Here is a 72,089-nt window from a genome sequence, read left to right as displayed (position 1 = left end):
AACGAGTTACTCAACTTGAAGCAAAGAAGCATAGATCTGTTAACTTATGTAACCACATTTAATAGGTTAATAACTGAGACTCAGTGGCCAGAAGAGAAACACACTTCCTTATTTTATAGGGTTTTGCAAGATGATTTAAAAGATGCTCTGGCTCACATCGTGGAATTACCTACTATTCGGACTTTGTAGATCTGGTGGTAAAGTTAGAACACCATTTAGGAGAGACAAAAGGGCATAAGTCAAGAATAGAAGCCAGATTCTCCCTAGTGAAACATGACAAGAAAGAGTCAGACACTAAGGCATCAGAACCAGAACCTATGCAGATAGGGACCATTAAAGGGCCTCTGACAAGTGAAGAAAAAGAAAGAAGGCAAAAATCAAATTTATGTTCAAATTGCGCCAGATGGGGACATTTCGCCAAAGATTGCCCCATAAGGCCCAAAATACCTAAAAAGTCCAGATCTCCCAATATCTAGCAAACACAGTGACCCGTACTCCTCGACATTTTATTATTCAGGTCATTTTAATTATCAGTACTCAACTGCCACATTCTGGACCAGTCTTACTGGATTCTAGAGCTACAGGTAACTTTGTGGATATTAAGTTAGCTAAAAAAATACATATTCCTACAGAGTGGACAACGCAACCAGAATCAGTTTGTGCAGTTGATGGTTCTGCATTATCTTCACGATTGATAACAAAAAAAAATTGTCCTAGTACTAGGGTTTGTCAAAATGGTCACATTGAAATAATAAGTTTTGATTTAATTGATACACCTACATTTGGTCTTATTTTAGGTGTACCTTGGTTGACAACACATAATCCTAAAATAAATTGGACCCTATGAACAGTAACCTTAGATTCCTCTCATTGTCGAGCATGTTGTTATCAGGAAGCACCTAATGATTCCATGACTGTTGTACATTGTGCCAAAACGATAACATCATCTCCTAGAATTCCACTTGAGTATCAAGAATTTCAAAGATGTCTTTGACCAAGTAAAAGCTTGTACGTTACCACCACATAGATCATAGGATTGTCGTATAGATTTATTACCTGTGGCTCCACTACCTAGCAGTAGAGTTTATGCTCTTTCAGAAGAAGAAACTAAATACTTGAGAACTTATTTAGATGAACTATAGGCATCAGGTTTCATTCGACACTTAACGTCCCCTGTTTCTTCGCCACTATTTTCCATTCCGAAACGTGATGGTGGCTTGCGCGCATGTATAGACTATCGCAGATTAAACAAAGCTACAATTAAAAATAAATATCCTTTGCCATTGATTCCACTTCTCCTTGACCAACCACGCTATTCAACCTTATACACGAAGTTAGATTTACGAGGGGCTTACCATCTAGTCGTTGTCAAAGAGCATGATGAGTGGAAAACAGCTTTCCGAACCAAATCTGGTTTGTTTGAGTACACCACCATGCCCTTTGGCTTGTGTAATGCCCCTGCGGGCCTTTCAATATTTTATAAATGAAGTATTGAATGAATTCATTGATATCTGTTTAATAGTTTACATAGATGATATACTCATCTATTCTAAGACCAAAGAAGAGCATACACATCAAGTAAGAGCAGTCCTTGCCAAATTAGAAGAAAACCATTTATTTACGAAATTAGAAAAACGCATCTTCAATGCAGACACCGTAGAGTTTCTTGGATATTGTCTATCCCCAGCAGGAATTATGATGGATCCAAAAAAAGTGAGCACTGTAGAGGATTGACCAGAACCCACATCAGTAAAAGAAGTGCAGAAAATATTGGGCTTTGCAAATTTCTATAGACAATTTATACCTCATTTTGCAGAGACAGTGGTGGCCATTACTAAACTTTTACAGAAAGGACAAGTATTCTATTGGCAGATCAGGCAGCCCAAGCTTTTGCTCAGTTCAAAAAGAAATTCACTTCTGCACCTTTATTGAGACATCCAGACCTGGATCTTCCTTTTTTTGCAGAAGCGGATGCTTCACAAATGGCAGTTGGAGGAGTTCTCTCACAAAAAAATAATCAGCATGGGCAGTTACATCCTGTAGCATTTTTTCTAAAAAATGACTCCCCGCCGAGCAGAATTACTCAATGGCAGAGAGGGAACTCTTAGCAATTAAGCTAGTTTCACTGAGTATCGACACCATCTAATGGGAGCAAAATATCTTGTTACCATATTTAGTGACCATAAGAAATTTTTAGTTCTGCAAAGGCACCCACACCTCATCAAATACGATGGTTACATTTTTTTAGTGCTTTTGATTTTGTGATTACTTATAGGCCAGGGTCACAACAAGTGCAATCAGATATTTTATCAAGATATGGTTACACTACTGAATCTAAGAAAGATGCAACAGGTCCAACTATCATTCCTCCGAAAATGTTGGCCCCAATTACACTAAACTATTTCATGACATTAGTTAAATCAGAACATCTTAAGTTAAATGCGCAAGAATGGCTAAAACACTCCAAGAATTCAATCCAAGAGGGTTTATTCTATCATAACTCTTTATTATATCTACCAACCATTGAATTACAAAAAACAGTGTTATCTGGCATCATGATTCAACCTTAGTAGGTTATCCAGGATATCAGAAAACTCTAGAAATTTGTAAGAAACAATTTTGGTGGTCTTCAATGATCACAGACGTTCAAGATTATGTAACAGCCTGTATTATTTGTGCAAGAAATACATCTTCACATAAAGCCCCTACTGGATTTCTGCAGCCCTTATCAACCCCTCCAACTCCTTGGTATACTATAAGTGTAGATTTTATTTCTAATCTGCCTGCAGCAAATAAGTATACAACTATTTTGGTAGTCATGGATTATTTATCTAAAATGACACATTTCATATCCCGACACAAACTCACAACTGCAGTATAATTTGCTAACATCTTTATCAAAGAAATAGTGCGTTTGCATGGCTTGCTGACCAAAATTGTGTCCGATAGAGGTAGCCAATTTACTTTTAAATTTTGGATACATTTGTGTAAAAAATGACAGATGGACATAGCTCTTTCTACAGCCTTCTATCCCGAAACCGATGGTCAAAGGGAAAGAACAAATCCAACATTACTACAAACACTACGCTGCTTAATGGCTGAATTTACCAGTGAATGGGATAAAGCAATGCCAATAGCAGAATTTATTTATAATGACAATGTATATTCAGCTACACAATGTACACCATTTTATTTTCTAAATGGTTACTATACAAGAGCATTACCCATAACGATAACTTCTTCTTTTACACCAGCTGTCACAGAACGTCTCAATCACTTATTAGACATTCAAGAAAAGGCAACAAGACATTTAAATAATTACAAAGAAGTAACGAAAAAACAAGCAGATAAGCACAGAAATGTCGCTCCAGGTTATCAATTTGGAAATAAAGTTTGTCTTTCTACCAAAAATGTAAATATGATAGGTTCCCGAAAATTACAACCACGTTATATTGGACCATTTCCCATTGATCAAATTATAAACCCAGTTACAGTACAGTTAGAGTTACCTTCTGAATATTCTATGCATCCCACCTTTCATGTCTCCTTGTTAAAACCGCACAATCCTGAAACAAGATCTGAACCTCTACCCCCACCTATCCCTAGTGATGGACATTTAGGATATGAGGTACAACGTATTTTAGATGCCAAAAGAATTCAGGGTAAACTGTATTATATGATAGCTTGGAAAGGCTATCATGCTGACGAGAATTCTTGGGAACCAGCATCTTTTGTTTACGCTCCTAGATTGGTGAGACAGTTTCATTTGAGATTTCCACAGAAACCCCGCCCTGTAGGGTGGCCTTTGAGGGGAGCGACTATTAGGGTGTGTACAAGGAACATAGCTCAGCCTCACACTGTGTCATAAGAACATCTTATAGTCATAGTATGGGTGTGCACTCTGTAGAATAGTTGTTAGAATTGCCTTTGTTTATTTATTAATATGCAGAATCTCAGTAAGACTCCATTGTTTGCATCAAACACGCAACTGAATTGCAGATTCATGAAGGTCTTGAGAGTGGCTGAAGAGAAAATGACAAAACTGGTAGAAATCACCAAAGACGCAGGTCGAAAAGCAGATGGACAATAGGACAAAACGGCACCTTATGGAACATAACGGCTTAACACCAGTGTGACATCACTCAGCAAGAGAGAGATCAAGGTTGAGCACACAGGGCATATGGCTGAACAGGAAGAGAGCTTATTACAGAGAGACTGGCGCTCTCAAGTATGTGTTGCATCCTGTATTGCTTAGTTTCTCCTTTAATGACAATTTTTTAAAGTTTTTTACAATAGATGTTTTAAGAGTTTTTATGAAATTTGTATTGCAACGGTTTTAATTAACTATGCAAATAAAATAAAATAAAATAAACTAAAACCATTGTTTGTACTAAAAGCTTAGTGGATCATTGTGTTTACTTATACTTGTTTTTGTTGCCCCAGTCATCTGCACTAAAGTCTGGCTACAAACATTGCACTTGCCTGTGCTTGTTTCTAATATGAGAATTTAGGGTGCATTTGTTTAAAGGTCACGCTATCAAGCCAAGAAATAATTTTCATAAACTTTACCTGTCTGGTTAAGCAGTTAAAACATGTAAGCCACGTTTCTCTTAACTCTCCAACTGAAGAACCCCACCGTTCAAGAACTCTATAAAAGCCCTTGAAACTCAATCACTCGTGCTTGCGCTCGTTAGACCTCTTCCTCACCTGGATTCCAGTCTCGTCTTCGCGTCCTTCCTGCAGCAAGAGGATCTCTTCTTCAGTGCTTCCATTCCTGTTTGGGTCTCCATGGCTACGTCAACCCGGTGATTCTTCTTTCCGGTCCCGATTTCTTTCTGCTCCGACCTGAAACACAAAACAAAAGAGAAGTTCAAGTAAGGTTATCACGTGCATGATCGGAAGCGCTTTCAGAGGTATTTACGAACTTGATTTTATAATTATTTTAGGGTATAAGTACTGAAACTCAGAAACCATCACTTCTGTACCGCAGGACATTCTGCCAGGAAGAAGGACTTCTGTACTGCTGAAAGGACTGCCACTGTGCTGGACTCTGCTTGTCTTTGCTGGACTCCTGCTTTGCATGGCCTGCCTGCTGCCCTCCTTGAAGGTGAGTGAGAAGGACTGGACCTTCATCTCTATATCCCCTGAACGAAAGTAACTGCAATGGCTTAATGGCTTGCCTCATGTTCTGAAGTCTCAGTGACATCAAAGACTTCTAACAACCCTGCTATAGCATCTGGACTCTGACAACTTTGAGTCCTTCCCTGCCAAGTGGTGCCAATCAGTCCCGGCCCTTGGAGGCGGGTTTCAGGCTTTTTTCTGCTAAATCCTCAAATTGCTGCCAGAGCTCCATCGAAACCCACGTATATTCCCTCTATGGACGTAGACATTGTATCACTGGTTGCGCAGCTCAATGAATATGCATTGTCTACATCACTAAGAAACCGCCGCTAATGTATCTCGGATTGTGCAGTTTGGAACCAATGCATCGCCTACATCCAGCAGGACTGATGACTATGCTTGGCCTCCTCTGCTACACGCATTGGGCCCATCGACGGGGCAACAAGGTCCTCTTTCAGCAGGAGAAGGTTGGTCCCTGTATCCGACCCACGCTCTATCGCGGTCAGCCTGAACTTTTGTATTTACCCTGGTCAAGTACGACAAGATAGCCCGGTTGGTGCTTTATGCTTTTAAGTACTATATTTGAGGATATCCTTTAAAAAAATCCTAACTTTTGTTCTATTTATTGGATTTTTCTTGTTTGGTCTTGATTTTTTTAGTAAAGTAAGCTCTATGTTTCTAACTAGGTTTGGTATATTTTTGGGTGGAGTTTTGACTGTTTTACTGTTTTAACTGTTGCAGAAATACTTTACATATTGCCTCCTAAGTTAAGCCTGCCTGTTCTGGTCTAAGCTACCAGAGGGTGATCACAGGTTTACGTATGGTGTGTAAGTGACTTACCCCGACTAGGATTGTAGTCCCTACTTGGACAGGGTGCATATCTCTGCCAACTAGAGACCAAATTTCTAACACAAAACTTCAGCAGGTCCTCACAGAAAAGGTGTCTGATTGAGAGTAGACTTCATTCAATACAGTTGCTGGCACTGGAGGATTTTGAGCAGGCCTTGGTGAAATTAAAATTAGATTAATGTAATTCACTTATTTCAATTTAAATGCATCTGCCCACCCAAGCTTGACATGAGGATGCATTTCACAATTAAATATTGCACAAAATGACAGTTTTTTCTTTTGCATAATTATGTGTAATTTCACATAATTTGGCCGTAATTTCTCATAATTACCTGAAGGCGAATTACTTAAATTTTGTATGTCCCTAATATTGATGTCTTTTAAAAGACTAAATTCAAAGATAAAATCTAGACCAGGTGAAGGTGTAGAAAGTATCTACTAGACTTGAGGACATTGGCGACTCTGAAATGTAAATTTCTCCCACTCAGAGCATTTCCCACCAAAACCAATGGCTTTATTGGGATCTTCCCCAACAACTGTCTGGCATCAGGAGGACTTTATCAGGCACAGCCTGCAACCTTGCCCCGCTGTCAAATTTTCATATCCATTTTAGAGAGTAAATAGAATGTAAAATCTTTGACCGGGATGACCCGCTTGTGGCATCTGACCTGTGCTCCATCGTGGTCAGCCTGAAATCATGTAATTAATGTTTCGCTTTTTCATGCCACTTTCTGTCTTAAATCTTTAAAAATATATCCTTTTCCCATTTATTGTTTTTTTGTCGTTTCGGTGTAATTATGCTCATTAAATTTTTCGCCATTTTTAGAAATGGAATGTGGGATTTTTATTGTGTAGTGTTTTGACTTTTTACACGTTTTGTTGCTGCTAAATACTTTACACATTTTCCTCAGTTAAGCTGGTCTGCTTCCTGCCATAGCTATTAGGGGGTTGAGCCCAGGTTTAAATAATTGGAACTGTTTTAGCCTGAGAAGTTTTGTGGCCATATTACTGGTGATGCCCTCCCATCCACCCCAATTATTAACCCACTTTTCTACATCAATATATGCCCACCATCTAAAATATTTACGTGTACCCATGTGTTAGTATAGATTAATGCACCATTCAATCATTCTTCAATATCTCACCCAATTAGTTGTATATTCCTGCTTGCTCTTTTTTTATTTCAGCTACTTTTAAGTGGAATGGCAAATATCTGAGTAGTTTGGTAGATATACTCTTATCCTTTCTGTTAGAAATTGGGTTGTCTTGGGTGTAAACCTTAGTCAAACTGGAACCACAATCATTGTTAGGGTAAGTGTCAGGCAAACCCTAAATTAATCTTATGCTTATACTCTGGTAGCTTAGCACAGAGCAGTCAGCTTAAACGTACAGGCAATGTGTAAAGTATTTGTGCAACACTTCAAACTGTTGCTTGAATATGGATTTACCTTAAATGAATAAAAAGAGAAGAAGCGTTTGATAAAACATGAACAAGTTGGTTTAATTAAACGCAGCAGCCGGAATAGAGTCAACAGAGTTGCGTCTGAGAAAGTCTCTTAGTGAACAAAGTTTTGACTGAGAATGTATACATTTTGTGAGGTATCATAAAGTAATCTTTACATTCTTGAAAAAGCATCTGAGTCATAAATAACAACTTTGGTCACAGGTGGCTCTCCAGCTCAGGGAGAGCTGGTGTAGGCCAGTGTGAATGTGTCCAGATGTCTAGTGTGGGGGAGAACGGATCACTAAGGGGCACATGCATTATTGAAAATTGCATTTGCAAATGGTGCGAATTGCAAAAATCGGACGTTTGCGAATGCAATTTGAACTTTTGGGATGCATCATAATTTTAGAAATTGCGATTACTTAAATTGCGATTGCATTTAAGGAATATCAAATTGAGATTCCTTAAATGCAATGCATCAAACAAAAAAAATTAGCGATTTCGCTAATAGGGGGAGCAAATTACCATGAAGTTGACCTTCATGGTAATTTGCAAAAACTTTGAAAAATGCACTGAAGTGCATTTTTCAAAGTTCCATTTTACACACACACATGCCCTTGGGGCATGTGCGTGTGCAAGATGTACTTATAGGCAGATTTCAGGGGTGAAACAGGGTGTCCTTTTGACACCCTGGCACCCTTGAAATTGCATTCTCAATTTGCGATTCTCTAATTGAAAATCGCAAATTGAGAATGTCTTCCTATTCATTCCTATAGGCCTCTAGGCCCATAGGAATGAATGGGGAGGTATTACTTAATTGCGATTCGCAATTTGCGAGTCGCAATTAAGGAATTTAAAGAAATCTCTAATTTTTTTTAGCGATTTCTTCATGCATAGCCATTTGCGATTCCTTATTAGCAAATCCTTATTTTTTGCTAATAAGGAATCGCAAATGGCAATGTTGATGCATGTGGGCCTAAGTGTGGTGTGCATGTCATTTCCTGATTGGCTGAGTGTTATCTACATACGACATCTAGCTTTGTGGTATTTTATGGGAATGCATGCTTCTGGCCAAACAGCTTTTATTGGAGCCGATTTCCTTGGCAGCCTACTCAGCAAACCCCAAATTTGAAGCCTGTAATTTCTACTGATGATGGTTAAAGAACCAGAAACACGTGCCTAGAGATCAGCACTATCTGCGCCAACTCTGGCGAAACCCTCAAAATATTATAGCAAAGCAAGAAACATGAGACTATATTTACCATGATGCCATGGGCGAACCTTGCTTGTGAGTGAAGCGCTGTGCTCCCAACCCTGTTCCTGTTTAAAAGTACTCCTGAGAGTCGTTAAGCTGACGAGCTCGTGGAAAAAGCACCCGCGCTCCAGTGAGAGGTTCCTGACCTGATGTAATGTTTGGTAGCCTACTCAGCAAACTCCAAATTTGAAGCCTGCAATCTCTACTGATGACGGATAAAGAACCAAAAACACGTGTCTAGAGATGAGCACAATCTGCGCTAACTCTGGCGAAACACTCGTAAATATTATAACAAAGCAAGTAACATGAGACTGCATTTACCATAATGCCAGGGGTGAACCTTGCTTGGGGGTGAAGCGGTGTGCTCCCACCCCTGTTGCTGTTTAAAAGTTCTCCCATGAGTCATTGAACTGACAGGCTTGTGGAAGAAGCACCCACGCTCCAGTGAGAGGTACCTGAAGTGATGTTATGTTCGGCAGCCTACTCAGCAAAACCCAAATTTGAAGCCTGTAATCTCTACTGATGACGGTGAAGAACCAGAAACATGTGTCTAGAGATCAGCACTATATGCGCCATCTCTGGCGAAACACTCGTAAATATTATAGCAAAGAAAGCAACATGAGACTGCCTTTACCATAATGCCAGGGGCAATCCTTGCTGGGGGTGAAGCTGTGTGCTCCCACCCCCATTCCCGTTTAAAGGTACTCCCCTGAGTCATTGAGCTGATGAGCTCGTGGAAGAAGCACCTCCGATGTAATGTTTGGCAGCCTACTCAGCAAACCACAAATTTGAAGCCTGTAATCTCTACTGATGATGGTTAAAGAACCTGAAACATGTGTCTAGAGATCAGCAGTATCTGCGTCAACTCTGGCGAAACACTCGTAAATATTATAGCAAAGCAAGCAACAAGAGACTGCATTTACCATAATGCCAGGGGTGAACCTTGCTTCGGGGTGAAGCAGTGCGCTCCCACCCCTGTTCCTGTTTAAAAGTTCTCCAGTGAGTCCTTGAGCTGACAAGCTCGTGGAAGAAGCACCCGCACTCCCGTGAGAGGTACCTGACGTGATGTAATGTTTGGCAGCCTACTCAGCAAACCCCAAATTTGAAGCCTGTAATCTCTACTGATGATGGTTAAAGAACCAGAAACACATGTCTAAAGATCAGCACTATCTGCGCCTACTCTGGCGAAACACTCGTAAATATTATAGCAAAGCCAGCAACATGACACTGAATTTGCCAGGGGCGAACCTTGCTGGGGGGTGAAGCGGTGTGCTCCCACCCCTGTTCCAATTTCCTTGGGCCTGTTTGTGTTATAGCTGACTATCTGTGGGATTGATCAGGGTTTCTTTGTGAGCGCATTTGCCTTCAGGCTAATCCATTCCCCACAGGTGACTTGTCACTAGATAACTGTGGGTTGGGGGTCACAACGCGTGAATAACCACATATCTCTGACTCAGGGTGTAGGGGAGGTCCCCTTGGGTGAATCCAAGAGCAATGCTATGAGTTTGTTGGAACTCTTACGAATATTGTGGCAGTCATTGATATCTTTTTTCCGGCATCATCAACATTGTGCGTACAGGAGTTATAGCATACATTGATATTATTTTTAATAGTTTTGGCATTGCACTGCAAATCACCCAATATTAGCATGTTTAGGGAAGATAGCACAAGCACTTTGGCACTGGTTAGCAGTGGTAAAGTGCAAAGGTTCTTAAAGTCAACTAAAACAAGGTCAGAAAAATGGAGGAGGAAGGCAAACCATTGGGGGAAAGACCACCCTAAAGGCTGTTCGGTCTAACACTTCCTGAAAAGTGGGCTAACCCTGACTACCGCCAAATGTGTGTCCCTGACTATTCTTAAATTGTGGTCAATTTTTATTCTCTAAGCAAGTTGTCAAGGAAGAAACAACAGAATTCCACATAGTAAGAAGTATTCCCAATAGTTGAACAATGTGGATGATGCTTTCCATCTTCCAACCATTTTACATTCTAGTTTATATTTTTCATTTGAGGATACCCCAATGGAATTCATATTATTACCTGCTTATACTAGCGGGCAGCTTGGGGTACCATCTCTGAGTGCTGGCTGGCACTAGCAGGTTATCTAGGCTACTAGCCCTGGGTACTAAAGGGTATTGGCAGATTCACCAGGGTACTAGACCAGGTTGTTCCCAGGTAATAGTGTGTTGCTGTCCACTTGGGGATGAGTTTAAAATCATAATTCCAAAGAAAAAAGATGAGGACATAAAGGTTTGTTCTTCACTGGCAAACGCGTCACATCCACTTGTATAATGTGCAGGGTTATCATTCAATAGAAGACCATTTAATGCGATAGGTCCAAGGCTGTTCCTTTCTCCCGAAACCTTTCACACTTTTTACCACCTTTGCCATGGAGGAACAGTCTCCAAGATATAACATGGCTGAACCAGTCTATGGGTCTATTTGCCCACTGAGTAAATGTAGCACCTTAAGAGTGAAGTCTCTAGTTGGCATGATCCTATAATAATCATATAATGTCATTAAATGGCGGATCAGGTCTAACAGTAATAATAAGACCCAGTTTTAATAAGGACTTATGCTGCCCTTGCATCACACAGGGAGACTCATGGCAACGCAAGCCCTTAAATCAGATTTATTAAGCCATGCAAAGCCACCTTGCATGGGTCTTCATGTCTTGGAGCCTCGTTATGAGTACGGCGGTCCTCAGGACTGCTGTACTCGTGGCGGTGGTCCGACCACCACTGTGAGTCTGCCCGCAGTATTTTGAGTGTGGTGGTCGGACCACCACAGGACCGCCGCCTCCTCCAGGATCCTGCAGGGGTGGCACAGCTGACAGGGGCAGCAATATGTAGGTGGTGCAGCTGCCGGACTCCTGAGCACCTTACGGTGGCTGAGAGGCAACTAAGCTGGCGCTAACAGGGTCCCCTGCTTCTCCTGGGCCTGGGGGTATATGCAGGGGGCACATGTTGTGCCCCCATGGAATTGCACCCCCCCATTCCTGTACGGCGTGGCAAGAAGGCATGTGCTAGAAGTGCTGTCACAGCAGCGGTCTCCTGTTAATGCTCTCCTGTAAGGCTAACAGACCACCGCCGTGAAACTGCCGCAGCACCGGCCACCATAGATTATACTCATAATCCTGTGGCACGCGCAGTATAGGGTTGGCGGTCCTCCTGTTGGTGCAGCAGTGGTTAACCAACAGGGGGACTGCCAAACTCGTAATCAGGCCCCTAGTAAATCTAGAAAGAACTAAGGCAGCGCATGTCGCCTCGCAGCACACGTAGAAAGAGGCAATATGCCTCTGAGGATTTTTTATGGGCAAGAAGGCACAAAAAACAATCCTGCCTGTAATGTAGACACCCTTGTACCATGGACAAGATGGCCAGTTTAGGCGCTAGGCAGCACTCAGTGCGCCGGATCAGGCATGCATCATATCCTAGTAGATATGGCACATTCCTGCTCCCTCCCTATCACAAAGCAGAGCACCCTGTCTTCCTTCATTGTATTGCATGACTTTTTAGTAAATCTGGGCCCAAATATTTATTCCATGTTTGTTGATATGTCCTGGGTTATGTAGTGTGCCTGGCTGTTTTTTTAATTTTCCCCACTGGACCTTAACAAGCAGTGTAATCTCTGCAGATTGGGATAGTTCAGTGGCTATGAAATCCAGATGTGGGCTCATGTAAATCACTAGACCGTTTTGTGTTCAAAATAGATTATTGAATTTTATGATAAGCAAAGACAATACAAAAAAGAGTACTGTAGTAAGTACCTTGAAAAACCTTTCTATTAAGAACAATATATATAAATATTTAACAGGTACAATATAGTGTTTTAGAAATAATAAATTAACAAGCATTTACAATGCAATAGGTCTCGCATTTGCGACTGTTTAAGCTCTTGGCAATGTAAATGATAATGCAAACACAAGGAGATGATGTACGTAGCGCTGAAACTTTTCAGACACTCACCCCCAGTCACAGATCTGGGTTGAATCTATCGTCGTATTTAGTGATTACCAGAGGTCTTGCAGACTGCGCAGGCGCTGATGCTCGACCTACAAAGGGAAGGGAAGAAAAACAAAATATTATTATTATGTAAAACATTTCTATTTTCAACAGTTACTTAAAATTACCATATACTAATTATAATTAAGAGATACAATAAAATTATAAGTAGTGCTGATCCTTAGAGATGTGTTTCTGGTTCTTTAACCGTCATCAGTAGAGATTACAGGCTTCAAATTTGGGGTTTGCTGAGTAGGCTGCCATAAATTACATCACGTCAGGTACCTCTCACAGGAGCGCGGGTGCTAGAAGAGAACAATAGGGAAAAAGGAGAAGTAAAGAAACGTACAAACACAGAAAAAGACAACATTTAAACATTAATAACAATGTTGAAACGTACACCCTTTATTGTCATACACATGGTGGCAGGCACCGTGCTGTGCCTGTCACGTTGTGCATTGCAATGCACGACATGCTCCCTTAACATTGCGGCAGGTGCTGTGCATAGCACCACCCCGCAATGTTAATGGCAAGAATGCGCCCGCCAGTGTGGCGGGCGTTTCCTAATTGGCCTTGCGGGACTGCCGCACCTCAGGCGGTTGGTCCCGTTTTCCGTTACAGTGGCGGGCATCGTAATGGGGCCCTAAGTGATGATGACTTAAAACTTCAAAAATAATTTGTTGCGCTTTATTTTGGTGTGGATTACGATGAGCTTTATCAATTTCAAATTTCTCAGGAAATTCTAAACGTAGGAGACTAGGTAACACATTCTCCAAGTATAACCTACAATCGTTACCTTCCACATCCTCTGGTAAGTTAAAAATATGCAAGTTATACTGTCTATTACAATTTTCCAATTTAAGAAGAAGGTTAGACGTGGTTGGTATTTTTGCCACAAGCGGTGAGAAACTATCAATTTTAACTTTACTGTCCTGTATTTTTATTGCATTGTCATATATTTTCATGGATAGACTAGCCATGTCTTTTCGTATATTTGTAATTTCAGATGCAATAGTATCTGTGCTAGAACAAATTGCTTGAATCTCAACAAGTAGTAAAGCCAGAGAAGGTTCACTAGGTTCCACCATTTTTGATTTAACTGGATGTGGAGAATTATTTTTTTTCCTTTTAATATGTTGAACATGTGTATGTTTGCTCTCGTATATCCTTACATTTTAAATTCTGCAGCAAATTTAATCTAAATTGCAGAATAAATTTAAAAAAATGAAAAACCTTTCAGCATAAATAGGTGCAGCAGCTAAAACTGACTGTGGGAGTGACTAGGCCACACCCTCGCCCTTTCCTCAATGTTGCTTCACGCACCTGACTGGAAGACTCTACAGTACCTGCACCAGAAGGCCGATGAAGAATCTGGAGAGGTGAAGGGCTCCTTCTGCCAAGCAGAATCACTGAATAAACACCTCACTGGCAAGGGAAAAGCTTCAAAATGCTGCTGCCAGCATTTTTTAGGTAAATTCCAGCATGTAAATGCTTGAAACTGTCGATTAAGGGCAGACGCGGTGAGGAGCTCGCCGGCGGGTGGCCATCTTAACTCACGCGCTCCCATGAATCCTATTAGACCGCTTTGTGTTTGGCCTTTTCTGGAGCTGTGCCTTACAACCAATAATAAAGTAATGAACACACTCCATTCAATTAGTTCGTCAGTCCAAGCATCTTGGAGCAATCGAATGAATTAATGTAAACTATTTATGAAGCTCCCTGATACCCACCTTTGGGAGTACTGGCGCTGAAGCATCCAATGCATTGTAGAGGGAGGAACGCGAGCAGAGGAAAATAAGTAATATTTCTCACAGAATCTGGCAGAGATTTTCACATTTTGCTAAATAAAAGAAGGAATGGTGGTCCTGGTTCAATGCACCGAAATATGCCATACTGTGTACCTATATCTGTATATATATATTTTTGTACGACCTTCTTTTGTATACCAATAAAAATTTCTAATAAAAAAAAAAAAAAAGAAAACCTTTATCCTTCAGGAGTCACTCAGAGCCTTCTAGGTTCCATGATAACAAATGTTGTCTTGTCAGACTGGAATCAGAATTGCTTTCATCGATGGGTGTGGCTCAGAAGTATAGCTTGCACCCATGGCAAGACAGGGTTCTGGAGGCCAGTTGCCCAACCTCGTCCTATCCCACCAATACACAACCTTTTTTCATTGTCCACTACTCTTCTCATCACTCCTAAGAGGAGCATTGGCCACAAGCTGACATTATAAAAGGATGCTCAACTGCTACTCTGTGTATCCTTGCCATTAGTTTCTTTCACAGCTAAAGGATACCCAGCTTCTTGGGCTGGGCTATTAGGGACCAAAGCGTGTCGCAGAATGGATATGGACCTTGCTCCCTTACGTTTTGAGTTACCACCACAAGGGGTGTGAAAAAGTTACTTATGGCACTATATTTTCTTGCAAAATGTATTGTCATGAGGACGCATTCTGTGCAGAACAAATAGTGCAATACATGCAAGTGCCGCAAACAGAAGTCTCCTAAGCCCTGGTCACTCACGTTGTTCTTGTGCACTTGCACAAACGTTTTGCTGAGAACACCATGTAATTATGCAACATGTTGCAATAGAGTCAATTTTGGCGTTACGTGAAATTTAAAAAAGCTGTGAGATTGTACATGTGTAACGGAAATTTCACCCAGACCTAGTTACAAGTATCTCCTATTTATTGGCCAGAATATTAGGATACAGTAAATCAGTTTTCTCATTCCCCAAGTGGGCAAGTGTGTGCTGTGCAGAAATTAATTTGAGCCTGTGGTTTCCGGTGCTGGGCACAGCACTAAGGGGCATATTATCAAGGGTGTTTATCTCCGCTTTTTTGGCTTTAAAAGCCAAGAAAGCGGAGATAAAATAATCTCCCTATTACCTAGCTGTCGCTAACACCAGTTAGCGAAAGCTAGTAGGAGATAGCGACCATCTTGTGCCCCGCTTTGCATGTCAGTGAAATTTATCACTAATGACATGCAAAGTGGGCGTGCCAAGATGTTAGCGACTGGAAACAGCCACTAACATCGCTATCTCCTATTACCAACTTTTGGAGATATTCGTGCTAAGCGCAAATATCTCCAAAAGCTAACACCTGCCCCTGAGCAGTTCTTAGCCATGTTATCCAATGGTAGGTGGATAACATGGCTAAGAGCATTACTCGGTAATGCATGAATATCGCTGACTTTTCAGCGATATTCATGCATTTCGGCCGATTTTTATCGCTTAGGAGATAAACCTTGATAATAGCAAGGTTCCTAAGCGATAAAAATCGCCGCAGCCCGGCGATAAAAATATTGCCGCTAAGCCAACATAGCGATAATTATCGCTAGTTGTTGGTAATATGCCCCTAAATTCTCAAAACCGACACCATTGGCAGTTCACCCCATGGTGGCGTGTCTGTCTGATGTCGAAATGTCTATTTATTGGGGGTAGGATGCAGGAGCCTTTGGGCAATTGTTAATCTATGTGTTCTGCCACCCTACATTATCCTACAATAGAAAAAGGTGCCTACTTTTTCCTACAATAGAAAAAGGCGCCTTTCAGCATTCGGCAGATTAGATGTTTAAGAATAAAACATTTGTAATATATATATGATGATGGATTAAACCCAGATCAGTTGACTGGGGGTGAGTGCTTGCAATGTTCAACACTCCGTCCATCATCCCCTTTGGTTTGGCTAAATACTAGTGAGGAAATGCACAACTTCCTCTAGGCCAGTAGAGCATATAAGCATCTTCAGTCAATTGTGAATATCATGACATGCTGCAATATGAATAATGTCCTTCTATCTTCAAGTCCCCATATAATTTTCTGAAGAATTTATGAATTTCAGTTAAGTATAGAAATAGGGAGTGAAAGCGTCTGTGTCCATCTTTCAAAGATATTACTATTTGTTTAATAGAAATATGTAATTTGCACTCGCACTTTATTGATTATGAGATCTGGCTTAACATTTATGCCTCTGCCGTAAAGAAATGTTTACATTATTTGCACGGCAATACTTGTAATAGGGTACTGTTTTTTTTGCATATAAAATCACAGCACTTTATTTAACGGACTGATTATGTGTAGGAGATTGGCCATAAATCGGCCTTTGTATAATGAGTGCGCATGATGTTTTAAGAGACGCTAATTGTGGCTTATATTGATTAATTTAAATCAGACCGACCAGTTTCCATCTCTTCTATGTTTTTTATATAGCAAACCAGTGTCCCAGGTAGAGTCAGCACTAGCACTTTAATAGCTCCATTGAACCTAGTAACAGCGAGTATATGGGATTCCAGTATTTTAACAGTACTGAGGCATCTGTTAAGCACTTTAAGCTCACTGTGGAATATATAATAGAATTGTAAATATATACATTGAGATAATAATTTGATATGCAACCACAACTACCAGCATTTTTTGCACGTCTATGTTTATAAAATGTAACCTAATTATGGGTCTCTTTTATTTATATCCATGAAATACTATATTTATTTGAACTATTTTGTATGAATATGGCAATGGCTATGTGATTTCAAGGTTTATCGACACTCTGTTTTTTGTTTTCACTAAAACTTGATTACATTTTTCTAGAGTCAATAGTGCACATATTGTATACATGGCGCCCAAGGCCCAGCCATTGCCTGGGCTGCTTTACTCCAAGGGGGTAATAAACAAAACAATTATTTTTATTACCTGCCCAGGTTCTGAGGGTTACAGGGTCACCCCATTATTTTCTAATGTTCCTCCAAGGGGGGGCTGGTACAACTCCCCAGGTCTGGAGTTCAGCATTTCCTCCCTGGTCAGGGCAGAGTAAGCTGCAGACGGGGAGGCACTTCAGGCTCAGGCGGGCTCTGGTTGGGCGGAGTAGCGGCCAGGTCCACGATGTGAAACGGGAGGTAGTCGACGGCCTTGGTGGGGGGGCCTAGGTATGACGGGTGATACACCCAGAGCTGTGGCTCAGTTACAGGGCAATCCAGAGGCTGAATAGTACATAGTGGTACCCTCTTCAGGAGCACAAGAAGGGTGCAAATGCCAAACAACCCCAGGTAGTCCTTATGGCAGAACACTGGAGGAGCGACGGCGCCCCATTAGTCCTTTGGGCGGTTGTAAACCTGAGCAACCGGGGGCTTGCCTGAATACGCTCCGCCCCCTCAAGGGGTGTGAGTAAATGGTTGGACTGTGGTCCACAGGATGTAAGGGGTAATCCCCCAAAATGGTTATCACCGATTGGTTAGGCCACGGTGCAATTTGGCTCTTCGGGTGGGCAGGCCTTCATAGGGGCGGCCTGACCTTAGATCGCCCGTAAGTTGACCCACCATGTTGGCATATTTCTTATGCAAAATAAACCTGGAGCAATGTTTTCTCCAACAATCAATGTATTTGTGGGTGGGGTGTGTTGCCAATATTGGCACTAAGAAATGTTGACAATCGTGTTTGTGAGCTGATCCAAAAATAAAGAAGGGAAAAACAACTCCACCCCTGTTGTGTTGGTTGGCACCGAGTGCAGGCGCAGAGGGGAGTGGAGAATACATGATAAGATGTGTGTGTTCTCTCCCTCTCTATCCCTCTCTCTTGTCTCTCTGTCTCACTGTCTCTTTCTCTCTCTCCCTCTCTCTCCTCTGTCTCACTGTCTCTCTCTATCCTCTCTCTGTCTCTTTCTCTCTCTTCCTCTCTCTCCTCTCTCTGTCTCACTGTCTCTCTCTCTCTCTCACGTCTCTTTGTCTCACTGTCTCTTTCTCTCTCACTTCCTCGTCTCTCTGTCTCACTGTCTCTTTCTGTCTCTCTCCCTCTCTCCTCTCTCTGCCCTCACTGTCTCTCTCTCTCTCGCTCGCTCGTCTCCCTGTCTCACAATCTTTTTCTCCCTCTCTCTCATCTGTCTGTCTCACTGTTTCTCTCTCTCGTCTCTCTGTCTCACTGTCTCTTCATCTCTCTCTTCTCTCTCTGTCTCGCTGTTTCTTTCTCTCTCTCTCTCTCCCTCTCTCTCTACTTTTCAACTGCTCCACAGTCCTTCTTTCTTTAAGTGTGAAATTTGAAAAAGGATGACTCGTCGCTAAACAAGTCACATTGCAGAGCGCGAGTTGGAGCAGAACTTGTTGCCTGGGCGTCGGTCCTTAACGACGACAAATACTGAGTTTCCCCCCACCCCCCACGACCCTTCCCCCCTGCACATGACACTCCAGGCTCCACGCCTCGCGCTACTCTCCTCATCATACTAAGCTTTATTAGATTATTTAAAAACAATCATAAAAGCAACACAGGCATTGAATACAACATTCTTCAAATATGAAAAGCGACACAGTGCTATTAGACAATCAGAAATCAAGAATCGTAAAATAGAAATAGATCTTCCATTAGAGACTGACATTTTAAGCAAGCATTGGCATAGCCAATAGGTTTTGCCTTTGGGACCTTATAAGTGTTTAGCCACGCAACAGTTGCATGATACATAACTGCTATTCAAAACATTACAGCTATGGGATGTCCGATGCAGGTCCAGGTGAAATGCGAAAACAGGGCACAGCACATGCTCTCCAGGATCTACACTGGACACCCCTCTTGCAGATCAACACCTTTCCAAGTACACCTGCTCCTCATGGTGTTATTAAGTTAGATCAATGCAGAATTGATCCTATGTTATTGTTTTACTCTACTTGCATTGCTGATCTGGTATATCCTGAATTATTTATCCTGTATTACTTATTCTTCTGCCTTCATTCCAATTCTTATAGCTGCGTCTGGTGGCTTAGTGGACTAATGTGTCCACCGTATGGGCCTGTGTTTGACCTTATGGTCCCAGGTTCCCTTCTGAAGTCTATAAAATGTATACCATTGAGTTGGCAACCACTAAATATCTGTTACTCAGCGCCAAGATACCCTTTGCGGTGAACATGTGTTTTACAAATACTTATGTTTATATTATAGTGCTCTGTAGTAGCAGCCAATAAGTGACATGTCGGTGCTATATAAAAGTCTCTAAATAAAGACACCTTAAGTCTAAATGTATAGCATCACCATTGCTTCTCGCTATCAGCATGCACAGAATCTACAAACCACAATGACACGCAACATGGCCACATCTCCAGAGGTCTGCCCATCTACGAGCCACTGATGAAATATGGAAGTTTAAACTTTCCTGCACTGGAGGGTGCATCAGGCGCTGCTGCTGCGGCAGACATTCATTTACAAAAAATTAGATGCGACTATAAAACATTAATATCATGGAATACAATTTCAAGGATCAATGCATACTCCCCGGGAGTCTTTGGCAGGGGACGTATGTTTAACCCGTTAAGTGCTGCCGTCGGTCGTTGAATGTTCGGAGCACTACCTGGCTGTTGCTGCGCACGTTCAAGCGGCCGACGCAGCCCCGCTCGTTCTTTAAAACGTCCGCACTGCCGCGAAAAGACGGGCACGGTTAACGGGTTAATAGAAAAAATGCAAATCAGCGACCTAGTCCAAGGGGCGAAAATCAATGCCGGCAATCTATAGCTCCCTCCATCAGCAGTAAATGACAGGTATGTTTACCTCAGGGTCGGAACTCATTACAATTATGAGAAGAAAAAACAACTGCAATATAGCATATGTACTCACGTTATGCGCTTCATCCTTCTACTTTGGGCTTCTGGGTGCTATTTTAGGGCAAAAGTGGTCCAAAGCGGGACGTACTGCACGCTTGAAATCTGTAGAGCACTTTAGCCTTTCGTCAGATTATAAAACAACAACAATAACTACTAGCATCTACGTTAGAATGCGCTGCCCCTCGAGTCCAGAGCTCCCCGGCTGCCTTCCAGCGATTACACAACAAGGGGAGATTTCACCCACTCCTCAGCTGATTCAAGGCTACAATGCGGCTCGTCACGGCCCATCTCCGGAAGCTGCCCAGGCTGCCTTCCGTAAGTTCCTCAGGTTAGCGCGCCGCATCAGCCACCTACCTCCGACTGCAATGGGCTGCAGGCAACGAACCAGTAATATCCACGGTGCAGGGCCCGCGCTGGCCCATTGCAGGTGCAGCCGCTCTAGCAGAAGTGTCAGCCGAGGGCTCCGTGGGCTGCGTGTCCGGCAGCGACAGCAGCGGCGGCAGGACCGAGCTGGGTGAGTGAGCACGCACAGGACACGGCAGAGTGGGCTCCGCTCCGAGGGGAGCCGACCCTCGCAGCCCCTCCGAGAGGTCCCGGAATTAGCTGCATTATAATGCATAATTTACAGCAAGCCCCCGTTCCTTACTGCTGACTTACACGTGAGTGCATTGAGTGAGTGAGGGCTATGGGAAGGCCTCTCTCTCACAAACCGAGTACACAGCGCGCGACGAAGGCTACAGCTGTCTCGAGCCCAACTTGCGTATTGCGCAGACTTCCATCACCGCACGCTACGCAACCGGGAAGGAAGAAGAACGGCTGGCAGCGCATTGCGTGCTGGCCTTTGATTGTCCAGAAGAAAAAGAAGCATTGCGCGCAGGCGCGCGCGAGGGGGGGTGCCGCCGAGAGCATGCATTGTTTCCCTTGTGGGAGCGTGCGACCAAATGGCGCTGCGCACTCCCGCAAGGAAATTGCCATTACGTGCACGCACTGCATTGAAAGCAGTGCAACAAGTGCACGTTTTTGCCTGGAAAGCTGCATTAATCTCAAGACGTCTCTTTGCTATGCAGCACGTGCGCGCTGCATAGGCGAGACCTAAAAAGCATTTTCAATGCAATAGGTCTCGCTTTTGTAAAAGTTAGAGCTGTTGGCGTTTAAAATTACAATGTTTTTTATTTTGTCATTTGCAAAGCAGCATTGCCATTGGTATTTTTAACGTCAACATCTCTACCTTTAACAAATGAGAAAGTGTTATAAGCTGAATACATATTATGAACTAAAACAACAGCCAGACTGATTCGAATGCACAGCTCCAAAGTAATACTGGCATTCCTTACAGAGTACATATTGGAATGTAAATAGCAGAGCGGGCTATGGGACGGCTGGTGTTATACTGACTACTGAAACTAGGCAAGCACTAACGGGCAACCAACAGGGGTCTATCACGTTGCAAATGCAGGACGCAAATTCCCCAGATGCCAGGAAAGATGGAGCACTAAACCTGCACATTTTTATTTTGCTTGGGGCTTTAAAAAAGGAGGCACCAGGCATGTCTGCAAGATCTGAGAGACCTGAAAAGATATATCTGTGACTATACCTTGGTAGAAAGTAGATTTTGGTGTCTCTGTGCCCATGGGAGTCCGCAGCAATGTTTCCAGGGGGGGGCAAATTTTTAACTTCATCACTATCCTCCGACATGATTGAGCACAAGTATTAAATACATTTTTAAAACATCTAATAAGACAAAGAGCTTAAATAAGCAAAGAAACCCATAGGGGGAAGAGTAAAATCTTGTGAGGCGCCACAGCAGATGACCTGGCAACTACAATGAAACAGAGGGAAAAGCTAAAAATGGCCGGAAAAAAACAAAAGAATTCTAAACAGGTTGATGTGGTTCTAGAGAGAACCACATCAGCAAACCTTTCAATGATGGTACAGTGGACGATTGTGTCAAATTGAAGAGCTAGTAGGATCAGCCTCACTAAGCCACATTGTATCAAACAACATTAATGAACCAACTCATTAAGTACCAAAGCCATGACTGATTCCATCTATCTACTTGGACAGAAACTCACAGAGGAGTGTAAAGAGCATTGAAGTCTTCAAGATGGTCGGTAAGTTGTTCAGACATTATTTGTTTTGTCTTTTTTTCAAAAGTGAGTAACAGCACCATGAGATCAGTGTTATAAACATTTGGAACATTCAAACCATCTCTTGAAGGCAGAGGGCTAACAACACTGGATTTCCAAACTTTGGGGACAAGTCCAGCTGTGAATAATGCATTGATAATATTGGCAATTTCCTAGACACTGGCAGTAGATATTCCTTGTAATATTCTCACACAGCACAAGTCATTGGGAAAGCCAGGTTTCAACATGGACAGAAGAATGCATACCTTTTATATATGGTCAGTGGAAAAGCAAGAGAGGGAAATCTCAGTGCAGAAGTAGAGGTCAGGTGCAGGAAAACTGAAACCAGGAAAGGAGGGGACTGATAAATGGGTAGGTTTTAGGTGTACTCTGCAAGTCATTAAACATGGAAGTGGCAGGGCTACATGTGCTCCAATGCACATCTCTTTAGAACAGAGGCAGAGACCAAAAGGCAAACAATAAGGGTGGACAGAATGGAGTTCATGGGTTTGGTGAGATGGAGTTCTGAGAGACTTGAGAGTTACATTCAGCTAGGAGTAGGGGGCAAGAAAATGGAGGACAAGCTTAGCCCTATTTTACGTTATTCAGGGGCTCTGCCCATTCTAGGGAAGAAACCTTGTTTTGAGGTCACTTAATAATGAGCATTAGCATAGCCAATAGGTCTCTCTTTTTGGACCTTATAAGAATTTTGTTATGCAGCACAATATCCTTGGTGCAACAACATCAACTGTTGCATGGCTAAACACTTATAAGGTTCCAAAGGCGAGACCTATTGGCTTTGCCAATGCTTATTGTTCTTGGAAGTAGACGGTTTGTCATGCCCACATGATCGACCAGTTCACACAGTCAGGGGTATGGTCGGGAATGCGATTTTGGTGCACGGAATGAGAATTCCCTATTATGGGTGCCTTCCTGAGAGGTATTCAGGCTTGAGATTGGTTGATAGCTCTTCCTTTACTGCACCTTTATGCAATGGATATTCTAGTGAATTACTATAACTGGGTCTACAGGGTTTCCATAGGGGACAGTTTTGTACAACATACAGCAGTTTGTAACATCTTGCACTAGGCATTTAGACACAGAACTGATATGCTCTCCTGTTCAAGATTTTTATATACCCAGATCAATTGAGTGGCCTGTATGTCATTTGAAAAGAACCTGTTCACTGTAATGAAATGTATCTGAGGGGACCTGGGAAATCGATGGAGGGCAATTACAAGTAACTTTCCACCCATACGTTGAGATAGTCTGGAAGGCTTCATTCTTTCTTCATGGGTCTTCATGGGTCACCATGGCCTGTTAGTCTGAAGGACTCTTCAATGAATCGCTGTGTCACTGCGTGCCCTTGTGGCCTCCGTCTTCACCGGCCTGCTGCTATGGGTCACTACTTGCTTCCCCCTGGTAGACAAGGTTGAGGTTAATTGGTGGCTTCCATCCTTAACTCATTTCATTCTGCAGTGGGGAAGTTGTTAGAGCCTGCTTCCCTTGCCAAAATGTTTTGTTATATTACACTATGTTATGAAAATCTTTATAGATCGTACTAATATCTGGAGGCCTGCTGGCAGTAATGGGACCCTTGTTTTACGAAGTTATCAGATAAATTATCCAAAGATTTGACCGAAAAGCAGAGTTAAAATGTGTCTTAAGAGCAAGTGTGAAAGAATAGATGTGAGATGAAGAGGGAGACCTTGTAGAAACCTCAGAAACAAGGGCGAAGAATTGAATTAATTTATACATGTGCAAGTGATAGGTTCTAGACCTTGCTACATTTGAGCCAGTGGGTGAGGGGGTGTGCACCGGCACTCATTTTTGGGGATCAGTACTTATATTTCTTTGTCAGATTTTTATCCAAAGCAAGAGAGTGGAAAACACACAAGGAGCAAAGGAGGAAGAATAAGGCCGAAAAAAGTGACGAAGGTTCAAAGCAAGAACGTGCAAGAGTGAGAGAACGGGAGAGGAGGTTGTGAAACAAGGAAACAGGCAGCGGAATCAAGACTATGCAGCCATGGTTTGCTGAAATACAGCAGCTCCTTCTGAGCAAAACTGTGAGCCCTGGGGCTTCTACTTACAAATTAAGCACCGGTCCTGGAGGAGTGTAGGTTCTTACATAATGAGAAACAAACGTGGGAACAGTCAGTGGTACTGGAAATGTGGATGCAGGAATTGATGAACCAATCCCATAAAACTTGAAAGATTTTAGTAGGAAAATTAACAGTAGAACCCCTTCATATGTTTTTCGTTTGTTATCATTTAGTATGTTTTCCGACGCAGACTGTTAAATATCAGGCACCCTTTTCTGGCAAACTGCTGTAATTATTTTAACATGATGACCTCTGTTTTAGTTTCCTTTCTGTCACTGCCAAGTGAGGAAATGTTCTAATTTGAACCGAATCTCCCCGCGTAGAGGTGTATGAAAGGGGAACATTATATCCAGTTCAGAGATGAATTTGTAAAAAAGAAAAAAGTCCCTGTCCCCAACCGTTTGTTAGTGTCCAGTCTGCCACTACCACCACTGGCGTGGGCTGTTGGTTCATAAGCACCTTCAGATATTGTAACTGTAGCTCTACATTGGTTGTGGCTGATGATTATGGTGTTGTTTCTCTCTTCAAATATTTAATGTTGTCAATCATAGGAGTTAATCTGTTTTCTGAGTCGGAAGGGAACACCTAGATTTATTTCTTTTTTGGCTGCTCCCCACCGTAGCAAAAATGGTTACCTACTGTGTCTGTGAGCTTCGAACACAAGCAAAAAACTAAATCGGTAATCGTCCATTGTGTGGCCAGAGACGTGCCATCAGGCTTTGGCGTGTGTGAATGATGCCTTTAGAATTGCCATGACCTGTGGCGTAAGGACGGGTAATGACGAGATCCGACAAACGTTGTCTGCCACATTCATGTACCATAAGTTGTGCTGCTCCTAGGGAAAATCAGACACAGGCCCTGCTGCACTGAACAAAGAAACCAAAGTAAAACCTATACCCTGTTAAAATAACATAAGAGGAAATGCAAGCTTGTCTCTCTGCTTGAAGTTCTTCCTGCCTGCCTTTGGTTTGATTAGATGCCTCCTTACTATAATGAGGCCCTTGAGAGGTTAAGAAACGAATTTGCATATTTCACTTTTAGGTAAAGGGCCCCAACCCAGGCAGGGTTCCAGAATCCACCCCCAGACAACAAAAGATGCTAGAGTAAATAAAACAGAATTGTAAAAAAATAAATAATAATAACCACCTCTCTCTCCGTTTCTGCTCTTCTCCCTTTCCCTTCTTTGGGAGTGAGCAGAGCTCATTGTCATGTGAGGTCACTCTGTTTTTTTTGTTTTTTTTGTGAGCCCTGCAGGATGCTCTGCGTTTCATTCATCAGGGGCAGGGCTCATTTCACCCCTCACACCACAAGTGTCTGCTTAACTCGGTTATCATGCAGTTGCAGCAATTAAGCTAAGAAAGAAATGCAGGCAAAGCTAATCAGGGCCATAAACCCTGCCCAGTCTGCAGCACCTCGAAGGGATGCGGTGTCATGTTGCCGTTTCAGCTCATGGCAGCCCGGCCCAGGAGAGGGTCCCCTGACTGGGCCTGCACTGGAGATCCAGGGGGGGGCAAGCGCCCCCTCTTGCCCCCCCCTGCGGACGCCCATGCCTCTGGGCACTGCGAGTCCGGCACCAGGCACAGCTTACTGTGCCTGTCCTGTCACATTACGTGGAATGATACTGATGGCGCGGGATTACCAGCTCAGTTTACCATACTCACCTGGGCCCATCCATATTCACACATTGAACCGGTTATCCAACTTAACTTCCTGCCTATCAGAATTTTTATTTTCCTTTAGGACTTATACCTGTACACCATGACTTACCAATCCTTGTGACTTGTGCTCTAAGTCCTAAATCTAAGGATCAAGGATGTTAGAATAATAGGTAGAGAATGATAACATTTACTTTAATGTATAATAACCAAGACTCAGGAAAGTTGTAAACACTTTATCTATGCATTATTTTGTGAGTCAGGTGCCCCAGTAGTGAAATTAGGGACTTTGCAAGTAAGAAAACAATTATTAAAACATAAATCTTGCAGGACTTTAAAAAAAATGCCTTTAGACAAAGAGGGAAAATGGCACAAGGACATACCACACAGACTATATTTACCTAAAATGGTGCGAGGACCAACCCTGGCCACGGGCTAGGACAAGAAAGGGCTCCAGACTAATCAGGTGACAACAGGACAGGACAGGTTCAGGACAGGACAGGCCACCTCCGCTAAGTGCAACGCCAGCGTCGCACCCCTTTCTACAACTACTCTCGACTGGGTAGATCGATTCTTCTCCCTCAGTAAAACTCCTGATTCTTCTGTATAGAGTGCTCATCAAGCACTCAGCTCTCAATTCTCCTTCAGCATACGTTGGGTCAGTGACAGGTCTGTGACAAGTCAGACAATCTAACTGACTAAGCCTACCTTAGTTATACCATTTCAGAGTGTGTACCACCCCCCTAATGTTGCTTAATCTATGTGGTCCCTTCATTTGATTGGTCAAAAAGATGAGGAGAGGTCATCACACCATACCAGTATGCGATCATTTCCACTCGATACAGTTGATCAATGTTCCCGCCCATAATTTACTTTGCCATGATTTTATTCCACCCAGCAATATTAGTTTCAATTCATATACAATGTATTTAAAATCATTCAGTTTCTTCCTCTCCTGCGGTCACACGGTTAGGTTCCTGGGAACATTGCAAGTAAGTCAGGACTTTGGCTGCTTGTCAATGTCAGCGGCTTCAAGGTTTTCTGTGATCATCTGTGCAGACGTAGCCTTTTCAAAATGGAGTTTGCGACACCCTTCAGGCCCAAAAACAAGCTATTAATGAAGTCAAAGAGAGACACATTATAATACAAAAATAAATGAATGCACTGTATACCACTTATTTCTACTCCAACCCCATTGTTTTATTTTAACTATAGCATTAATAGTTAAGCAGAACATATAAGTGTTAGTTGGAGCAGGAGCATGTGTATTAATATGTGAAGCATGAAGCGGCCATCTTGGCACTAGTGCGCAGCTGCAAAGAGTTCCCACCAAAAGCAAAAATACGTCACACTACGTAGATGTAGCAGACGCATGCGCAGAAAGATTCCCACGTTTTCGGCGGCCACATTAGGACACTTGGGTTACTGTTAGTAAAAGCACATAGGAAAGCTTTCCCTAGTTACTAGAAATGTCGTGTAGTGCAGTGTTTAGTAATCACAAAACCTGTTGGTTAATAGGTTACATGTTATTTCGAGAGGATTGAATACGAGCAAATTTCTGTACTTATAAAACCTTGCTCCGTCAGTAACCCCAGTGCACCATGGGAAAGCAACGCTTATTACAGAGTTGCTCTAAGCACAGACGAGGCGGAACAATGCATTTAACATGTATGTTCACCATGGTGGTCAGGAGACCCCTCAGCACAATCATTTTAATACTGCTGCATACGGCGTCACTGACTAAAATAAAAATTACATCAATGTGTGTTTGAGGAAGGCTGTACCTGGAGACAAATATGCCAGCGCCACATAAAGAAAGAACAATTAGTCAGTCGTACACTGGAGCGCAGACAAAAGTGCTTTTGAATTATACTGCTGCTTTGCACTTCACCTTTTTACAGCTGTTAGTGGCACTTGATAGCCGATGGCAGTTGGGTCAGCGTCTGATCGCCAAAGCAGATGAAACGGGCACCATGGGGAATCACTAGCAGGCAAAAAACGCAAGTAGTCCCTAAGGGAAGACATAACCAGCTACAGCGCTAGTAAACTGTAGGTGGTCAGTGCTGATCAGCAATAACCGGAAATGACGTGTCTGCAGCACTAACCATTAAGGAGAAAGCTAAGTAATGGAGATCTGTACCAATGGCAAGCTGCAGGCGGGTTTACACTCATTACAGTGTTTACTTTAGGTCTTGCGACAGCGCATGCGTGCTGCTTACGCTCGACCTAAAAAAAGCTACCGACATTATAACAGTTATGAATATTGGGCACTACACCGGTCACTGCACTAAGCTAGGGTGGTGACGCAACACATCTCTTATTGGTCATTTCGTGCACAACTGATGACGCCTCTCTGACAGCCGAGGCTAACGGCACTCATGTGACTCCCACCAGCCATTTCAGAGAGCCCACTTGTGTCAGACTCCTTCTTTATCACTCATATAACACACTTAAACCACACAACACTCTGCAGACATCACACACAGCACTCAAACAGCTGGCACCACTCATATCACCCCCACCACTCACAACCAGACACAAGTCACATCACACATACCGCTGAATTTACACCCATCACATCACACACATGCTTACATCCCTCATGTCCCTAACACCACTAAACCCATCATATTACTCGTCTATCACTTGTACAACCACCATTTCCCAATGCACCACTCTCTGTTTACACAACACACATTACTCACACTGCTCATGCAGCTTACATCATTCACACAATACACACTTCTCACATCACTCATACTTAGACCTCTCATATTAATCACACCAATCACATCACTCCCACCACTGCTCCACTAGAACAGATGACATCACTGACTTCACGGAAACCAGTGACTCAACTTATACAACTTACTTCACTCATACTTAGACCTCTCATATTAATCACACCAATCACATCACTCACATCACTCATATTTAGACCTTTCATGTTAATCACACCAATCACATCACTCCCCTCACTCACACCACTGATCCACTAGCACAGATGACATCACTGACATCACGGGCACCAGTCACTCAACGTATACAACTCACATCACTCATACTTAGACCTCTCATATTAACCCCTTGCATGCTTGTGACGGAACCGTTCCGTCACAAGCCTCGGGTGTGCTGTGCTTGTGACGGAACAGTTCCGTCACGGCCCGCTCGCCGCGCCTGCGCGGCGCGAATTCCGCGCCTGCGCTGATCGTTCTTTTGGGCGGGCGGGCCGTGATGGAACCGTTCCGTCGCAAGCACAGCGCGCCTGAGGCTCGTGACGGAGCGGTTCCGTCACAAGCATGGGAGCGCCGCACGGCCCCCCTTAGCACTGCGGCGGAATAGCCGCCGCAGTGAAGGGGTTAATCACACCAATCACATCACTAGCCTCACTCACACCACTGCTCCACTAGCACAGATAACCCACTGACATCACATACACAAGTCACTCAATTTATACTACTCACTCATAACTATCACCTCGCACACTATATGAACAGTCAAACATTCTTGCAGTTGTCAGTGTCACTAAGTGTCGTGGAGCAAACTCATCCAGTCCGACTGCGGGGCTGAAGGTAGACCCTCCTGTAGGCACTGCATCCGCTTGGTTCATAGTCATCAATGTTGCACACTTAGCAAATGTCACAGCCCCCCGCCCCGCTGCCGGGTTCTATACTCCTATAATTCCATGCCATCCTGGTCCTGCCCACCCATCATATACTTCTTTACCTCTATTTTCAATGACTCACTTCTTTCCCTCCACTGCTAACATTCAGGGAACTACTTTTTAGGTCTGGCTTGTAGACAGTTGTAGGTGTCCTTTGGAGACGCGTGTCATCAGTAAACACATAGAACAGCAGTGGACTTTGGGTCAGCCCCCTGCCACAATTGGCTGTAGGCTTGCTTTTAGGTCGGGCCTAGGCATCGCATGTGCTGTCCCAAGACCAGTAGTAAATACAATATCGAGGGTAATTTCTCCTGCCACTTGCCATTGGCTAACTCTGGCACTGCTCTTCTTATCTCACATAGCAATGCCTGGCGATCCGATACGTCACTTCCGTTTTTGGAGGAAACAGCATCGACTAACTACAGTTAAGTTACGCTGCAGGGCTGTATCCTTTAATTTGGGGACTACTTCATTGTTTTTTGCCATGGCACCTGGTTCACCGGACGCCATGCGCATACGTTTAATATGCACGGCCGCTTTCATTATATTTCCATGGCGCCGCCTGCTGTTTTTTTTTACATTTACTGTTTATTTTACCTGCTGGTAACTCAAAACGCCGCCACGCGTCACCTTTCACTTCACCCGTTTCCCGTGTTGCCTTTAACCCCGCCCTCCCCTCCTCATTCTTTACCCCTCCCGTTGATTCTCTGGAGTGCTATAAGTGCCTCAGGCAAGTGAAACATGAGGCAGCATCTTGGCGCCCACTCCCTGTCACCCATTCTCCCCTTGTCATAGTAAAGCACGTCCGTACCTTGGGGAAGCTCAACATGAGGCGACATCACAGCTGCCACACTTCATGCATGTTTAAATAAATCACCTTATTTCCCCGTGCCATCCTCCACCTTCTCCCACACGTCGCTGCTTTTTTCACGTACAATTGGATACTCTATTTGAACCAAAGCTCACCCTGGGTGTGTTTTTTTTTAACTCTTTATTTACAGCTGCATAACATTCGATACATTATAACATAGGTTCTCAGCATTTCTGCAGCCTTTTTTCCGTTTTTTTCCCCTATACATAACTTCCCACCTTTACAGGATAATCCCTGAGATAAATTAGAGGTGAATCAAATCATACGTTAACAGCATGTAATAACTTCTTATCTCGAGTTTCTGCTCGGCTACTCGCCTGCTTCCTTAACCAACAGTTCTGTGGGATTAAACAAATAACACATTTCCGCCTCCCTCCCCCTGCCCCCCTCCCGTGTTTCAGTCCCTCCCTCCCGTCTCCTGGTGGGTATTGAGTCCCTTACGACCAAGCTCAATCTGCACTGTCTCATATGGAACCTAGCATGTGCTGTATCATAATGCGTGGTACGGGTACCCGGGAACTCACAGATTCCTACCGAGCAGCTCTTGCCTTGACCCTCTCATCCCTGTGAACCACTCTTGGCGGCCATGGCGACGTCCATGTCCTCCAGTGCCAGTAGCATAACCTCCCAGTCTTGGGATATGGGGAATTTCCGATGGCCCCGTGCTTCTTCCCTCCTGAGAGATGATCCCTCCGCTCTACCCCATTTCAACACCTCCGCCTGCCATAAATGTGTACTCGGTGGCCTGGGAGATTTCCACCTCATCGTTTATTTGTTTATTTGTTTATTTGCACGTTTGTATGGCGCTGTGAATCGACTCCCGGAGGAGTATCTCCGCGCCTTTGGCATCAGCTGAAGAACAGCAACTAGTCGCAATTTAGAAACAGAGCCCTAGTCTGACTAATAGTTAAAAAGGAACGTTTTGAGCTTCTTCCTAAAAGGGAAATGTTCCCTGCAAACTCTAATTTCCTTCGGGAGTTGGTTCCACAGTTTAGGACCAGCTACAGATAGGGCCCTTCCCCCCTTCCTGGCCTTCATGGCCCTGGGAACACATAGCAGTTCCTGATCACCTGATCTCAGAGATCTGGACGGAACATAAGGGATGAATTTTTCAGTGAGGTAGCCCGGACCCTTCCCAATAAGGCATTTGTGGATGACACAGCAGATCTTAAACATCACCCTCTGCCTTACTGGGAGCCAGTGTAGTTTGGCCAACAATGGTTTTGAGGGAGTCCGAGGCGGGACATTTAGAACAAGTCGTGCAGCAGTGTTTTGCACAACCTGCAATCTATCCAAAATACCCTCATTGGCAGCCAGCATCAAACCATTGCAGTAGTCCAGCCTACTTAACACTAGTGACTGGACCAGCGTTCTCCTGGTGGAATCCGGTAGCAGAGGGAAAACTCTCCTGAGAAGACCAATGACATGGAAACATGAACCCACCACTTGATTAGTTTGTTGTGTTAGGGTGAGCTCATGGTCCAGTTTCACTCCCAGATCTTTTACCACCGTCTTGGGCTCAGGGACGGGGCCAAGATCTTGAGGCCACCAGTCCGGAGTCCATAAACGTCTGGCCTCTCCAAAGAGCATAACCTCTGTCTTGGAGACGTTGCACTGCAAGAAGTTGGCTGCCATCCAGCGTGCCACCTCCTTCATCCCGCGGGCGAAGGAGTCACGCACCTCGGGAGTCATGATTTTAAAAGGGAAGAGGAGTTGGGTATCATCCGCGTATGATACTGGAATGAACCCGTGGGATCTCATGATGTTAGCTAGGGGCGCCACGTAGATATTAAATAACGTAGGGCTCAAACATGAGCCCTGTGGCACCCCCTTAGAGATCGCCACCACCTCTGATTGGTATGGTCCCAAGATGACTCTCTGGGTGCGTTTACTGAGGAAGCTCCTTAGCCAGGCCAGGGCCTTGCCTTCCAGACCGATGTCGACTAGTCTGGAGGTCATGATGGCATGTGACACAGTGTCAAACGCCGCTGACAAGTCCAGAAGCACCAGGACAACGGAGTAGCCCCTGTCCTGTAGCATCTGAAGATTGTCAGCGACGGACAGCAAGGCGGTCTCGGTACTGTGCCTGGGCCTAAAACCCGACTGGGATGGGTCGAGTCCACCCGTATGTTCAATAAATTTTGACAAATACTGATTTACATGTCTCTCGGCAAGCTTCCCTATAAAAGGGAGAAGAGAGATCGGTCTCAGATTTGTCAGATCCGACCAGGGAATTGAATTGTTTTTACGTAGAGGTCTCACATGAGCCTGTTTCCAGGCTAAAGGGACCTCCCCCGTAAACAAAGATAGATTGACTACATGTCGCATTCCAGCCCCCAGATCATCCAGCAAAAGTGGCATAATACGTGCTGGGATGATGTCTGTCGGGCACCCACTTTTTGTTTGCGTGACAAGAACAGTCAGCTCTTCAGTGGAGATGGGTGGGAAAGCGGCAAGCTTATTCGCCTCCCTATCTTTAGTCATAGTATGCACAGGGCTCGACAGTCAGTTGCAACTGGATTGTTAGAGATGGAGTTTGACGCAAGTATTTTGTTATATATGGCGTCGATTTTCCTGACAAAAAAATGTGAAATATTATCACAGAGGTCTTGGGATTCGATCCCCTCAGTGTCACAGGCAGTGGGCTTGGTGAACGTCTGTAGAATGTTATACAGGGTTTTTGCGTTAGCACCAGCATCTGATAGTTGCACTGCTATATGTTGTTTCCTAGCAGCACGGATTGCTTTATGGTAATTTTTAAACGACCTCATAAAGTTCTCCTTATCATCTGCCTTGTGAGTGCCTCTCCATTTTTTCTCCAACTTTCTCATGGTCTGTTTTAGTTGTCTGAGATCCCCGGTGAACCAGACTTCTTGTTTTGGGGCCGGTCGGGGTTTATATGTTCTCAGTGGGACCACATGATTTATAGTTCTTAACGTAGCTTCACTGAGTGCGCTTAGGGCTAGAGTGGCATTTTCTCCGCATATTTCCCAATTGGGCTCAGAGTAGTATTCCCTAAAGTCTTCAGGGGCCAGTTTATTCCAAGGCCTTCTAACATTGGCCATAGGCCTATGGATAGCTTTGACTTTATGGTTAGAACGGGTGTAAAACATAATGACCGAGTGGTCTGTCCAATCAACTTGATTGGGACTAAGACAGTTGATAGCTGTTGAATTACATAGCACTAGGTCAAGAGTATGGCCTGCAGAATGGGTTGGCCCCTGATTCATTTTATGAAGTCCAAGTGTGGCCAAGTCTGTTAACACAGTCTGTGCATCAGTGCACGTGGTGATCTCACTGTGGATATTAAAATCACCCACCAGAAGGAACTCAGAGTTAGCTTGTATGTGAGCTGCCAAAATTTCCATTAATTTAATGGAAAAAGTCCCACACGGGCCGGGAGGTCGATACACAAGTGCACCCCTCCTGGTTTCCCTAGAAGTGGGGTTGATCGTAAAAATCACAAGTTCCATTTCCGGGGTACACACAGTTTCAATGACAACAACCTCCATCTCTTGTTTAAACACAATAGCCAGCCCACCTCCCGTTTTAATCGGGCGATCCAACCTTACTATTTTGTACCCTGTCGGTACCCCCAACGTTATGGCTGGGACTGTATGAGGCTTCAACCAAGTCTCCGTTAAGAAACACAGATGGGGTCTCTCCGTTGTAATGAGGTCCCAAACCTGTGTGGCATGAGGGACAAGGGAGCGGACATTACACAGAATGTTTTTACACGTAAGGGGCGGATCTTTAGGTACATTGGTAAGCTGAATTGCAGGATTGGGGCTTCGACCTGAACTAGCAGGCTTTAGATGACAGGGAGTTATTACCGCAGTGCTGGTAAATTGCAAGTAACACCCCAAACAAGAGAAAGGTCCCCCCACGCTGGAACGAGTCCGGTAGGGGCACAGTGTGGAGACGTACCTGCCTATTTCCATAAGAGTCTGGCGTGAGTAAACCTGAATAGTGTCATGGCCCTTCTCTGCAGGGAGGGTATGAGATGCCATGGCCCCTAGCCCCGTCCTGTTAGGCGCAGGCTTAGGCGCCACACTGCGCGTCAACACTGTGCGTTGGGCCGACGAGTTGCTTTATGGCCCTGGAGTTTGGGAGAGCTAGAGCGCTAACCGCTCGCCTCCCACGCTGTTCCTGGCTCTGCCCCGCCTTCCGCACCCGTGATTGGCTGGAGGGTCGGACTGGGCGGGCAGGCACAGATCTACTATCAGCAAGGGCAGGTCCCTCAGTGCGTGCGGGTGAGTGATATTATTCAGTAATGTGAAACTAGCATTCAGTTTACACACGGGTAGGCTAACAGTGCATTCACAAATATAATTAAAATTGTCACAGGCTCACGGAGCTTCTTACTACAATTCAGCACTTTTAAAATAATTACGAGCAGTAGTGCTCTAAAATTGACGCCCAGCGGGTTCCAGGGAAGCTGCCACCGTCCCCCTTACCGCCCTGATTGCCAAAGATCGAGGAATCTCAACTGAGCCTTCAGCAATTTAGGTCGCCTGCGCAACCCCAGCAGACAGGGCATTGCCTCTTCCAGTACAGGCAAGTTTGTAACCGTCTGCAACGTCCGGCACGCATCCGACCAATACTCTCGGAGTCGCGTGCAAGACCAGAACATATGGAGGAATCCAGCCTTGTCCTCTCCACATCGTGGGCAGCTCAGGGGGGAGTCCGGAAACATTTTATGTAATCGTTTGGGGGTTAGGTATGCCCTGTGAAGAACCATCACTTGTATAAAGTTAAATTTAACATTTCGTAAAACCCGCCGGAGGTGTTCCAGGATCAGTTGCCATTCCTTCTCCGTTAGTATCCTGCCCGTGTCCTGAACCCAAGTGTGCATAAGTGTTGTGAGCGAGGTCGCAGCATGCGTTCTGATACCTGAGTACAACCAACGAACTAGATGCCCCCCTGCGCCCATGTAGTACAGTAAGTAAACTAGCTCGTGTTGTGGGGGTTGGAGTCGTTGTGGTGCCGAACTGTGTTTGATGTAATGTGTGACAGTGGCATGCAGCAAGTACAGTCGGGGGGGAGCGCCCGTGATCTGCAAGAAGGTGTCGTGATCAAGTAGGTTGTCATCACCGAAAAAGGCACCCACACCTGTTACCCCAGCCGCCTGCCAGGGCCGCAACACTCTATCCGTGAGCCTACCTTGCGGTGTTGGGATTCCCAGCAAAGGGATGTTGGTCGCGTACGCCACAGCCGATGATGTGCATGCTAGGGCTTTCGGCCAGCACGACAAGGCCGTGCGTAGTAGTGGATGGCAGTCTGTGGGGGTTCTGCTCTTCGGGAGCAGTAGGACGTGTAGTTCTCCTCGACTCAGTCTCTCTGGCGTATAATCTATTTCGTGGAGGTTCCGCCCTGCCGTCCAGTAGGACAGCCACTGAAGCTGGCTTGCATAATAGTAGCCCCTGAAATCCTGGGCCCCAGCCCCCCAGCCTTAGTCCCTAGCTGTAACTTGCGGAGGCCAATCTGTCTAGTACCAACTCCCCATATTAAGCTAATTAAGAGTGTATTGAGTGTGTCAAAAATGGACTGCAGCGGGAGTACGGGGAGATTAACAAAAAAGTACAATATACGGGGGAGCATTACCATCTTAGAGATCGCGATTCTGCCTGTTACAGATAAAGGTAGCGCCATCCAGAATCCCACAGAATTACGAAGACGCGTGATGGCCCTTTTGATATTCCCGTCAATCTGGTCCTCCTGCTTCCGATATACCTGAATCCCCAGGTACTTAAATGTGATCTGAGCTACCGGGATAAGGTGAGCTCCAAAAGGAATGGAAGCTGGGCTTGGGGTATCCCTGAAGTAGAACCCATTTGATTTGTCTGGGTTTATAGCTAGACCCGAGACGTCAGCGAAGAGGTGAAAAATCTCATATATATCAGTATGGTCCGCCTCTAGGTCTTTTAGGTACAGCAAAATATCATCTGCGTAGATCGACAGCAGATTATGTGTACCTCCGCTCGGTATCCCTCTCTGTTCTTCCCGGGCCCGCAAGATAATGGCCAGGGGTTCTAGGGCAAGGACAAATAAGAGTGGGGACAGGGGGCAACCTTGCCTGGTGCCACGGTGTACTGCGTATTTATCAGGGACATGCCGCCCTGTGCGTGCCCTCGCCGAGGGGGCAGTGTAAAGCAGTTTGATCCACGCCAGGAGAGAGGCCGGGAGCCCAAACTTCTCCAAGGTTGCAAACATGAACGACCAAGACAGTGAGTCAAATGCCTGTCTGAGGTCCAATGCTATACAGCCCGCCCTGGGTAGATCCTGTGTAGTGGTCGCCATGATCGCATGCAACCATCGTGTATTCATGGAGGTGCTCCTTCCCGGAAGGAACCCACATTGATCTCTGTGGACCAAGGCGGGGAGGTACGTCTGTAGTCTCAGAGCTATCGCCTTGCTGAGTATTTTGTTTTCCGTGGAAAGCATCGACAGGGGCCTGTGATTGGACATATCCAGGTGGTCCCTCCCCGGCTTTGATAATGAGACTACCAATGCCTGCATAGTGGAGTCGGGTAGGCGGCCCTCCTCTGGCACCGTCTGGTATACTTTTTCCAGAATCGGCACCAGGGTATCAGAGTAGGTCGCATAGAACTCCACTGGGAGCCCATCCATACCGGGTGTTTTGTTGCGGTTTAGGGATTAAATGGCGCCCCGTATTTCATGTTGTGTGATGGGTCCTACAATGTCCTTCTGGGCATCCGCTGTTAAAGTCGGGAAAGGAAGGTTGTCAAGGAAGTCGGACACACGGTCCGGGTCCTCCCGTTCAGGTTGGGCATACAGCGCGGTCAGATGGTCATAGAACGCCCTGTTAATGTCTGATTGTGTACTAACCAGATCGCCCGCTCGCGTCCATATTTGGGTTATCACCGGGAGATCTGGGTGTTCTCGCACCAGGCGGGCCAATAGCGCCCCTGACCTGTCAGCCTCCGTGTGTTGTCGACGGAGGTATTCTTTATGATCTATGACTCGCAGCGTTTCTAGTGTATCAGCATGGTCTATATTCGCGTCCTGCAGCGCTTTCCTCTTATCAGGGTCGACGCTTGCTTCCCGTTCGAGTGTTTTCAATCTGTCCTCTATGTCGCAGAGTTTCTGACGGATTTGCTGTCGGGCACCTACCAGTTGACCTATTGCTGCGCCGCGCACCACTACCTTCATGGCATCCCACACCACCAGATTTGTGGAGGCCGAGTCCCAGTTTTCCACAAAGTATTTATTCAGAGCCTCGGATAGGGACGTTTTAAAGGGGGCATCTTCTAGAAGGAGTGGGTCCAATCGCCAAGTGGGAATCGGGGTCGGGACTCTGCCCCATAGGAGGCTAAATGAAAGGGGCCTGTGATCCGAGAATGTTTTGCCCAGGTATTCCGGTTTCCCCACCTTCGAGACCAGTGACTCGGAGCACAAGAACCTATCAATCCTAGTGTGCAGCATGTGTATGTGCGAGTAATGTGAATATTCAGCAGTCTCCGGGTGGAGTGCACGCCATATGTCCCTCAGGCCCCACCCTGCTGACCACGTCCGAAAGAATTCTGCCAGTCGGGATACCCCGGCTACTAGCAGGGGAGGATGGGACCTGTCCCAGTCAAGATCCAAGACCATGTTCCAATCCCCTCCCAAGACCCAGGGAATGTCCACCCAGTCCGCCAGTGCCAGACCAACCGTCGTCAAATATTTGTCCTGGTCGAAGTTCGGGGCATAAACACAACCAAGCACTATCAGTGTACCATCCAATGTGCCCTTCACTAATATATATCGGCCCTGCTCGTCCACCTTTCGCTCCAGTTCAGCAAATGGCGTGCCGTGCCAAACCCAAATGGTCGCCCCTCTGGAGAAGGCAGAGTAAGTCGTAGAATAAATCGTGCCTCTCCATTTTTTCCACATCTTAAGGGCCTCCGAAGCAGTAAGGTGGGATTCCTGAAGGAAGGCAATCTGCGTGTGGTGTCGAAGCAGGAAGGAGTGTATTCTGTGTCGTTTCTGTATCGCACGAGACCCCGCACATTCCAAGTTGTAAGTGTATAGGATCCTACCGTATCAGCCATATTCAGATGTGTACCGGCCCTGTAGCTTCCAGAGCCCGTTAACCTGATCCCTATGTACCCACCACCAGGAGACGTCCCACCCCATTCCCCCCACAAAAAATTCCCACCCAAACAACTGCACAGTAACGGCACAGCATAAAAACAAAGATGGGCCCAACAATAAAACAAGTATCAAAAGTTTTTGAATTCCGATGCATTTGCCTTCGGGGGGTGGCCTAGCATGATTCCAGTCCTTACTTCCACTTATTGGGCTCTGCTGGCTCAACGGCATGCTGTCCTTAGGGCAATGTTACAAATGTAAAAAAGGAAAAACATAATTCACGGGTACCATACGTAAGCGCCATGGTATGACTCCACCCCGGTCCTCACAGTGAAGTGTTTCCCCCTGGGTGTTAACTTCATTTTGCGGACACACTATTTTATCGAGAGCTGCCCTGAAAGTATTAAAGCACCATGGGCCAGATGTAGGAAGACTAATACCTGTCGGTAACGGCCGAAATTTCTGAATTTCGGCCGTTACCGACCGGTATTAGGCTATTGAGATGTAGGTGGCTACATTTCAGATTCGGTAATTTACCGACTCGGTAATTTAACGAATCGGTAAATTACCGATTCCTTAAAATACCGAATCAGTAAATTACGGAATCTGAAATGTAGGGAGCACTCAAATGAGTGCATTGCATGGTTAAGGATTCGGTATTTACCACCAAATAAAAGTTGGTGGTAAATATCGAACACCTTTGAAAAAGCAAATTTGTGCCTTTTTCAAAAGCGCCATGTGGCAGACATACATGCCCTTAGGGCATGTATGGTTGCCAAATGTGCACCCATCCACTATTCAGGGGTGCAACAGGGTGTCAATGTGACGCCCTGACACCCTTGAATGTGTTCCCGCATCACCGAATCGGTAAATACCGATTCGGTAATTCCCATTCATTCCTATGGCCCTCCAGGCCCATAGGAATTAATGGGAATTACCGATTCGGTATTTACTGAATCGGTAATTACCGGATATTACCGATTCGGTAAACTTTACTGAATACTTACCTGCATACCATTTACCGATTCTAAAATACCAAATCGGTAAAATTCGGTATTTTAGAATTGGTAAATGGAACTTACCTACATCTGGCCCCATATGTTGATTTTGCATCGCTGTATCGCTGTGCAGGCTCACTTTAATACTATGGCGGAATTGCTTGTTGTTATTTTCTGTAAGTCGTGTTGTAGCCCGCAGTGCATATCTCCTAAAACCCAACTTACAGAAAATAACAACAAGCAACTCCGCCACAGTAATTCAAAATGGGTGTTACTTCGCCTCCCCCACCCGATTTGTTTTGTATTTCCCCTGTGTTGCTTCACCTAACCCTGCTTGCTCATGGTGTGTGAGTAGCATTTTGGAAATGGTAGGTTTATCTCTTGAATGGATAGGTTGTTTCGGCATCCTCTATAAGTACTTACATTCCGTGAGGTTTGGGTGAAAATTAGTTACCCTTGCTTGCGCCTCTCTTGTGTCGCATCTCTTCAGCTGTAGACTTGACTGCCTCTTCCTTTCAGGAGTGACACAGGGAGGAAAAAAAAACATCGCACCTTCCAACATACAATATTGGCAACTATAAATGTGTCTTTTGTGTAATGTAAATGGTGCTCATGTAAAGGGCTCTAATACCTTTCAGACGAGTTCACGCTATAAAAGTGCAAAAAACAAAAACCCAACCTCCTTCTTGTTGCTTCTGTCCCCACCGTTGTGTTCTAATGTAAATAGTGCAGTTACTTCTTCCACCTTTGCAGGTAGGAGGTTTTTGGGTCTTCATTGTAGAGAAACAGTTTCAGAGGTAGTTTGCAGAGGTGTACTCAAAATAGGACTGCACGTTATGCAGCTTTAGAAAGTGTCTCTGGGAGCTCTGTAATTGCAAGATACAAACCAGTCAAAAAAGTGTAGCCCTTTTCAGGTCTCGCGTACGCAGCACACGCATGCGCTACTAGGAGGAGATCTTTAGTAACAGATTCCCTTTTTCTGCCAAAAACGTGCATGCTTTGCATTGCTTTCAATGGCAACGCGTGCACGTTTGGCGATTCCCTTGTGGGAGCGAGCTTTGAAACCATCTGTTTGTAATTAATAGATGGTTCCTGCTCGCTCCTTCAAGGGTAACAGGAGCAGGCCCCCTCCTCTCTCCCCTCCCATTGCTGCCTCCTCCTCTCAAACTTTATTTTATTGTTACTTTCATTGCGAGGCACGCACGCTTGTTTTTTTTGGTCTGTATTTGTGTGTATGTGCTCCCTTAGTGACTCTTTGGCTGTGATCTCTCTCTCTCTTTTTTGTGGGTGAGGGGACAACATATAAAAAGAATACATGCATACGTGGAGCAGGCCACCCAATTGCGTTCATCTGAAAAGTGACTGTTCTTTCTCCAGCCCAACCAATATGTCTTTTGAAACACACCCCATATCTAGAACCGGTCAGTCGCCTTCTTGTCAAGGTCCATTAATTGCTTTCAAACTGCTGTTTTTGGTCAATGTTAGCTCATTACAACCAGTCTGTGAATTAATCACGTATCACGCAGTTACATATTTTGGTAAAAGCCTTATTAAGCCACAGAGCGGTTTTTGAAGACGTATGACACCTGCCTTCCGCTGTTGCCTGCACCGCAGAAGGCACACTAACCTCCCAGCCTATCCTACTGAACAGTTCCACCCATTTCCGAGACCACAGAGTTCGGCAACAACGGCAGCCGGTTCTGCAGAAGATGACGGAGTCAAAGTCCCATTCCCATCCTTGGTTCAAGGTAAAGGGGAAGAGACCCCCTTCAACCCCTTCCCCGCCTCTCAGCCCTTGTAAACAGTGAGCCTGCTGCAGCTCAGTGGGACCCTAATAAGGAGCCATTAAAGGCCCACAAAGTGTTACATTTTAGTTTATTGAGGGTTAATGAGGCCCTGATGTCTGGAGACTACAGCTTCCCTTCCTAAGTCACTCTAAATCAGCCCTCCAAGGACGACAAGGCGCGAGCTTTACTCCGGGCATTCCCAGAGTCCCAGACGAGTTGCTCTCCAAGTGCACCACAAACGTAATATTGTTTACGCACTTAACGGCCCAGTCAATGCCCACACCTTCCTTTTCCCTGCACACCCCTGACTTTTCATGTGCCCCCACGCACTACTTAGACCTCACCTGTCGCAGACACACTTCTCATACCTCGCACTCCTCGTACACCTCAGCTGACACAGACCCACTTTTCACATCTCACCTGCCCCCCACACCACACACTGTTTGCACTTCAGCTGCACGGACACACTTATCAGTTCTTACCTGTCTACACCTCACACTATTTACACTTCAGTTGCACAGACACACTTTTCACATCCCACCTACCTCCTGCACCTCACACTGTTTACACTTCAGCTGCACAGACACACTACTTACACTTCTTCTGTCCCCCTCAACCTCACTCTACTTACACCTGAGCTGCCACAGGCACATATTCCCTCACTTTGCACCTCTCCTACGGCAGACACACTGGTGATACTAATCCTGCCATGGGCATTCAAGGGGACCATTAATATAAATGGGGTGACCCAGAATAATGTCAAAGGACCTGGGTGACAATTGGTACAGAAAACAATAGGTCCTAGACAATATTATTAAGTGTTAGAATCAATAATGATACTTTTCTTTCAAAAAATGATTAAATCCTGCAGTGGGAGAAACGAAGAGAAACTTGCCAAAATACATTCCTTGTTGATGTAAAACAGTAGCCATAGATATAGTTATGCCAGAAAACAATAATTTATTCATAGGCAAACATCCATATTGTAATTCAAAACATATAGTTTTTTCAATACAAGGGTAGGGGTTACTGCCAAGGGGTGAAGGAGAAAAGTGAAAAGTTGGTGCTCACGTGAAAGAAGAGAATCAGAAAAAATTGGAAGACAATATTTAGAACAATTGGCACTCAAGGGATAAGGAGGGAGGGAAGGGCCATCAGTCACAGAGCAACCGCACCAAACCTCACAAACACCAAATCACTGTAACAGCCTCTGAACTACCTACCCAATTTTTGCAATAAAAAATACAAAAAAACGAACAAAAGTTATCCAGTGATTTTCTCTGTGCAAAAACAATGTTATATTAAAGTATATCTGTATTATGTTATTATCTGTATCATCTATTGAGGTACTTCAGAAAGCACTAGTTGATCTACAGTTATTCCGAATAAAAATGAGGGAATCAACAAAACATAACAAGCATACGCTATACATTTTATTCACTGCACAGCAAAAACACTATGCTTATGTACTGTTAATTTTCATTGGTTTTACACTAGACCCTAACTTATAACAAAGCCCTAACAACACTACACATAATACCACGCACTACCACAAAATTACATATCACATAATTGCACTCTATTAAACACTGCATAACAACACTCCTCATAATTCCACTATGCCACATAAATACACGCCACATGATTACACTGCACTCAAAGCAATATAAATGCAGTCCACATAATACCACTCACTGTCACATAGTTATGCACCACATAATTACACTCTACTCAATGCAACATTAATACACTCCACTTACCACTCAATGCCACATAATTACACACACACCACATAATTACACTACACTCAGTGTAACATAAATACACTCTACATAGTACCACTCATTACCACATAATTACACGTCACATTACACTCTATTCAATGCTCCAGAAATACACTCCGAATAATACCACTTGACCACATAATTAAACACTACTGAAGGCAACATAAATACACTTGGCATAATACCACTCAATATACCATAATTACACGCCACATAATTACTGTACTCAATGCAACATAATTACACCTCACATAATTACACTCTACTCAATACAACATAAATACACTCAACATAATACCACTCAGTGCAACATAATTACATGCTACATAATAACACTCTACTTAAAGCAACATAAATACACTCTACATAATTGCACTCTATCCCACATACCACCAATCAACATAAATGCACTCCACACATACCAAAATTTCACTAACCATATTTTAGCTCAACACCACAGTTCCAGGCAACACAATTCAACTTCACACATTTCCAAAACACACCACATAATTACACACCAAAGACCATATTTCAACTCCACAAATCCACAACCCACAGCTTACCTCTATCCACACCATATAGTAGCACCACCTCAGCACCAAACATCACTCACCACCACCATTTTGCATCATCACACCACCTAGGCATCACCCAAACATCTCCTAAGCATCACGTCAGTCTGCCCTCGGAATCCAGCATCTATTGATTCTCTCCTAGTGTCCGCCCGCTACTCATGTTCTAATTCAATTACTGGTTTCGAACCTCAATTTCCCTGTTATTTATGTCCCGCTCCCCCATAACGAAAAAAATTGTAACAAAAAAACATAACAACAGGCAGTAACAAATTGCCAAAAGTGCAAGTACAAAATAACTAGAATAATTTTGTATGTTACAATTTTTCTTTAATAAGGTTGTTCCGTTGTATATAATTACTTGGCTTGTATAAATGTAACCAAAATGCTTAACACTTTTAATTATAACTTTTCAACATAATGCACAGCAGCCACAATGCTCTACAACATAGACAAAAGTTCTGTATAAACACATAAGGTCCCAAAGGCGAGACCTATTGGCTAAGCCAATGCTTGTTTTAAAGATGGTTGGATTATGGGTGAAGATTTCATATGGTTTGCCACCACAAAGCTAAAAGCTGATTAGGACAGAAATGAACAGCGCGTGACATTCCGAGCACTTGCTGGTCTGCCGGCTCCAGACGTGTCTGAGATTAGAAGGGAGGCTTGCAGATGTCATTGCATGTTGTTTCAGTTCCTCCTTCTGCCAGCTTGCACTGCCTGTCTCTGCTTCCTTCCAGTAAATGTGCACCACTGCGTAGCACTTGGATTACTTACCAGTAATCAGTGCTTAAAATGGGAAAAAATAAGTGCAGGTACCAGTGGCGGCTGGTGAGGTTTGTGAGTGGTGAAGGCTGGGCTTGGGCTTGGTGTGTGTAGGAATGGCACCGCATTTTTTGAGGAGGTTAGTGGCCGTTTCCTGTGCAGATCGTATATAACAAAAGTGTGATAAAAAGCTGCATTTTTCAGCTCAAATCTTTTAAATAAAAAGATCAAAAAACAATAGCTTTCCTAGAAATGTTTACTCCTTTATCAAATGACTTTAGAGTACATAATCTACTTCTCATCCTGCTGCTGAAATAGTAGCATTTGTGATATGGATCTCAACACAAAGCCATGAGAGAGAAACTATGCACGCTTAAATTTATAGTAAATACCAAAAAATAATTAGCAAATGCTAACGTGCACAGCATAAGTAGCCGTTGTAAGTTTGAGCACAAGACCAGCAAAGGGTTGATTGACAGACTATACATGCCCCCAGCAGTTGTCACCTAATTAACTGAGTATATCAGAAAAAACGATGCTTTACTACCCTCTACGTTTCTGCCTGGACCTAAAGGAGCGAACTTCTCGCCTTAAATCATCCAACGGAGGGATGTGAGGTATGTCCTCTCAATGCCCATGGTAGATGTGGGGGCTGTGGTTTTGCCTTTTCTACTGCTAACATGAGCTATGGGGGCAGTCGACGAGCTGAGATTTTAATGCACGGAGGGCTCGTTAACACCCGTTCTCTGGGGAAACATAGGTATGAAATAGCCTAAGTATTTGAAAATATGGGTCTGGACATGCTTTTCATAACAGAAACATGGGCGGATATGGCTTCGGACTCCGATTTCATTACCGCCTCCCCAGTTGGATATAGTTTTGTTAAGATGGATAGGCCTTTGGGGAGGAGAGGAGGAGGAGTAGCAATTATATTTAAAAACTGTTACACTGTTATGGTCCATCTGGTTCAGCTCTCTGGCTGTGAAGCATTACACTTCACCGCCAAACTTAGTGCCAACCTTTCGTTTAAGGGCATTCTGGTGTATCAGCTGCCTGGAGCCAAAGCTGCGTTCTTGAACAATCTTGATGAACTACTTGAATCAGTGTTAGTTAATAAGGAATTCATCCTGGGTGATTTTAACTTTTATTTAGAAGATCCTGAAAACAAAGATACTGCGTTGCTCTTGGACACTCTGGGTGCCGCAGGGTTGGTTCAATTGATCGGTGTTCCCATTCATTAAGCGGGGCACACGTTGGACGGGATTTTCTTTTCTTGTTACGGAATTAAAGTTGGTGAAGGGTTTTTCCTTCCCTGGTCCGATCATTCACTCATTAGCTTCACCCTTCCCATAAATGTTGGTCAACAGGACTATAAAGTCATGCCTCAGGCAGCCCCTTGTAGAGCCTGGAGCAAAGTGGATAAAACTGCTCTTTGAACCAAATTGACTTGCTCCGTCCCCTTAAGTTCGGCCAATGTGGACAATGCAGTTAAGAACTATAACAGCTGGTTATCCGACGCCATTAGCGTAGCGGTTCCTATTAAGCATATTTCCGGCAACCGGGCGGCGCCATCTGCTCCCTGGTTCTCGGATCTCCTTCGTAAGGAGAAACTGAAGTGCCGCCGTACAGAACGGCGTTGGCGTCTGAATTATCATGACTCCGATAAACAGATTTACAAGACTTCCCTCAGGTTCTACAAAGCACTGGTAATCATAGAGAAAAGTAAATACTTTAAAGCCCAGATTGACTCAGCAAAATACTCTTCTAAAGAGTTATTTGCAGTTATAAACAAATTAACAGTCCCCAAGGCTCTGAATAAACTGGGCAGTGAACAATTTGTGGATGACATGGTGTCCAATTTTAAAACCAAAGTATGGGACATTGTCCACAATTTTAAAGACGGCCTGAGTCCTCAGCCGGCTCCTAGTACGCAGGTGACAGCTGCCGACACAAGCAGATTCTTAGAGTTTTCTCCTGTGTCAATTGACACAGTGAGCCACTATATTCTGGCCTCTAAATCGGGCTCTCCTATGGATCCCTGCTCGTCAGGTTTTTTGATTGAGCTGGCAGACCTGGTGAGTCCCGTGCTGACAGACATCTTTAATAAGATGTTTTCCTCAGGAAGTTTTCCTACTACTTGGAAGGAGACTTCCGTTCTCCCGCTTCTCAAAAAACCCTCCTTAGATGCTTCCATGACATCAAACTATCGCCACATTGCACGCCTTCCTCTTCCAGCCAAAATTGTGGACAAGATTATGAACATCCAACTCACCCAGTTCATTGATGACAATGGGCTGCTGGACCACTCTCAGTTTGGCTTTCGCAAGGAACACAGTACCGAGACAGCACTCATTAAGGTGACCAAAGAAATCAGAGCAGTCATGGATGGTGGAGGTACAGCGGCATTATTTTACTTGATCTCTCCGCCGCGTTTGACACCGTTGATCATACTCTCCTGACCCACCGTTTAAAAACTTTAGGTGTGGTTGGCATGGCGTTGGCCCTGCTGGCCTCCTTTCGTCAGGAGAGGAGATCAACGGTGTCACTCGACGGGTTTAACTCAGAACCCTATATGCTGCCTTGTGGGGTTCCGCAGGGTAGTTCGTTGAGCCCTTTGTTGTTCAATGTCTATGTCACTGAGCTTGCATCACTTGTCAGGGATTACGGCTTCTCATTAACATCATATGCAGATGGCTCGCAGATTGTGGTTGCAGCTCATAAGAAACAGAGCTCCCCTATGGTGCAGTTTTATAACTGCATGGCCGCCATTAACATCTGGATGAGCAGTAACTGCCTTAAATTAAACTCCGAGAAGACGGAAGTCTTGATTTTTGGCAACTTGCAACCTTCCTGGAGTAAGCTCTGGTGGCCTGTGGAAATGGGCCTCCCGCCCGTCCCTACGGCAAAGACAAAAAATCTGGGCATTTTGATAGACAACAGGCTCACGTTTATCCCTCAAACAAATGCCATCGTGTCTGCTTCTCACTTCCTGATAAAAAAAATCAGGAAGGTACTTCCCTATATTCTGGAGGAAACCAGGAAAGTGGTCATCACCTCCCTGATACAGTCTAAGTTGGATTATTGCAACGGGCTTTATTTGAAGCCCAAATGCAGTGACTGAGAAAACTTCAGGCTGTCCAAAACTCGGCGGCCCGCTTACTGCTGAGCCTACCCCGGCATAAATCCATCTCAGAAGAGATTCGGAAGCTCCATTGGCTTCCAGTGATGCAGCGGATCAAATTTAAGGTGCTCTGTGTGGCCTTTAAAGCTCTGACACAAAAAGGTCCGCTGTTCATGAGTGAGCTTTTTGCGTGGTACCAGCCAGGCAGATCACTCCGTTCCTCAGGAGCAAAATTTCTTGCAGTGCCAAAGATTCGGACTTTGCATTGGGGAGGACGAAGTTTCCAGCACGGCACTTCTAAGTTGTGGAATCTGCTGCCACCAGAAATTAGGAAGGCCAGCTCTCTTATGGGCTTTAGAAAAAATCTGAAAACCTGGTTGTTTCAGTGAGGGGTTTTGGCGGGGTGTTTGCTCATGGTTCTAGCGCCGAGACACCATTTTTGGTATTCGTGCGCTTTATAAATGTCATTATCATTATCACTTATAAATTTCATTATCATTAAAGTTAAAAAAAATATCTATCCAGGCGACTGGCATAGATGCAAGTTTCAACCCAATCTACCTCTTTGTCTTCCATAAAACTCCAAGAAAAAAACGACACATCCCAGAATGCAACTTTGCTGTTAGATAAAAAAGTAAAAATAGCTGAAGGTGTCTAGGAAAAATTTCTGAAAATGTTCTCATTACATATGCATAACTAGTTTCCTCAACCTGTGGTGAAGTGTCACTCATACGCGTTTTAATGTAACACGTAAATGCACTCAAAACAAGGACATGACACACATAAGCAGTCTCGGAGCTTGGCAGCTATGATGACTTTTGCCATTTGAAATTAACAAAGTTGAGGGTAGTGAGTGATAAGTAGTAGGTGCATGCATGTTGAAAGGTGGATGCAATTTTCATAATAATTGCACTGCACATTTTTCTGAATACTCTGGTCCACAGAGTTTCTCCTTAGGCGCCTACAAAAACACATTTAAATTCCAGCAAAACCAAATTGTAAAACATTTTTTTCAAGCAAACATTATAAAGTGATGTTGCGCTCTTATAATCCCCATTTATTTTCTCATTAACAGCATGTGTGCCAGCTTATATTAGTAGCACTGTAAATTGTAACTCATTTAAACAAGTCAAGATATGTTTTAAAATAGTGTCAGATTTTGAAATAAATGGCGCTCTGCTTCTAACAGATGGACTTTTCCATAATTTGCCCTTGCTTTTAGGGTCCACATCATTTTAAGTGCCCTACTATCTTCCAAAGCCTGCTGTAGTACACCGCCATGTACAATGGATGGCCCAATTAAAACTAACAAGATGGGTCTGTGCCGGGCGCGCTGTCAATTTCTTTTTGCGGTCCTTACTTGGTGAACTTCTGAGTACCGGCCCGACTCCTTCACATGCGTCATGCTGACAGGAACTGTACTGCAGTGCTTTCGGGCCTGACTCCTTCATATGCGTCATGACGACAGGAACTGTCCTACAGTGCTTTCGGGCCCGACTCCTTCACATGCGTCATGACGACAGGAACTGTCCTGCAGTGCTTTCGGGCCCGACTCCTTCACATGCATCACGACATCAGGAACCTGCAGTGCTTTCGGTCTCTCTAGCAGCTCACTAGCTGCAGGCACTGCAGCAAATCATTTGGCTGTCTGAACAGACACACACACATGGCATGCACATTTGATTAAATGGCACTGAAGACCGAACTCTCATAAGTGGAAGCACTCGCTGCCTCAGATGCCACTCAACGGGAGTCTTCGGAGTATCGATTTATTGCCTTCCCGCCTGCCACGTCCTTTCCCAACCTGTAACGAGTTGGGAAAGGGCGGGGTGACAGCGCTCTCTCCACTCCCTGATTGATATGAATGCTTAGAGATACCGGGCTTCAATTCAAAACGCCTGGTTCTAACTTTACCTCCACACCATCAGGGGGTGAAGACTGGGCGTGAATGCAACGTCTTTGCTCAGCTGATGACCTCACAGGCATCAGGGCTGAGAGATTGTCAGCCCGGCAAATACTTAGACTTTCGGCATACCTAGGGGAGCAATTAAAACACTGTGTTAGTCTTGTCACCAGTCACGTGCGTGTATTGCTATCGCTGAGCACAGCAACAATGCTGGTGTAGGCGAGTGGAGCAGGCAGTGCCCCTCCCTTGTTCAATAAACTTATAAGGGTGTTTTTTTTAATTAAAAGAACAGATTTAGGGGAGTGGCTTGAGCGGTGAGGAGGATGGCGGCGGGCTGACGCGGCTCCGGTCTGACTTTAACAAAATCTAAATAAAGCGACCGGTAAGGAGCTTCCTCGAAGGCTTGGCCTCCCACTGTCAACGTCAGAACCTCACTGAGTCTACCGTTACTATTGTTATGTCGCGGTAGGCTCGTTTACACACCAAACTTTTCTTTAAATATGAGGCGCGTTTCCTGAGGAGCCCCCGACTGCCATTTTGCGCGTTAGATAGTGCTCACCTCGCGCTGAGTTCGCCGATGTGGAGAAATGCCACGCTTCTCTGCAATGCTTTTAAAACGCTTCAGTTTTTCTGGAAAGGGCACCTTTTTCTTGTCAAAGCCCTAAAACGTGCATATATTTCATCTACTTTCCACCCTCTTTTTCAGCACGTTCAGGGAATGGAACTTCACAACTCTTCTGCATTCCACCTTATGTAGCTGTGTTCCCTTCACCCTGTGATATTAGGGAATGAATAGTTGATACATAGAACAACTCCTTCTGTTTTACATCGATTTTTTCTTTAAGTCAGCTTTCAGAATTCTGCTTTAACATGTTTAGTGAATTTTTCTGATTGATGTGACACTGCCATCTTGTAGTTCTTTCAAGTATTTACATACTGCTGCAATTTTTCTATCAAGGACTGCTATTTTTCAAACCCGTTTTTTCCTAAGTATTGTAGAGGCTTCTTCACCTAATTACCACATTGACTTTTTCTCTTTGTGCCACCTTCTTCTGAAGCATCACTTACAGCTAGCAGCATTTTTCACTTGGAACCAGCTTTCTTTATTGTTTTTTGTCTATATGGAGCCTTCCCCTCCTCTTGGCCAACGATCCATCCCAGCAGGTATGTCTTCCTCTCGTAGGGAACCTAATCCTGCCACCCCTCAGAAACGTCACAAGAAGGAACCTAATTCTCCCACCAAGTCGCCAATACCCATAACGATGGAAGACCTCATGGAGGAGATAAAACTTCTTAAGCCCTTTGTTATTGATACCAATGCAACTCTTCAGAAGCTAGATGAGAAATGGTCTAGTTTGGAATCAAGAGTCCCTGTTGTGGAACAAAGGATCAGTGATATCCAGGATCTGACACCTCAAGTTGCGGCTATGTCTAAAGAGATTGCTCTCCTCAGGACTCAAACAGAAGACTTAGAAAACCGCAATAGACGCAATAATCTCCGTATGTACGGTATTCCTGAAGGAGAAGATGGGTCCGATATGCTCGCTTTCTTAAAAGTACACATTCCCAAGATTGTCGGTCTCAAAGAGGGTACATCTCTTAATTTACAGCGCGCTCATCTCATCTGCCCTAAAACGTCTGGTTCCTCTTCATCACCGTCATCGCAACGTCCCAGGGGGATAATTGTTCTGTTTTTGGACTATACTGAACTTTTAATGTTCCTCTCATTTGCAAAGTCTAGGAAGCAAATGTTGTGGTCTGGCCAAAACATGTTCTTCTCTCAGGATGTTGCCCGCTCTACCAAAGCTCGACGCAAGGAATTTCTTTCTCTTCGCCCGGCTCTTCAATCCATGAATGCCAGATACGGTCTAGTACATCCCTGCTTCTTTAAAGTTACCTAGAAAGAGAGGTCTTATTCCTTTGATCGTCCTCAGGACTTGAGACAATTTATTTCTCAACAGAGAGGAGACGAGGTGGACTTTGGAGGGCACTGAGTTGTATTCTTTAATTTGTCTGAAATTGAAATTTTTGCACTTATTCCAATGTTCTGACAATTTTCAACTTTTATGATGTTGTTGTTTTATGTTCTGCAGATGTTATTTTTTTGCTTAGTAACTATGACTTGTTAACTCTTTTAGTGGTTACTTCATTTTGTATTCTTACGTGTGTTCTTCTTTTTAGCATTTTATATTATTGTACCATTCCCCGGAAGTCCATATATCCCCTGCCCGTTTGTTCTGACTCTAGGGTTTACGGTTATCTCATATATTTGGTAAGTGTTCTCTAGTTAATTGGCTTTTTGGTTGCGATGTCTTCTGTGTTATTTTTGATTTCATGGAAGGTCTCCCTGGATTGGTTATTATATAATTTCTTCCCTTCCTTCTATCTCTTTTTATTCATTTACTTACTTGATTGGCTCCCACTGGTCTCAATTATCTGTGTTGTGTCGGTTCCACCGTCTTTCTCTCTTTCTGCAGCTCCCAGCCTCCCTATGCCTTTTTCCTTCCTCTGGATGCTTATTCCGTCTCTCTTGACTGAAGTCTCTCGGCTTTCTGTCAACTTCTTGCTTTTTATCACTCATTGCTCTTGCTTATTTTTCTTTTTCTTTTGCCACTTTTTCATTTGTTTACTTTTTTCCTCCCTCACCATCCCTTGTTTCTCCTCTAAATTCGTTTCTCCTTTTATTCCTTTCTTACACATTTCTTCCCTTTTCTCGTCATATTATCTTATTCTAATTCTGTTTTTCTTCTTTTTTCCTTTTACCGCTTTCTTCCTTTCGCTTTTGTACCTTATTTTTTGATTATATCTTCATTTTTTCCTACTTTGTTCTATTCTTCGTGTAATCTTTATCTTTTGTTATTCATATTCTTCTTTTATGTTCAATTGCACATTTTGTAATGCACTTACTGTCTTCATTTTGGTTGCTTTTATATTGACTATATTATTTTTGTGGAATTATCTAACATTGTTACTGGTATTAATGCCTCCTCTGCCTTGTAATGTCTGCTAATGTTCGGATTATTTCATGGAACGTGAAGGGGCTACGTAATCCTGTTAAGAAACAGCGGGTACCTACCCATCTCGCTAAACTTCAATGCAAAATTGCTATGCTACAAGAAACACACCTTACTGAGAATGATATTAATTCCCTTAAAAAGCAATGGGTAGGTCATGTATATAGTTCTCCTTCCAAAGACCGGAAAAATGGTGTTGCAATACTCTTCCACAAATCCTTGTCCCACACAATAGAAAAAGAAGAGAAGGATGAAGATGGTTGTTGGCTCCTTTTTCATACTATTATCAATGTGTCCCATGTTTCTTTATTCAATATCTATGGCCCTACTGGCTTTGACTCCCAATTTTGGCAATCTATGTCCCAAACTCTTCAATCTTGTTCTAGCTCTAACCTTATAGTGGGTGGTGACTGTAATCAGGTTATGGATCCTTTCACTGATAGGAAGTCATCTTCTAGGTCCATCCCCAGTAAAATGCAAAAAACTTTTGTTAGGACTATTTATTCATGTGGTCTAGTAGATGCCTGGAGAACATTCAGCCCAGATAGTCTAGAATATACATATTATTCCCCCACTCATAACTCTACCTCTACAATAGATTACATATTTTTAAGCCCACATCTCCTTCCCAACCTTCTACACGCAGAGATTGGTTCCATTCTCACCTCTGATCATGCTCCTGTTTTGATTAATTTAGACCTTCTAAATCTTGTTGGTGGCGTTTAAACAACTATCTTCTTAAAGATCCTTCCTTTCTAGGATGTTTTAAAGATTTTGTTTCAGAATTCTTTTTATTTAATTCTTCTCCTGATATGCCCTTTCATACTATTTGGGATTCTTTCACACAACAGCCAGAGGCTTCATTATAGACTATGTAGCTAGCAAAAAGAAAAAATACCGCAAAGAATCTATCTCTCTGATCTCTTCCATTAAAGAATTGGAACATGCCTATTTTTCATCTAAAAATGCCGATACCCTCAAGACTTTAGTCCAAGCAAACCTTGATTTTAATAGGAAATCCACGGAGGAAGCCTCAGGGACGTTGTTAAAAAGAAACTCAAAATTTTATGGTGGTCGCAACCAAGCCGGTAAACTTTTGGCAAATTACCTGAAAGTTAAATCTCAACGATCTAGAGTAGTCAAGATTATTGATGACAGGGACATTCCCCGCCTCAAAGATGAAGAACCTTTATACCCCTGAGACTTCCCCGTCTGACGCAAATCTAGATTATTTTTTCGATTCACTGCCTCCTCGCTCCTCTCCCTGACTGTTCAATTTTGGAAGGAGATATTTCTCTTTATGAGATTAAATCTGCTTTGTCCATGTTACCTAAGGATAAGGCTCCTGGTCCTGATGGTTTCACTGCTGAGTTCTATTCCTGCTTTTCTTCAGTTCTTCTCCTCATCGTTTATCTCTTTTTCAACATTTTGTTCGTCATGGTGAACCTCGAGGCTCTTTTCTTGAAGCCATTATTTGTCTTATTCCTAAAAAAGATAAAGATCCATCCTGATGCGCCAACTACCGTCCTATATCTTTGATGAATTTGGATTGTAAGCTTTTTGCCAAGATATTAGCCCTTCGCATCAATCAGGTCCTTTCTGATTTAGTTGGATCTTAACAGACAGGTTTTGTTAAGGGAAGGAATATTTCTGATAATTCTAGAACTTTCCTTAATATTATTCATCTTGCGGCTAAAAGTTCTTCCCCTGTAGCTGCCATAACCCTGGATGCGGAAAAAGCTTTTGACCGCGTCCATTGGCTTTTTATGATGCACGCCCTTAAATGGCATGGGTTTGGTCCTTCTATTCTAATCCTTATTAATTTATTATATTCTTCTCTGACCACGTCAGACTTCGTTAATGGATCACAATATTCTTATTTCCCTCTTCAGAGGGGTACCCAGCAGGGATGTCCTCTCTCTCCATTACTCTTTATCCTTTCTCTTGAACCCTTTCTTCATTCCTTGCAACACTCCCCCACATTCCGTGGCTTCATGCACCAGTCTGTAGAGTTTAAGTTTACTGCTTATGCTGATGATATTATGTTATATGTTTCTGATCCCTCTACTTCTATGCCTGCTTTTACCGAAATTCTTTCTAATTATGCGGCCTTGTCAGGGTATTAATTGAATTTTTCTAAATTCAAGGTGCTTCCTTTGAACAAATATTGTTTATAAAGCATGTTTGCGGGTATTGATTTTAAATGGAATAGTAATACTATTACATGGTATTAAATATACTTCCACCCTTGCTAGAACGATTCACTTTAATTTGGAAGAGGTCTTATCCAAAGTTAAGAATATGCAAGAAGATGGTCCCCCCTCTTTTTGTCGTGGTGGGGTAGGTTAAACACTATTAAAATGATGATGCTTCCCGTTGTTAATTTTTATTTATCTATGCTACCAGTTGAAATACTATTGAAGTTTTTTAAAACACTTAATGGAACTATGAGTACATTTCTCTGGTATGGCCAGAAGGCTCGTATTTCCTTCGCCCTTCTCTCTGCCCCAAAAGATCAGGGTGGCATTCTTTTTCCCAATTTTTGACAATATCATTCTTCTTTTCTAATTCTCCAAATGTTAATATATATATATATATATATATATATATATATATATATATATGTCCAACACCTTCTCCACACGAAAGAAGCGAGACCCACTTGAGGATTAGATAGGGAGACTTTATTTAGCCACTCTTGCAGAGGTGAACAGGCACAACGTTCTTGCGGCGTATGCATTTCGGCATCCCGCCTCGTCAGCGCCGCTTGCGTGTCTGTGTGAGAGCAGGGCGTCACAGCTTGATTTAAATATCCCGCCCTCTCTCTTAACTAATGAGCTGCTGACCCCCAGGTGAGTATGTTCCAACACCTGACTTAGTTCTGGCGCGCCTTACACCAATGGCGCCTCCAAGTTCCAGAATGCACTGTTCTTGTCGTCATCCGGTAATGGGGTCAAAATTGCATGCTCCGAGTTCTTCCTCCAGCCAGCGGCCACGTCTCCCATATCCCCAATCACACCTCCTCCAACATTGCCAGGAGATATGTCCGCGGGGGCACCAGCAAGGGATTGCTTAACCCATCTAGCAGATAAATCCGCTGTAACGCCTCTGTCACTCCCGGCATTTGGAGGTGGACCACAGTAATCCCAGTAACCTGGAAAGCGAGAAATCCACTCAAAGCGGTGACCAATGTAAACCGGATCTGCATTGTGGTGTGGGGGTCTCCAGCGCGATACTGGCCACTCGCGCATTAACATGTCCAACACCTTCTCCACACGAAAGAAGCGAGACCCACTTGAGGATTAGATAGGGAGACTTTATTTAGCCGCTCTTGCAGAGGTGAACAGGCACAACGTTCTTGCGGCGTATGCATTTCGGCATCCCGCCTCGTCAGCGCCGCTTGCGTGTCTGTGTGAGAGCAGGGCGTCACAGCTCGATTTAAATATCCCGCCCTCTCTCTTAACTAATGAGCTGCTGACCCCCAGGTGAGTATGTTCCAACACCTGACTTAGTTCTGGCGCGCATTACACCAATGGCGCCTCCAAGTTCCAGAATGCACTGTTCTTGTCGTCAACCGGTAATGGGGTCAAAATTGCATGCTCCGAGTTCTTCCTCCAGCCAGCGGCCACGTCTCCCATATCCCCAATCACACCTCCTCCAACATTGCCAGAAGATATGTCCGCGGGGACACCAGCAAGGGATTGCTTAACCCATCTAGCAGATAAATCCGCTGTATCGCCTCTGTCACTCCCGGCCTTTGGAGGTGGACCACAGTAATCCCAGTAACCTGGAAAGCGAGAAATCCACTCAAAGCGGTGACCAATGTAGACCGGATCTGCATTGTGGTGTGGGGGTCTCCAGCGCGATACTGGCCACTCGCGCATTAACATGTCCAACACCTTCTCCACACGAAAGAAGCGAGACCCACTTGAGGATTAGATAGGGAGACTTTATTTAGCCGCTCTTGCAGAGGTGAACAGGCACAACGTTCTTGCGGCGTATGCATTTCGGCATCCCGCCTCGTCAGCGCCGCTTGCGTGTCTGTGTGAGAGCAGGGCGTCACAGCTCGATTTAAAGATCCCGCCCTCTCTCTTAACTAATGAGCTGCTGACCCCCAGGTGAGTATGTTCCAACACCTGACTTAGTTCTGGCGCGCCTTACACCAATGGCGCCTCCAAGTTCCAGAATGCACTGTTCTTGTCGTCATCCGGTAATGGGGTCAAAATTGCATGCTCCGAGTTCTTCCTCCAGCCAGCGGCCACGTCTCCCATATCCCCAATCACACCTCCTCCAACATTGCCAGGAGATATGTCCGCGGGGGCACCAGCAAGGGATTGCTTAACCCATATATATATATCTCCTTTGGATGATGTTTCTTCTTCTATTTGATACAAGTTGGAGAAATCTCAGATTTCTCCTTTTCCTTTTTCTCACTTAGCAAATTTTACTCATCCTCCTTGCTCTTTCTATTATCCAACGATTTCAAAATTAATTAAAAATTTTCTTCCCATTAAATGTAAATCTTATACTCCCTTACAGATATTTTTAGATTCTTCTACTTGGCATAACAAAAATATCAAATTATCTAATCATACTATTTTTTGGAAAGCATGGGTGGCCAAGGGGATTTTTTAAGTTAAACAATTATTTCAGGATTCTCTCTGTCTTTCTCTTCAAGAGGTTCAGTCTGCATTTGACCTACCTACATCTTCATTGCTCAGATACGAGTCTCTACAAGTGCTCTTAACGGATCAATTTTCTCTACTATCTAGCTCTCATCTTCCCTCTCAGGATCCTCTGTTAGAACCATTATCTATCTCCTCTTCCATTAAAGCCTCTCAAGTTTACAGATACTTACATTTTTCTACTCCTAGTCACCCTAAAAGTAAAGTTGAGCTTTTTTGTGAATGTGATCTACAGCGCACCCTTTCCGTTCATACTTGGAACTCCATTTGGTCACATACATCACACCTCCTGTAATTCTAGCACCACTAAGACCCTTTTTTATTTTGATCATAGATTATTTTTAACTCCATTATCAATCTCCAGGAATAGTTCACATCTATCCCCAAATTGTTGGGTATGTCCCTCCACTCCCGGCTCCTTTATGCATTCCTTTTTTCCGTTTTTGGAAGCGGGTTTGTGAATCAATCTCCTCCATTTGTAATCTTACATTGTCTTTTGACATATGCTCCATATTTTCTGGGAACAATTCTGCTGAATAGGTTGGTTTCTGTAGAGTGGGTATATTTGTGGACTTGTTGATTGCTATTGCTTTTCAGGTAATTACTTCTAATTGGAAGGGTGGCTTTAAGGTTTCCTTCTCAGCCTGGTGGAACCTTCTTTGTTATCATCATAGACTGGACAGACCTTTTTCCAAAACTTCTCAACAACTTATTTGAAAAGAAGCCTTCTGGTCTCCACTTACTAGCTACTTATCTGCTTCGGCTTTGCGTACTCAAAATAGCTCCTTTGTTTATCAACCACCATGAGTACTTTATTCTTCTCTAGTGTTTCTCTTTTATTCTATTTCCTTTGATATGTCACTTATACAGTTAGGCCCAGATGTAGGTAAAATAGATTTACCGATTTTTAATTACCGAATTTTACCAATTCGGTAATTAAAAATCGGTAAATCTAAGGGGTGGATATGTAGGAACATCCAGATGTTCCTTTTACCGAATCGGTAAATATCTGTATTTACCGATTCGGTAAATACCGACCGGTAATGCCCCATTCATTCCTAGGGGCTTTGAAGCCCCTAGGAATGAATGGGGCATTACCGGTCGGTATTTACCGAATCGGTAAATACAGATTTTGACAAGGGTGCAGGGGGTGTCACTTTGACACCCTCTAGCACCCCCAAAAAAGATTCGGGGGCCATGTGGCAGGCATACCTGCCCTAAGGGCAGGTCTGCCTGTCATATGGCACAGGTGTGCATGCACACATGTGCATGCACACCGGAATCGGTATTTTACCATCAAATATATTTGATGGTAAAATACAGATTCGGTAAGGGTTGTGGGACTCAGAAGAGTCCCACCTACATATCAAAATTACCGATTAGGTATAAATACCGATTCGGTTATTTACAGAATCGGTAAATTTACCGATCGGTAAATTTACCGATTCTGTAAAATATGTGGCCCTACATACCGTTTACTGAATACCGGTCGGTAACGGCCGAAAATACCGATTTTCGGCCGTTACCGACCGACCTACATCGGGCCCTAAGTACTATATTTGTGGATACCAATGTGATTATTATAAGACTATTGTTCTACTGTTATATTAGATAAAGATAGTATTATTTCTACTATTTCAATTCAATTCAAAGAACTTTATTCGGTTATTGTGCAAAGATAACTAACCATAAAAGTACAAATATTAAATCACAATCAATATCCAAATTTTAAAGTATGAAAGAAATTACACGTAATTAAAAACGTATATATTAAAATTCATATAACAATTGATTTCCGGAATCTAAAAACAGCTTTAAAAAAAGCAGTAACAGAAGCAACAGTAAAGATATTGTCCAATTTCTAGATTGTCAGGAATGCAGGGCGGCATTGTCTTAGTTCCAAACTTTTTAACACTGGAACAATCCATCTTTTTCTGGGTATCATGTAAAAAGTGCAAAAAAACAAGACATGTATGGACGACTGAGCCGACAAATCATCACATGGGCATTTACAAAGTGATCTTGACCAATCATTCCCCTCAGAGAAGCTTAGAGATCTATGCAAGATGTGAAGTCTGAGGCGTGTTAATAAAAACCTATCTACTATTTCTTTTGTCTTTACTTTTCTTCCTTTCCATTTCGTTTTTTTCCGTTTTCTGTCTTTTCTGTCTTTTCCTCTTTCCTCTTTAGATTTTCCTTTGTTCTGTAAAATTCAAAATTTAAAAATGCTATTTACTCTTTCTCGTACAAAGTTTATTACTACCTTCTCTTTGTGGCATATCTTTAGATTCATGATAATAGTTTTTTGATATCTATTCCACTAATTTACTTATTCAGTTGTTCAATTAATGCAACTTGTTTTATATGCTTTGTAGTGTATTGTACCCATTATTCTAATTACTTTAATAAAGCTCTTTAAACTAAAAATAAAATAAAACACAGATTTAACATTATAATGATAATGTTTGCTTTGTTTTACTGTGGAAGTAAAGGGGCCGAGCCCCGACGCCCATGCACACAAACCGCCACTGGCAGGTATTCATTAAAATGGGCTAGAGGTGTGTCGAGTGGGCGGGGCTAGGGCAGGATAAGGGCAAGACATGATGATACATAATATGATATATAACAGTAAATAAAAGCATAAATCATTCAATCACGTTAAAAGTGCAAAAGGCTTTGAATTGATTTATCAATCTCCGGAGACCCATAGGTGTTTTAGATATCAACAAGGTATCATCGGCGAACAGCAATGTGGGAATTAGTCTGTCCTTGGTTCCTTCACAGGCAAAATTGTCCTCGTGCAACCGGATTGGGATATCTAGGATTGCCAAAGTCATTCCCATATCTCTAAGTACCCGCCACAGCAACTCCCTAGGAACGAGGTTGAAGGCTGTTTTTAGGTCAATGAAGGCAAGATATAAACTGCCTTTGCCCAACACAACAACTTTCCAACAAAGTGTGACAAGACAAAACACCTGGTTGATTGTGCCGGTCCTTCTCTGGAAGCCAGCCTGGAATGGAGAGAGGATATTCTTCTCATCCATCAAATCTTGGATTTTGGTCAAAAGTGAGCGGCAGAAGACCTTTTGGGCACAGTTGATCAAGCTAATTGGCCGGTAGTTGGAGGGTATCGACCTATCCCCTTTCTTATAAATTGGTATCACTTCGGGCCCTTTCTAGGATTCAGGGATTACCCCTCCACCCCCCGCCATCATTATCATTAGCCAATGTCAAAAAATATAGGGCCCAGTTGTCCCTATCCTCACGAAAGAGATTGCCAGGAATACCGTCCAGGCCTGGGGCTTTTGCGGGTATGATGGCATTTATAGATGACAACATTTCCTCATTGGTGAAGGAGAGGTTACAGATAGGGTGGCATATGTCACAGGGCAAACATGAGCAAGGATGGAAATTAACACAGTTATACACATCGTTTAAATTTTTATGCCATTCAATAAGGGGGATATTGTTGGCCAGAGGAGGTGAATTCTCGAATTTGCCCTTGGACAGAAGGAACCAGAATAGCCTGCCATCGGGATGCAAGATAGCCTTCCCTAAATCTTGCCATCTCCTTTTCTCCCACTCTTTCCTAGCTTTAATCCGAGCCTGTTTGTAATCCTTTCTGACCCCTCGAAGTCTTAGGGCATCCCCGTCTTTTAAGGCTACCGTGAGCTTCCCTCTAAACACCCTACATTTCTTGTTAAACCACAAATTAGCACTAAATGGTCTTCCCCTTTTCCCCCTGGGCTTTACCACTTGGATGTAAAAATAACTGGCCAAATATTTGAATAAGTTGCTATGCCAGATACTACAGTTAATCTGAGTTGTCCTGCTGTCTGTAACTATATTTGTGATGGATTTAATCACAATTTCACCTGCCCGAATAGAAGGCCAATGAGCCTACATTTATCATTGGTAGCAATTACCTCCTTAGTGCATAAAGGGATCAGGGGGGCCCTATCCTTCCCCATCCATGGATGGGCCATTGTCAAATTTAGCAGATTATGGTCACTGTCACAGGTCGATATAATCACCATATCCTTTTACCAGTGGCCAAAAAATCAAATCCAATAATAAGTAGTCAATCCTATTAGCCCCCTTCTGGCCATGAAAAATAATTTCCCCTTGTTAGAATTGGGGGTCTCTAGTAGGCACAGGTAGGTACTTGTGACAAATAGGGACCCTCTCCTATAGTCAGGATAAGGGGATTACACTCCTAATATAACCCCTGCTCACACACTTGGTAGCTTTGCACGAGCAGGAAGGCTTTATCTCAGAGGCGTTCTAAGTTAAGCAATTGTGACCACATACAGTAACCCAGTGACAACACTACAAATGGACACCACACCAGGTTTTATATCAAAAATAAGTATATTTTATATAGAGTTACCACAAGACCAATAAACAACAAAAAGAATCCACAGTACTATTAGATTTCAAGAGTTCTGGTTAAAAGGCTTAATTCAAGGTTCTGTGCAAATCGCTAGCCCGGTATGGCTACAGCGTTGTTGAAATAACACAGAGTCTAGCAAATCCAGCAGACCGCGTCGGTATGGGCCCACTCAAATGTCGACAGACTTAGTCACAGTACCTTTTACTTGAGGCGGCCGGCACGGATGTGCGAGCCGGTTCTGGTGTTCGTCGCGGTGCACAAAGGAAACGTTGTAGGACGCATTTTCCCTCGATGCGGTGCAAGCAGCGGCCCGTTGACAGAGTCGGTGGATCCAAGGCGTGCGTTGTAGGGCGAGACGGTGCTTCGATGTGGTGCTTGCAGATTGCGGTGTGGCGACAGAGCCGGAGTTCGGGAGCTGGCGTCGATCAGTCCAGACAGCTGTGCGAGTCAGGCGGTGCATCGCAAAGTGTGAGAGGCGGTGCCCAACTCCGGTGCGTTCACAGGACTCGAAGTCAGCAGCAGTGACCGCGTCGGTCAGACCAGTACGAGTCGTGTAGCGAGGTGTTGCACGTCGCCAGTCCACCAGTCGCGGTGCAGGCAACGGCTCGGTGACGGCGTCAGGACGGACTTGGTGAGCTCAGAGCTTGCGTTGTACGAGGCGGACGCCGCTTAATGCGGTGCCTACAGGACACCGGGCCGGTCGTGAGAGTCGGTTGCAGCTCCCTGCCTCTGTAGCCACTGAAACAGTGTTTCCAGCAGCAATTCACAAAGGCTGGTGAAGTCCACTGGTCCTGAGACTTTGGTCAGGGGGCAAGCTCTCTTCCAAGCCCTTGGAGATCCTTTGCACAAGTTGAAAGTGAAGTCCACAAAGTTCTTTCTCCTCTCTTTGGCAGTCAGGCAACCACTGCAGGCCAATCCCCCAAGCACCACTTCAGCTTGGGATTAGTCTCTCCTCAGTTTCTTCAGGTTCCTCTCCTCAGCAGAGGTTTCGTCTTGTAAGTACAGAAGTGATCTAATTTTTTTGGATCAGGGTCCCAATACTTATACCCCCAACTCCTTTGTTCTCTGAGGGGAGAGGGGCCTGTGCCTAGTCCAAACTAGTTCTGAAGCACTCGGTTTACCAGACTTTTCCTTTCCTTTCACAGCGCAGGGCAGGAACATTAGATGCCCTACAGGAGGTGGAGCCAGCATTGTGGAAGGCAAGTACAGTCCTGGAGCACTTTGTTGACAGTCTTCCTTCTCTTCTTTCAGTGTGCAGGGCAGAGACATCAGACGCACCACAGGGGGTGGAGCCAGCACTGTGGGGGGCGGGCACAGGCCTATTCAGGTCCCAGGTGCAACTCCTCCCTCCCATCTAGATGCAGATCTCTCTATTCACCACTGGGCTGACTCATTCTGTCTCCTGGAATCCCCCAGCACTGTCACCCAAACTCCAGACAAAGGAATACACAACCTCGCAGAGGCAGGCTTGAAAGGTTAGGCAAGCAAAAACCTACTTTCTAAAAGTGGTATTTGCAAACACAGAATAGTAAAATAAACTTCACTAAAAGATGTATTTTATTATTCTGAGTCCAGGCATACTAAACTCGAATTGCTACCATGTTCTCTGAGTCTGTTAGGATTATAAACATGTAATAATCTAACAGCCCATTCTGGCCTATAGAGAACAGGTAGCCTTGCAATAGTGAAAAGCGAAAATGGCTGTAATTCACTATTAGGACATGCCACACACATCAGGGCTTGTCCTACCTTATACTTACAATGCACCCTGCCGTTGGGCCTACCATATGGGTATCTGATAGGTTCAGGGACTGGCTAGTGGGTGCACTTGCCCAGTCAGCATGACAGTACCAGACTGCAAGCAGGCTCTGCAATGGCAGACCTTAGACACATTTTACCATGCCACTTCTGTGGGTGGCACAACCAGTGCTGCAAGCCCACCAGCAGCATTTGGATTTACACGCCCTGGGCACACTCAGTACACTGTACTAGGGTCTAACAAGTAAACCAAATAGTCAATCATGGAATCATCAATTAATACATACATTAATTTACAATAGGGAGAGCATATGCACTTTAGCACTGATCAGCAGTGGTAAAGTGCCCAGAGTCATAAAATAGCCAACAACAGGTCAGAACAAATATAGGAGGAAGGCAAAAAGTTCAGGGATGACCCTGCAAAAAGGGCCAAGTCCAACACCCCTCTTTTGTCGGAGCTAGTTCTCCCATTAGCTGCCCGTGTTGTAATGATATAACATTCAACTGGATGGCAGCTTTCAACCATTTTTTTAATAGGGCTAAGCTTTAAGGGTGGTACCAGCCACACATTATTCTCTGCTCTCATGTCATGTGACTCCACCCAATCCAGCGGCTCAAATGTGACGTTAAAACGCCCCCCACTAAAAGGGGGAATTTATTTTGCCTGCCTTCCAAAAGGCTGTATAGATAATGTAGAGTTGGAGAGCTGCCTCTTGTTGGACTTGGCCCTTCTGGCAGGTTCACCCCTACACTTTTTGCCTTTTACTGTTACATCGTTGTAGTGATTTCTGGTCTTTGCGCACTTTAGCACTATGGCGCAGTGTAAAGTGCATGCGCTCTCTGAGGGCGTGAGTGAGATTGGCCTGCCCTCCCATAGGAATGCATGGGGAATGTATGTGTCCATGTTAGTTCCTGATGTGTGGGGAGTGCAGGCTCGAGTTTGGTATGTGTGGACTCGTGTGATTAAATCCTGTGTGATGATGTGTGCGGCGTGACTGTGACTAGTGTGGAAGTGCCACTTCTAGAAGTTGGCCTGTCTGTGTAATAAAGTTGAAATGACTGGCTGGCTTGTGATTGGCTAGAGCTGGCGGTGTGCCTGGCTCCTGGAGTCAGGATGGATCTTCCCCGGTGGTGAGTGGAGAGATCTGCATGTTGATGGCTGGGGAGGAGTGCACCTGGGACCTGAATAGGGCTGGGCTTTCCCCACACAATGCTGGCTCCGCCCCCTGTGGTGCGACTGATGACCCTAGCCTAGCCTGTGAATAGGAAGAGGGGCTGAGCAAATCAAAGTGCTCCAGAACCAGCTGCGTCTGGTTTTCCCCCACCCTGCACACTAGAGACAAAGGAATTTTTGTGTATAAAATGAGGCTGTGACCTCATGTTCAATTTTCTTGTTTCCTGACTTGAATCTACCAGGGGCGTGCTGCTGCTGGGGCCCAGGGGAAGGCTTGCCTCCCTGGGCCCTGCCCAGCCCCTGGATGCCCTGGATGCTGGAGGACTTTCCTTGTTGGGAGCTGCTGGCTCAACTTTACCTCCAGGACCTTTTTCTTGGGACCCTTGTTCTCAAATTGCTTTAGTAAAATAGGGATGGCTGTCTCCCTTTGCGCCTGGGAAGCGCCGTAATCGAGCTGTCCCACTTATGGTGCGCAGGTGCCTACCCTGCGTCTTGCCCACGTGATTTATGGGGCTTTGTTGTTATTAGCGGGAGCCTACTCCGCTTTATGGGGCTCGCGTTTAAATGATGCCGGGTGCCCACCCCGATGTGGTCGTTTGCTAGAGGGAGCCTACCCCTCGTGTTTGCCCCCGAGAAAAGGAAACACCGCCGCCACCCGAGCTGTGGACTTAAACCGGTGCCGGGCCGCTGCCTACCGCGACCCGGAAGTGCTGGAGGATGGGCGGGGCCTGGCGCCTTTTGGTTCTGCTTCCCCCGGCCCGGGGAAGCCATGGGACTCCCGTCTGGAGAGGGAGACCGCAGATGCTAGCCGCCGCTAGCAAGGAGAGAAGAAGCGCGGTCGACGGGGCTCCAGAGTTGAAGGGAGAGCCCCACGCCGGCCGCGCAAACCAGGAGCCGAGTCCTGCCTCCGTCCCCCCACAAGGGAGTTCAGAGGGGGGGAAACAAGTGTCCGAGCGGCCCCGTCTGGCAGCGTGCCGCTCCCCCGTCGATCCAGTTTTTCTTGTTGGAGCCTCGAGGGCTCCATGGGGGCATAACGATTTACGGAGTCCACGAGTTCTGCATTGCAGAGATGCCTTCAGGGCGGCCCCGGATGGCAGCCTGTCAATATTGATTTAAAGGGCCCGAGGAGCCCGTGCTGAGCCCCGTGGCTCAAAAAATGGGGCACTTGCTTTCCTTAAGGAGCCAGAGTGCTCCCAGGCACACAGTGTGTGCAGAGCCTAGAGGGCTCCAACATTTTTGTGCCACATGTAGATTCCAGCGCCTAGAGGGCTCTAAAGGGGTGCCACATGTATTCCCAGAGCCAGATGGCGCAGTTTGGCGCAGTGTTTGTTCCTGAGGGGCTAGTGAGAGCCTCAGTCGCAGTTTTGCGTTTCCAGCTGCCTAGCAATTATTGGGCAGCTGCACCGTTTAGGTTTTCCTTTCTAGGGACATGTCCTTGCCTTAGGAGTGAGTCGCACTCCTTCATCCCTACCTTGGCCTTCCCCAGCTGCGCAGCGCAAAGTGCCAGCTGCAGCGTTTAGTCCCTGTTCTGTCCCTGTCCCTAGCTGCCCAGCAAGTAGTGGGCAGCTGCTACGTTTAGGTATTGGCGCAGTGGCGCAACCAGGACTTTGACGTGAGTTATGTGCTAAAGGTGATTTCCGCGCTAAATGTGATTTATGTGCTTCTTAGGGTGCTAGGAAATGTACTGTGTGTAGAATGTTTTGGGCACCCTGTTCTGATCCCTCTCGACATATGTTTATGCTTAGGAGGTTGTTTTATCTAGTATGGGTTGTACTAGTGTGTTCATGGTTCCCTGTGTGATGTTTGCCTAAGGTGTTTAGGATTGCGTAGTTGGTACTTACCCTTTGCCAGTGGTTACTGGTTGTGTGCTACATTTGCTATTTGGTGCTTAAAACTATCTCCAAGGGCTTGATACTAAGCTCGCCCCCTGAACAGAGTTCCAGGACCAATGGACTCTATTGTGCCTTCCCTGCCAAGTTGCTGGGACTTGTCTGACCTTCTTGTGCCACTGGAGCCCCGCATGATGTGTGCCTCGCTCGCCCCCCTTTGCAGCCCGTGCCTGGCCGCCGCCGCCTCGAGCCGCACCGATCTCCTCTGAGCCGCGTCCGCTTAGCTGGGCCACCCGAACCCTGCCCCCTCCTCCTCAGAGCCGCACACCTTTGGGTCGCCCCAGCCGCAAGAAAAGCCCAGAGCCCCCTTTGGGTGGCGAGAAAGGCCCGCACGCTTGTAGCGTACCGGCCGCCTCCCGGCCGCTCCGGCCTATATAGGGGATCACCCGCATTGTCCCACATAACCAGAACGGAAGGTACGGTCCGTACCCGCCGCCAGTTATTATATGTTCTATGTTCTAAGCGCTATTCCTACAAGTATTCTATTCCTACAAAGTGCTATTTGTAACAGGTGCTAGTTCTAAAAGTGCTTATTACTGACAGTGGTCCATGTGGCCCTGTCCCATGTATTAATCCCCTGTAAATTCTGCCCGTGCCGATGGCACATTGTAAAGTGTATGTTCATTATCTAATGTGTTTGGTATAATACAAAGGCTATTTTTATATAACCTTGTGTGGAGTTCCTTTCGTGGGGGGCCTTGGATGTTGTTGCTGGTGGGTGCGTGCGCAAATACTTAACTTCCATTGCCTCCGGGGTAAGCCTTACTGCTCGTGTCACACTACCAAAGGGGGTGAGCAGGGGTTATATTGGCATGTAACTCCCTTGCCCTGACTAGAGTGGTGGCTTCTGCCTGGTTTTGGCGCCAGCCTTAGCCAACCGGAAATCCCATTTCTAACATCTCCTCTGGTACTTCTGGCATACACATTATAAATCTCAATGGGCTTGCGCGTTCCGCTATTGATTCTAATCCCTAGAATGTCTGGGCTACTGATATCCAGCCACTGGCCGTCTGTGTTTAGCAGGTATTGCTGGCCTATAGAAGGACATAAACTCAGGGATAAATGTCAGCGTCTGGCTCCATATTTCCTGTAGAAGACAGATCTCATGAACATTGATGAGTTTAAGCCAGTCAGGACTATCCAGCTTTCCCCTTATACCTACCACATTCGATGACACGATCTTCAAAGTCCTTCCATTTGCCGTTGACTGATGGGACTGGAATGAGGATGGAATGTTTTGGTGTGAGGATGACAATATTGCAGCCTCAAGAGTATCTAGCTCACTGACAGGAACATTTTGACATATCTCTGGTTCAAAAGCAATATCTATAGATAGTTGTGTATTTGGGGACCTGTTTTCGGACTCTTGCAGAGGGACCGCCATATTGGTATAGACTGACAGGAGGAAGACTCCAAAACTATATTGGAAATATGGAAAGAGTCCCCAGTGGGAAGATGAGGGGTGAGTCAATCATTCTGTGATAGCGCCGAGAAGGGGGATGCCCCAAAGGACGCATGGACATTAACTGCTTGGTTTGATGGTGGGATATTTAGCTTTATCCAAATGTTTGTGGAAAGAGGGAAATGGGATCTGGCTTCCATAGCCACTAGATTATGTGCTAAGTCATCACTGGTCAGGATGAGCTCTAGGGCATCTGTCGGGCTATGGTCAAGAATACACCTTCTAGCCTGAAAAATATTGTCCCTTATTACAGATTGACAGCCTCTATTGTGCCTCAGCCAATGTATGGCTTTGTTTTTATGGGTATCTTCAATTTCATATTTTAGACTACTACTGGCCGCCATGGTTACGTTAAGTAAATAGGGAGTGACTTGATGGCAGCATGGGTAGGGAGTGATTGATGTTGGTTGCAGGGAGAATAAATGCCCTTGCTAAAGCTACTCCCTATTCCCTGCAATGCTTGGATAGTGAGTGATCTCTACCCACCGAAACCCAAGATGGGCCTCTGGGGTTCCTGCCTTGTTCAGCCCGAGGCCTGAGGTTGTCAACTAACGTAAACATATTAGCAAGAGTCATGTCAGTACTATCTTGTGGGACAAGCTGAGAAATGCTATTGGTTGAGAAGGCTTTCAAAGCAATGTGATTGGTAGAAGTCGATTCAGACAAGGCAGGCTCTGCGGGCACCATTCTCACTTGAGCAATATTAGGAGGGATTGGAACAAAGTGAGGCACAAACTGAAGGGGCTGTTGTCTAATACAATCTTCAAGCCTGATTGAAATTTTATAGACCACTGAGGTTAAGGTAAATATAGAGCTTTTAGGGCAGCTATTTCCCTGTGGAGATCAAGGTAAGATGGTAGAGGTTCTTTTGCGGAGTCCTTAATACCTATTAAAGGTGGGTTTTGCCCTGGATTAGGTGAGCTGATGTTGCCCTCGTCCGCCTCCTCTCGCATACCACTAGTAACCGTGATATCTCCTAAGGGGACATATCGATTACACAAAGGTAGGTCTGACAATAAAACAACCTCAGCCTCGGAGGAGCTCTCCTCCCAAATTTCACTTAGGGGGCCCAGGGTGCTACCGCTAGTGAAATTGTCTAGGACTGCTTTAGAGATTGAGGTTGGCTTTGTTATTGGTCACTCTCTTAAATTAAGTTGATATGTCCGCATACCCTGATCTATTATGTCCAGATGCATTTGTTGGCGTCGGGGGTTTAGAGATATTACCAGTAGCACAGGTATCAGTGACTGGAATGGACGGCGTAAGCAGCCCCTCACAATCATCAACAAGAGCCTCAATGTGACCTAGAGTTTCTACACCAGTAGGACAAACCCCTTGATCAAGGCCAGAGGGTGGCAATTTTTTTTAAAGTCTTCTTTTAAGTGCACCACCGCCCCCTCCTGCCTCTTTCACTTTCCGTTTCCCCATAATGATTTCACCCAGAGCAAACAACAGCAAGCACGGGGTCTAGATCTAGATGATGGAGAATACAGTGCAACCCAAAAGAGTAGGCAGGGGTGGTAGCAAACAGTACCTTTAGGATCATCACCAAAGTATCTATCCTGCAGACGTTAGAGGGATGGCCCAGCCCAGCCTCTTCCTGGCGATGACGGGCCTGCTCTTGGCCCGGGTGCGCCCCGCGCTGCGGGGGGAGAGGCAGCGCTTTAAGCACAGTGATGACTCAGTACCTCCCCCTCGTTTAGCAAACTGGGCTGATGGACTGTTGCACCCTGGAACTTGTATTTCCCAGGGTGTTGCAGGGGTAAAAGCTGTTAAATACAGGAGATGGGGCAAGGCTGACGAAGCTGGCCAAGTTGATCCCTAGGACTACGATCCCACCACGGCTTTACTGCCGCGATAGTCCAGGCAGAAGTGAACAACCTGCAGAGCCCAGCACAGCAAGCGGCAAACAGCGCATCCCCACTTAAGTATAGTAATAGGGAGTGAACACATTCGTTTCAAACTTTCAAGTATAGTTCTATTTGTTTAATAGAAATATGTAATTTGCACTTGCACTTTATTGATTATGAGATCCGGCTTATCATGCACGCCTCTGCCGTAAAGGAATGTTTACATTATTTGCACAGCAATACTTGCACTAGTACTGTTTTTTTGCATATAAGGACAGCCAGTGCTTAATTTGTAAAATATGAAGTCCAGGTGCCCAAATGTTTGTTGTTGGCCACACCGACTTCTGTCAGCTCCGCCCACTTACTTTATTGGCCCCACCCACATCCTCAACTGGCACTGCTGAATTTTAGCAAGGGAGCCTTCCGACTGATGCAAATAAGTGGATATAACATCTGCGCCTAGACAATTCACTTCATATAGGGCCAGATGTAGGTAATTTTTATTTACCGACCTCTTAAATACCGAGTCACACCGACTCGGTATTTAAGAGGTCGGAAAATAAAAATACCGAGATGTAGGTAATTGCAGATGTGCAATTACCGAATCGGAAACAGTCGGTAATTTCCGATGTGGTAAATACCGACCAGTTAATGCCCATGCATTCCTATGGGCTTTGAAGCCCATAGGATTGATTGGGCATATACCGGTCGGTATTTACCACATCGGAAAATACCGACTGTCACAAGGGTGCAGGGGGTGTCACTTTGACACCCTCTGGCACCCCCAAAAGAGGCTCGGGTGCCATGTGGCAGGCATACCTGCCCTAAGGGCAGGTCTGCCTGTCATATGGCATAGGTGTGCATGCACACATGTGCATGCACACCAGAAACGGTATTTTACCATCAAGTAGTATTTGATGGTAAAATACCGATGTGGTACTGCTTGTGGGACTCAGAAGAGTCCCACCTACATACCAATTGTCCGGAATCAGTAATGATACCGACTCGGTATTTTACATACTCGGTAAATTTACCTACCGGTAAATTTACCGAGTCTGTAAATTACAGGGACCTACATGTCAAATTGCTTTTACCGGGTGGTAACGGCCGAATGTTACCACCCGGTAAAAGCCTACCTACATCTGGCCCTTAGTGTTATGACTGGTTCAAATATTAGAACCATAAAATGTGAAAACTTGTTTTATGGTGCTTGCTGCGGACTTTGTCACTTTAAAGCACTGTCAATATTAAGTGTTACTATTCAGTGGATCTACTTCAGAAGGATGAATGACTAAGTGTGATGCTTGCAGATTATACACACACATACATGCACCCATCTTGACAGGTAAAGCATATCTCACTGAGCTATCGTCACACAGAAGGGCTGTCGGTTACAGTTCAGGCATACTTACTTACTTACTTTGTGAACTTATAAAGCGCAGGCGAATCATCCCCAAGGGTATCTCTGGCGCTATAGGAGGAAGTAGGGAGGGCACACCCATCTAGAACAACCAAGGGGTAGATGTATCAACATCCAGATTTGCGAATCTCAAATAGCGTTTTTTTAGAAATCGCTATTTGAGATTTGCAAATTGGTATGTATGTAGAAAATCGCATTTTTTTACCGATTACTTAAAATTCCTTAATTGCGATTAGCACATTGCAAATTGCAATTAAGGACTAATTTCCCATTAATTTCTATGGGCCGGAAGGCCCATAGGAATGAATGTGAAGTTATTCTCAATTTGCGATTCGCAAATTGAGAATAATTTCAAGGGTGCAAGGGTGTCATAAGGACACCCTGATGCACCCCTGAAATTCACATGTGTGCGCATATGGCGCACATACATGCCCTAAGGGCATGTATGTGCGCCACATGGCGCCTTCACAAATGCAAAAAAGTGCTTTTGTGAAAGAAATCGCAAATTACCACCAACTTCAAGTTGGTGGTAATTTGCGATTTCTTAATGAGAAATCGCACAACTTGGGTGCTTCATACATTGCATTTAAGGAATCGCAAAATTTGCGATTCCTTAAATGCAATAGCAAAATAGGGAATCGCAAATTTGCGATTCCTTATTTTGCACTCAAATTTGCTACATACATACCATTTAGCGAAAATGAGTTCGCAAATGCTGAAATTCTGTGAATTTTGGCGTTTGCGAAACCA

This window comes from Lissotriton helveticus, chromosome 7 (assembly GCF_964261635.1).
Source record: "Lissotriton helveticus chromosome 7, aLisHel1.1, whole genome shotgun sequence".
Taxonomy (NCBI): Eukaryota; Metazoa; Chordata; class Amphibia; order Caudata; family Salamandridae; genus Lissotriton; species Lissotriton helveticus.
This window is presented reverse-complemented; position numbering follows the sequence as displayed.